Source organism: Pistacia vera, unplaced genomic scaffold, assembly GCF_008641045.1.
Source record: "Pistacia vera cultivar Batoury unplaced genomic scaffold, PisVer_v2 Contig690, whole genome shotgun sequence".
Taxonomy (NCBI): domain Eukaryota; kingdom Viridiplantae; phylum Streptophyta; class Magnoliopsida; order Sapindales; family Anacardiaceae; genus Pistacia; species Pistacia vera.
The window spans coordinates 77755-149843 of record NW_022196546.1 but is presented as its reverse complement, the minus strand read 5'-3'; the positions used below and the strand labels follow the sequence as shown (position 1 = coordinate 149843).

Here is a 72089-nt window from a genome sequence, read left to right as displayed (position 1 = left end):
ATCTTAGTCGACAACTTTTACCACAACGAAGTAGACCTGACCGATAAACAAATCAAAACGTACCCCATTAAAAACTTACACTTAAAAATCAGATAAAACAACAAAAAGATAAACATTTGGAAGAAAAAGAGGTTTCTTTGCCCCACTTTTTAATTCCTTTTGGGGGGCAAAAAAAAAAATTACCATGTCCCATTAAAAAGTATATATACCTGCAGCTTGAGGGAGAGTACGCCAGCAACCTTCGCCATGTTTTCGAATATAATCAATAAGTTTCTGGTCTTCTTGTTTGGACCAAGCTCCTTTATTGGTGTCTTGCTTGTCACAGCAAGGCTTTCTCATTGTGAAAAGCAAAACCCCAGCTGAATTTGCACTGTAGAACAAGAGGTAGAAATGTACGGAGAGAAAGAGAGGGGGGCGGAGGCTGTGAAAACACAAGGGAGGGAAAGAAGGGGAAAGTGAATATACATATATATAAAAGTGGGAGGAGTAGGTGTTTGGATAGAGGGAAAGTTGACTTGGACCGGTGGTTTGCCAGTGCGTGAAAGTGTGGGAAAGTGAGAGAGATTGAGAATGGTGGCAGAAAGAGAGAGAGCGCTTTGACAAAATTTTGGGTGTGAGTTAGTTGCCGTTAAGTATAAGTCCTTGTCTCTTATTACAGTGACATCCATGCATATTTTTATTTTTATTATTATTATTATTGTTGTTGTTGTTGTTTTTTATATATTTGCTCACATAAGAAAAAACTCTTGAAATGTTTTTAATTAAAGAAGATTAATTACATGATAATAATATATTTACATAAAAACTTTTGTCTCAATTTTTATTTCTATAAATTATATGAAAACACTCCTAAACTCGAAATACATTGTTTTGTTATATTAAAAAAGGTTATTTATATTTATTAAATAAAATCAATTTTTACTGAAGCGCTTTAAATTTATAATTAAAAATGTTTAAATTAAAAAAGAGTTGAACTTTACCCACCCTAATTATCTCTAAATAACAATTAGTACCCTAAGTTTAGAAAACCATCAACGTTTCACCTTTCGTAACTCTCCCTCCAGATAAATTTCTCCAGATAAATTTCTCTTTGACCAGCCTTGACATGTTAAAAACCCTTTTTACCCTTAAGAATCTGTATTATATTAATAAAATAACAAAAAAAAATTATCCCCATATTATTAATATTAACAAAATAGTTCCTTCTATTTGTAACTTTCATTCATCAACACCCTCTTCTTCCATGTTCTTCATTTTCAGAGCATATATACAAAATCAAACCTTCTTCCATCTTCTTCGATTTCAGAACAAATGTACAAAACCAAATGTTCCCATCATCAAGTTAATAAATAAAAAAACCCCTTGAATAATTAAAAAAAAATTAAAAACCACAACAACAAACACTTGTTTTTTTTTTTAGCCAAGACAACCCCTTCATCGTGCCCGGCATTGCGCGGCTGGGCGCAGGCCGTATGCTTCCAACACACACACAAATCACAGCCCACCCGCCGTCTATACCCAGCCCTATCCCACGACCCCCACTGCACATCACCTCCATATCACCCTACCTCATCGTATTTTGAGATTTGGAATTGTCACGGTATTTCAAGATTTTTTTTCACTTTATTATGCGATACGGAATCGGTAATAGTCATGGTGTTTCTGGTGTGGTGATGTGGTGATAGGTGAGTGCGGTTGCGGCATTTTTGTTGCCGTGATTTAGGATTTTATTAAACTAAATAATTAGTTTCTAAAAATAAATTACTTTTTTTCAAAATAGAATGCAATTACCTCCAATTTTTCTCTTTATTGTTTGAAGAAATAGATTAAAATACCCTAATCCCCGTAAACCTTAACGCCTGACGTTCATTGACATTTGACGGATGGAATGTTGATAGCTTCCGAAACGTGGGCAAGAATTTGTTATTTCGAGATAGTTAGGGTGGGTAAATGTAAATCGGCCTTAAAAAAGAAACTATAATTAGTAGAGTAAGTATACATAATATTTACTTAGAATAGTTAATCTAAATAGAGTTCTTATAGTCAAACAGCTTAGTGATAATTAACAGCATAAGCAAGAAAATAAATAAAGAAAGAAAGTTGGCGGCAGCATCACATGTTATCACGTTGACTGATAGTTTTCCGTAATTGTTATGCATGAGATTTTTAGACTTTATAACAACATAATATTATAACAAACAGTCTTGTCTTTGCCTTCTCGATCTCTATCTTCTTCAATTACTTGTCTCTGTGTCCAAAACTGGGTCCGATTTTCACTCATAATCAACCAATCAAATCTAGCCGTTTATTTATCCTCAACTATCGTCTTGTTTGGACTCTGCAGCTCTCTCCGGCCACTAATTCTATAGTCTATACTATAATTATTGTCAAAGAGACTCTCTCTCTCTCTCAAGAGTGAGGGATGAATAAGGTGTAGACTAACAGTTTTTCTAGACTTGAAGAGCAGTCAAACCAGTTATTCTTAAACGTTCTGTGCATCTAGTTTTCATCTATGTATGTTGACTGTACTACTGAATAGAAAATCTTGAATNAAAAAAAAAAAAAAAAAAAAAAAAAGGAAAATGAAATTACCAAATACCCCGGTGATGAAAAAAAAAAATATCTGCCTTGAAAATTAAAAAGAATTATAAGAGCAGAGAAATAGACTGGAAAGGGAAAGGGAATAGGAAAAGACAGAAGAAGCTGTTGGGTAGCTAGTATCACAGTATGCAAGAAGATTCGAGAAGTACAATATGGTCGACTGGCTGTCGAACCCTAGCATCGATTAAATAAACCAAAACTTTATAATAATTTGGTGCGCATTTTTATGACACTCCGATATATCACAAACAATGTATCTCCTTTCTCACCAGCTTGCATTTTGTCGTTTCTTGTTTTCTAATAAACAATATTCAGGAGAAGTGCTGACAAATTTAGAACATGTCCTGTTAAGTTAGCACTAAGGAAAGGTCGATAATTAAGCCAAAAATTAAACAATTAAAAATAAAAACACCTGAGCTGTCGCTGCTGGTGATTTTTTATGTTGCATTATTAGGGAGACATGGATTTCCCTATATTATATTGCTACTGTGTAATGAAAACAACACAACACTAATATATTTCACTCAACATTTGGTAAGATAAAATCTTGATGATGGTAAATTAGTGTACAATTATAGATAGGGAAAACGACTTACACCTACCCAAGGTTTGATGAAATGACGATTGGTATCTAAAAGGTTTTAAAATGACAAACATGTATCTTATGTTAGTGAAAAGACTAGAATGTCCTTTAAGAAATATTAGTCTATTTTCTTAATTACTTTTAGACTCCTTAAGTTTATTAATTCCATCAAATACCCCCAGAAAAAAGTTTAAAACTTAACAAAAACACCGCCACCCACCCATACTTGTCAGATTCTGGCGGCCACCACCGGTGGTAGCCGGAATCTGTCACAACGGTCTTCGTCACCATCGTAAATGGCTGATAATTCACAGATCTGGCCTTTTCTGGTCAGATCCATGGCGTGAAAAGGCCAGATCTAACTGGAAACTGACGGCCAAAGAAATGGCTGTCGTTGACTGTCAACGATGGCCACATCTTTGGCCATCACTGACGGCCAAAGATGGAGTGTTGCAGCCGTCGACGACCAGATCTGACCTTTTCACATCAGATCTGACCTTTTCCGGCCAGATCCATGGTGGATCTGGCCGGAAAAGGTTAGATCTGTGAATTATCAGCCATTTACGGTGGTGGCGAAGATCGTTGTGACAGATTCTGGCTACCACCGGCAGTGGCCGCCGGAATCTGACAAGTATGGGTGGGTGGGGGTGTTTTTGTTAAGTTTTAAACTTTTTTGGGGTGTATTTGATAGAATTAATAAACTTAATGGGTCTAAAAGTAATTAAAAAAATAGACTAATATTTCTCAAAGGGCATTCTAGTCTTTTCACTAACAGAAGGTACCTGTTTGTCATTTTGAAACTTTTTAGGACCTAATATTGTTTGGCCAAACCTTGGGTAGGTATAAGTCGTTCAGCCTTATACATACAGAATAAATAACAACAATAATGCTATACTTACTTACGAGTTTACTAACCGCCTTACTACCTTTGTTAAAATTACATATGGTACCCATACTATGTGTATAATATCCATACCATGCGTTATATTTATAAAGAATAGTAAGATAGTTAATAAGATTGTGAGTAAGCATAACATTATCCTAAATGGCAAAATGAAAGGTCACTTCACTTTCACAATAATGCAATAGACAGCAGGTGTACCAGATTACATCCGACTATCCGAGGCATTTTGTTGGACTCCGTTAAGTGAAGAGAAAAAAAAAAAAAAAAAAAAAAAAAAAAAAAAAAAAAAAAAAAAGATGTGAAAGCTGTAAATAAATGAAAGTGCAGGCGAGCCGGTGGGTGAAAACAATCCTAGGGAATGCAATCACCTTGAAACTAGTTAAGGGAACCTCACCTACCAAGTACATTATACATAATATTATATTTATAAAAACAGTCACCTTGAAAATAGTTGCAGAGCTCTTAATGTACTCTGGAGTAGCTGCTTTTCTTCCATCACAATCTTGACGACTTGACCTACCTAAATAAGGAAGAAAAGCTGTGGACAATATACAGAATAATGAACAACACTTTGCTTTGATTCTTCCATCACCAAACCCATGCCCAATATTAAACAATACTTCCTTTTACGTTGGTGCACAGCACACCTTTCATAATAATGAACAACACTTTGCTACCTACTTTTCTTTCAATTAGTTATACATACAAATTAAATTAATTATGTTTTTTGGTGTAATTGATTTAAATAAATCTTTATTTGATTTGAATTAATCTTTTAGTGGTTAATATATGACTTTCTAACACAAATTTCAGTGTCATTAAGTTTGAAAAAGGTGACCAAATATACATGAATTTGTGACTCGTTATGAGGTTGATTGATTCGTTGGACCGACAGAAATTGACCTCTAATCAGTTAAACTTTATAGTATAAAATATGTTAGGTGTTCGAGTAGGGTTTATGTGTCGAGAGTAACAGTTTTACAACATCTCACTAATTAGAATTAAAAACTTAAAAGAAAACCTCAATTAAAAAGAAAACGAATGCATATTATAAGAGATCATAAGACCTGGATAAAATCATTATAAATTAGAGATTTGTTTAAAAGAAGTGCTTACTTTTACCCAATGGACTAATTAAATTAAATTAATTAACTACAGTTTGATATGTAACTAGATACGAGTATGAGTATATTACTCTTCCAACAATGTATTACTAATTATAATCAAATCATCATATAACAATTTATTACTAATGTTTAAATCATCATACACCAGTCAATTAGTAGTGTGACAGTATACCACTTTATTACATATATTATTATTCAGGATATAAGACTATATATTGAGAAACTTTAAAACTACCCGTAATATATAGTTAATTACATATATATTTGAAGTGGTAAGGATAAGGTATATCTGAACTGACACATTTCCGTAAATAACCACGTATTAAGGTCATCTGGAAACATGAGGAAACTCAACATTCTATTATATCTACCAGTCACCATTTGCATGGACGACTCTCTTCCTTTCACGCCGTTTACGCACCGAACAGTCCAATTCCCCTCTTCTTTGATTTTATGGAAATGGAATGTTCAGAGTTGACAATTTATTATATACTAATTAATTAATATTAATCTCATTAACTGTCTTTACTTATTATGACCAGCAGTTGGGTGGCCGTCAGTCTAAGCTTGTTTGTTTTCTGAGAAATCGAAGTTTTCTTTCATTTTCATTTCCAAATATTTTTCTGGTTTTGAAGTTTTGATTCAACGCATGCAAACAGATAAGTGGGGTTGGATTGTGGACCATCCTCCCTAACTACCACAACACTTGCTTACATATTCATCCTCCACAAATTTAATTATTTTATATTTGTTAATTAATTATTTCAATCATTTTTTTAATAAATTATGCTTATGTTTGTTTCATTCTTTTGAATCATTTTTTTTTTGTTATCCTATTTAGATAAAAAAAAAAATTGAATATGTGTTTGTTTACTTATTGAGATTATTATTCTGAATCAAATAAATTTTTTTTCTACTGAAAATGAAAAAATGGGAGATTTGAAAAAATGGGAGATTTGTTTTCTATTATCCTATTCTATTCAACTCAAAACATTTTTTCAACTCTATTCAACTAAAAACAATTATATTTCACTCATTCCAATATGAAAATTAAGCCACTCAAACTGCCACCGCTTGCCAGCAACCACCTGCAGTTGGCAGCGGCTGATGGAACGACGCACGATCGGTCAGTCGTGCATCAATCTTGCCATTTCTGGCCAAATCCACCATGGACCTAGTCGGGAACTGCCAGATCTACTGCTATATTTTGTCGGATCCAGCCATTAACGATTAGATCTATCTGGCTGTTGACAACAACTAGCTTTTGGTCATCGTTGACAACCAGATTTTGGGGGGTGTTTTAGTTCATTTTTAAAGTTTTATTGTGGGGGGTGTTTAGCTAAATTAATAAATGCAAGGGGTTAAAAAAATAGTCTAAATGTTTTTAGAAAATGTTTTCCAAAAATGTACCAAACAACTATTTATCATTTTATCCAACTCTGATATAATTTTCAGATATTATACCAAGCACATTCTCATAATTCTATCTTATTCAATTTAATCCAACTCAACTCAACTTAAAATAGTTTTTCAGAATAACATTTTTCAAATAATCTACCAAACAAGCCAACAGTATGAGAAAATCTAGAATTAATATTAGAAAGACAGTCATATCATATCATCTATACCGAAAACTAATACATTTATGTTAATGTTAAGATTCTAGGGTTAATGAATAACTGATTCAGTGATGAAAACTTAGTAACAGATCAACAATCAAACTCATGACAGATAAAATAGAGACAAGTAGAGAACAAGACACAGCAAGATTATAGTGGTTCGGCTTTACAGTCTACATCCACTCCCCAAGGCTCACACTAGGGATTTTATTATCAATCAAGAATGTACAGTGATAAAGCCTTCATCAGAACATAAGGTAAATCATCAAACAAGGAAAGAACACACCGATTAGAGAAAACCCTAACTTGCTCTGCCCAAACTCTGCCCTTTCTCTCTGGACAAGCATGTGTTAAATACGAATGCTTTACTCCTGGATCATCAGCCATCTGCCCTTGATTCTCCATAACTGAAAGCTTGCTGGATCAATTCTAGAACTTTCTTCAAGGTAAGGAGCTGTCCTGCCAAACAGGCTGTCGAGCCAAACAGAAATGTGAGAGAAAGGGGGCTGCGTGAAAATGAGAAGACCTAATTAGATAAGTCTTTATGTTGGCCAAAAAAACGACGTCGCATAATGGAAGTTTGACTTGAACACTTATGCTGACTTCCACCGTGGCAAACCAGGAGCCACGTCACCACAATTCTCCACCTTGGCTTCTTGATTTGTCAATCCCCTCCAATGTGGCCTTGGAAATTTATCAGTTCACTCTTGAACTTGAAGTAGACTCATACAGAGTCTGTGTTTCTCAAATGGGACAGGTTTGGTGAACATGTCGGCTGGGTTGTGAGATCCATCAATTTTCTCAATCTCAATTTCCCCTTTTTCAATCATTTCCCTAATGAAATGAAGGCGGACATCAATGTGTTTGGTCCTTTCATGGTAAATTTGATTTTTACAAAGGTGGATCGCACTCTGACTGTCACTGTTAATCTTCACAGCTTGCTGCTCAACACCCAGCTCACTGATCAAACCTTTCAGCCAGGTGGCCTCCTTTGCTGCCTCAGTCAATGCAACATACTCTGATTCAGTTGAAGACAAAATTATCATATGCTGCAACTTTGACTTCCAACTGACTATGTTTCCCCACAAGGTAAAAACAAACCCAGATGTTGACTTTCTTCTGTCTAAATCCCCTGCATAATCTGCATCACAAAACCCCTCAACACACTCATCACAATTATGATTTTTCTTAAAAATAATTCCAACTGATTTAGTTCCTTTTAAGTATCTCATAATCAATTTAAGAGCCATCCAGTGAGTCCTTCCTGGATTGCTCATGAACCTGCTAACCAAGCTTACAGCAAAACCTAAATCTAGTCTTGAACAAACCATCAAGTACATTAGGCTCCCCAGTGCACTAGCATAAGGTATCCCTGCCATTTCCAGTTTATCAGATTCAGTTTGTGGACTTTGCTCATGTGAAAGCTTCAGGTGAGCACCGAGAGGAGTCTGAACAGATTTAGCATCCAGCATGTTGAATTTCTTCAGAATTTTCTCAGTGTAGTCCTGTTGGACTAACTTTANTGCGCTTCTCAAATGGGACAGATTTGGTGAACATGTCGGCAGGATTATGAGATCCATCAATTTTCTCAATCTCAATTTCTCCTCTTTCAATCATTTCCCTAATGAAATGAAGACGGACATCAATGTGTTTGGTTCTTTCATGGTAAACTTGGTTTTTACAAAGGTGGATTGCACTCTGACTGTCACTGTTAATCTTCACTGTCTGTTGCTCAATCCCCAGCTCACTGATCAGACCTTTCAACAAGGTGGCCTCCTTTGCTACCTCAGTCAATGCAACATACTCTGATTCAGTTGAGGACAGGGTTACCATATGCTGTAATTTTGATTTCCAACTGACAGTGTTTCCCCACAAAGTAAAAGCAAACCCAGATGATGACATTCTTTTGTCTAAATCCCCTGCATAATCTGCATCACAAAACCCCTCAACAAACTCATCACAACTATGATTTTTCTTAAAAACAATTCCAACTGATTTGGTTCCTTGTAAGTATCTCATAATCCATTTAAGAGCCATCCAGTGAGTCCTTCCTGGATTGCTCATGAACCTGCTAACCAAGCTTACAGCAAAACCTAAATCTGGTCTTGAACAAACCATCAAGTACATTAGGCTTCCCAGTGCACTAGCATAAGGTATCCCTGCCATTTCAAGCTTATCAGTTTCAGTTTGTGGACTCTGCTCGTGTGAAAGCTTCAAGTGAGCACCGAGAGGAGTCTGAACAGATTTAGCATCCTGCATGTTGAATTTCTTCAGAATTTTCTCAGTGTAGTCATGTTGGACTAACTTTAGACTTTCAACAGCTCTGTCTCTGACAATAGAAACACCAAGAATTTTATGAGCCTGACCCAGCTCTTTCATTTCAAACTTGGTGTTCAACAGCTTCTTCAGTCGACACAGCTCAGATTTATCATGGCATGCCACAAGCATATCATCCACATACAACAGTAAAAAAATGTGTGTCAGTTCTGAAATTCTTTTATAGTAAAAACAGCTGTCAAAGTTACATCTATTAAACCCTATTTCTAGCATAAAAGAATCAAATTTCTTATACCACTGTCGTGGTGACTGTTTCAAACCATACAAAGATTTTTGTAAGTGACAAACTTTACCTGTATCACTGTTGTAACCTTCAGGCTGCTCCATTAGAATACTTTCTTCCAAATCCCTATGCAAGAAAGCTGTCTTCACATCAAGTTGTTCTAATTCCAGATTGAATTGAACTACTAGGGAAATCAGGACCCTAATGGACCCCTTCTACTTGTGTGAACCCTTTTGCAACTAACCTAGCCTTTTACCTAGGTGCATCTTGAGTTTTTAAACCTGGTTTCTTTTTGAAAATCCATTTACATTTTACCACCCTATAGTTTTCTGGTTTATCAACTAAAACCCATGTATGATTCTTCATAAGAGAATCAAATTCTTCCTTAATGGCTTTCTTCCATTCCAAATTTTTAGATCCAGAAACTGCTTCTTGGAATGTCTTAGGTTCATCATTCATCTCTTCGTCCACCTGAAGAGCATAAGCCACCAGATCTGCATATCCTAGTCTACTTGGAGGTCTAATTGTTCTCCTAATTCTATCTCTTGATAATTGATAATCAGTCAAGTTTGAAGTATCTACCCCTGGAGTATTCTGTCCTACTTCATGATCACCAATTGGTTCTTCCTCATGAGTGTCTAATTCCTCAACTCCACCTTGATTCAAACTTGGGCTAAAACTAGAGTCAGTCACTTCTAGTTCTAAGTGTCCAACTTCTGAATAAGAGTTCTCAGATTCATCAGGTTTGTTTCCTAAGTCAGGTAGGGTATTTTCTCTGAATATGGCATCTCTACTCACAATAGACTTCTTAGTTTCTAAATTCCAGAACTTGTAGCCTTTAACCCCATCTGGATATCCTAAGAAAATGCATTTAATGGCTCTAGGTTTTAACTTTTCATCCTTAGAATGGACATAGGCTAGACATCCAAAAATTCTAAGGTTTTCAAGGTTTACAGGATGACCAGTCCACCTTTCAAGTGGGACTCTAAAACCTATAGCTGATGAGGGTGTTCTGTTTATCAAGTAGACTACAGTATGGGCTGCTTTTGCCCAGAACTTGACCGAAAGTTTGGAACAAGACAGGATACTTCTTACCCTTTCTAGGATAGTCCTATTCATCCTTTCACAGAGTCCATTCTGTTGTGGAGTGTGTCTCACTGTCCTATGTCTAACTACCCCATTAATTCTACAGTAGTTATTGAACTCCTCATTAATGAATTCCAAACCATTATCAGTTCTTACCTTTTTCAGTTTCTTTCCACTTTGCTTTTCAACCATGGTTTTCCATTCCTTAAATCTAGAAATGGTCTCATCCTTAGTTTTAAGAAAATAAATCAAAACATTTCTAAAGTAGTCATCTACAATACTAAAGAAATACCTACACCCTCCAAGTGAATAATGCTTAGATGGTCCCCATAAATCAGAGTGCACATACTCAAGTGGTGAGCTTGAATAGTGCTGTCCAGTCCCAAACTTTACCCTGCATATTTTCCCAAATACACAGTGTTCACAAAAGTTTAGATTCCCTGTTTTATCCCCACCTAGTAGGTTTTGTTTACTGAGTTCACCTAAGCCGTTTTCACTAACATGGGCAAGCCTTCTATGCCACAAGGTAGTCTTATCTAGTTCCTCAAATGCCCCAATATTAGCTTCTCCACTATCAGTCCTACCTTTCAACACATACAGCCCATTTCTTTTTTCAGCCTTCATAATAACTAAAGACCCTTTTAAGACACTAAGACTCCCATTAGCAGCCTTATAATTCAGACCTATAGAGTCTAAAGTTCCAAGAGAGATAAGGTTTCGTTTTAGGTCAGGGATATACCTAACATCAGTAAATGTCTTAGTTAATCCACTATGGAGTTTCAGTTTAACAGATCCTATTCCCTTGATATGACAGACAGCATTGTTTCCCACCATTACTTTCCCACCATCTAAAGGTTGAAATGAGCTAAACCACTCCCTATTAGGTGTCATATGATAGGTGCAACCAATGTCTAAGATCCACTTATCCCTAGTACTGCCCTCTGAAATAACTAGGACCTCTGAACTCTTATAACCCTCTGATACTACCCCTGCACTGCCTCCATCATCCTCTTTCTCATATTTCTTCTTTTTTCTCTCAGGACAGTCTATCCTAAGGTGACCCTCCTTATGACAGAAGAAACACTTCCATTTCCCAGGTTTGGACTTAGACCTATGTCTATTCTGCCCCCATTTTTTCCAGTTCTTCTTTTCAGATCTTCCTCTTACTACAAGACCCTCACCATCGCTCACATTCTTATCCCTAATTCTATTTTCAGTATCCTTAGTTGAGATAGCTTCTAATACTTCTTCTAATTTCAGAGTCTGCCTACCATATTTCAAAGTCTCTACAAAATTCGAATAAGTTTTAGGTAAAGAGTTTAACAAGATTACAGCTTGATCTTCATCACATATTTCAATAGATATACTCTCTAAATCTTGTATTATCTTAAGAAACTCATTCTTATTGTCTTTTAGTGACTTTTGTTCATCCATCTTAAACCCAAACAAACTCTATTTTAGAAATAACCTATTAGGCACAGTCTTAGACTGATAAAGTGAGTCTAACCTGCTCCATATCTTTGTAGCAATATTCTCTTTCTTGACTTCCCGAAGTACTTTGTCACCCAAGCCAAGAATTAGAGAACTTTTGGCCTTGTTCAGTATGTCTTGTTTTTCTGTGGTGGTTAACGTATCAGGTAGCTCGTCTTTTCCTTTCAGAGCCAACGCCAAACCCTCTTTAACCAATACTGCCTCCATCTTCATTTTCCACAAGCCGAAATCGTTTTCACTTGTAAACTTTTCAAGCTCAAATTTAGTCGACATGTCTTTCTTATAGATCAGAAAAACATTCAGTAATAAGAAAGAGATCAGTTTAAGGAAATCCTAAAACACGACTAAAGAACAGAGAAACCCTAATTGGACCTTCAATCAAGCTCGATACCAATTTGTTAAGTTTCTAGGGTTTATGTCAAACCTAAACTTTGTGGTGAAAACTTAGTAACAAATCAACAATCAAACTCATGACATATAAAATAGAGACAAGTAGAGAACAAGACACAGCAAGATTATAGTGGTTCGGCTTTACAGCCTACATCCACTCTCCAAGGCTCACACTAGGGATTTTATTATCAATCAAGAATGTACAGTGATAAAGCTTTCATCAGAACATAAGGTAAAACATCAAACAAGGAAGGAACACACCGATTCAAGAAAACCCTAAATCTCTCAGCCCAAACTCTGCCCTTTCTCTCTAGACCAGCATGTGTTAAATACGCATGCTTTACTCCTGGATCATTAGCCATCTGTCCTTGATTCTCCATAACTGAAAGCTTGTTGGATCAATTCTAGAACTTTCTCCAAGGTGAGGAGCTGTCGCACCAAACAAGCTGTCGAGCCAAACGGAAACGAGAGAGGAAAGAAGGCTGCGTGAAAATGAGAAGACCTAATTAGATAAGTCATTAGGTTGGCCAAAAACGACGTCGCATAGGAAGTTTGACTAAAGAAACTTAAGCTGACTCCACCGTGACAAATCAGGAGCCACGTCACCACAAATTCATCATTAGCTGCCATCGACCATTGCTTGGTAATGGCTTAAGAAAATAACGAAGCAATAGTATGTTCCCGAAAGTGCTGAGATAAGATAGCCATGTGAATGAACCCATCTAAAGAATGAGTTCCTAGGATCATATTTTCAATGACTAGTTGCATGGAATGTCTTCATTTGTGGCATAACTCCTGAATCGAAGGCAGTGGTTGTTCAGAAGCTGCAATAGTTGGCCTTTTCTCTGCCTGATTACAAAAGCAACCAGAGGTTACATGTGTAGAACCTAAATGATTAGAAGCCCCTCCAGGTTGAAACAATTTCCATAACTCACATGGGCATTTTTAAATATTGTCTAACATACTACGTGTTAGCAACACAGGGAACCGCCGTTTCATTTCCCAGATTGAAAGAGCAAGCTCAAGCCCCAAAGGATCAAACAAGAGTGGATTTCTAAGACAGGATTGAACCTGAAAATTGTCAAACCATGCCAATTAAATGATAGCTATCTGGAATATAAGATATTGCAATAAAAAAGGAGCTCGATTAGGCAAATAAATATACCTGTTGATTAGGAGAAGCTTGTAGCGTTGATGATGAAGAGGAAGCCATTCTTGAAGAAGGAAAGAAAGGCTTAATTAATCAATGCTATGGATTAAGATACACCTTACTATGTATATAGTACGAAAGAATTTTTAAGGCTTAATCAATGCCACTGGTTAAAAGCACTTACAAAAGGAAATAACAAATGAATCAAAATAATAATTCTTCTCTATGGGAATTTCCTGGAAATTCCTTAGCTTCAAAGCGTGTGGTGAGAAGATGACTTCTCTTGCAACATGTCGTATATAGTCTAGTGAGTCAGCGGGCAAGTCTCCGAGGGAAAATTGTGGCCGGTTTCTTGTCTAAGTTTCCTGCAATTCATGTATATGATTGATATTGAATTTATTTATTAACACCGTCTTTCACTTTTAAGAGAAAATCTTATACGAGACAATCTCACCACTTTCAAGAGTTAAACGCAAAATTGTAAGCATAAAAGTGAAATTAACAGCTTCACGGGACAGGATTGACAGTGCGCATGTCACATTTTCCATTGCTAGAATACATATTTTCTAGCTAACATATATATAAGATGAATAAATCTCTAGTCAGTTATGATGAAATTAATGTGGGACAACCCATTTAGAAAATAACTCCATATAAGATTTAGTGAAAATGTATAAAACACACATCCTAACAAAATGAAAAATAAAAACTACCATTGAAACCAGCCAAAAAGGTGAAAACAAAAGAGGAATATGGCTAAATTTTCTGGTATAAGCTTCTAAAATTATTTTTAATAATTGAATACAAAAATAATTTCGAAATATTAATCGGGTATTAAAAATATTTGTAAATAATAGAAAATTAAAGTTAATTTTAATAATTTAATATAAAAATAATTAATTATTATAAAATTTTTTCAAAAAAATGAGTTTTCTTTAATCCAAAAAATAAGTTACTTCATACAGTTTTATAATTCCAGTTCAAAAAATTGATGGACTAATACTTACGTGTTGTTATGCAATAAATGAATAGAATTTATGTAATATGGGTTACTTTTATATCAACTTAATCCGATAATTTAAAAGTTATGACAAGGAAAAAAAAATCCCATTAAGTTTAATTTTTTTTAACTCAAAATAAGAACTACTTAAATATGATGCATAATTTATATGCAAATATTTGGATAGTTTAGAGATAAACTCATAGGGCTTGGTGGGTATAATTAACTAAAATGGTATCATTGTAGAGTAAGTGTGGTCAAGTTTCCTTTGATGGATGAGTAGATGGGATTTGTAAGAAAAAACGAGAAGAGGATGAAGAAAGGGGCTGCCAATACGTGCATGAGTTTGTAATTGTAATTGTAATGAAAATGGTATTGTGATTTGGTGTGCGGTTGGGATGCCATGATGTGTAAAGTTGACCCCAAGTGTCGCCAAAATAATGAACCATTCTATAATAATTTCAACTATAATTTTAAGGACCCAAAATAGCCAGCTAGTACTCACGCAAGACAGGCAATGGGAAACAGGGGCAAAAGGGGTAAATTACCCACCTAAGGATAGGTGTCTGGATTAGTTGTTAGAATCAGGGTGTCAGATTAAAGGGGTAGTGGTACCAGAGAGAGAGGATATCAATTATTTTTGTGTATGAATTGAACCTGGGAGGTGCTGGCCCTCGAAGACCAGCTAGTGCTATTGTTTTACTGTTTTAGTCATACAAACTCTTTGTTCTTCTTAAACTCTTTTTTTGATTAATATACCATTTTCATTATCTGAGCTGTTGTGTTGGATTGATGCGGGAATATTGTTGATTGTTGCGTTTAGGTAATTCTTATTTCGTATTTGAGTTGTGGCTGTTGCATGTGAGTTGTGAAGAGGGTCTGGTAAAGTGCTGGGTTCCATCAAATTGGTATCAGAGCTGACGGTGGTGGGTTATGGTTGGTACTCGACTGGAGAACAGGATTGAAGGCGTAGAGAAAGACTTAATGTTGGTTCAGAGGGATGTAGCCAAGGTGACAGAAACAGTAAACTCGATGAGAGAGATTCTAATGGACATGCAAAATTGGATGAGAAGAAAAGATGAAGAAGAGAAAGAACAGCGAAGAAACGCATCTGAAGAAATCAACCCAGACAGGGGAAGACGTACTGACCAGGAACATCTCGGAGGACGGGGAGGCTCAGGGGAGAATCAGGGTGGCGAAGGGTCAAACCAAGGCAGGGAAGGGTGGAGCCGTCGGGACTAGGGTGGCCAAAAACTTGAACTTCCTCTCTTTTCCGGCGAGGATCCTTACGGGTGGATCTTCTGGGTGAAGCGATATTTCGCGATCAATCAGATCCACAACGAGCATAGGGTTTCATCGACAGCTTTTTGCATGGAAGGGGAAGCACTCCACTGGTACCAGTGGACGGAATCACGGACAGTGGCAATGACCTGGCTAGCTTTTAAGGTGGCATTATTGTAGCGGTTTAGCAGAACGCAAGAGGTTAGTCCATTGGAGATGCTGATGTCGTTACGTCAGGGGGGTACAGTGATGGATTTTCGCCAGAGATTCGAAAAAGTGGCGGCACTGACCTGGGCGAGAGGGAAGAGATCCTGACGGTAGCCTTCCTCAATGGGTTAAAACCAGAGATTCAGGCTGAGATCAAGCTGCAGTGACCGAATCTTCTGACCCGACCCGATTCCCTGACCCAAGTCACTTTGTTGGCCCAACGGGTTGAAGAAAGAAACTGGGCCTTAGAAGAAGCCCAAGTAGGCCTGGCCCGAATAGGAAAATATGGCCACATCACTTATGGACCCAAACCCAATTCTACCATACCCAAGCCCAACTCTAGTTCATTTAAAATGGACGAAAATGGGAAATCTTCCAATTCAAACACCTTTCACCCTTCACCCAAATCTGTCAACCAAACCCACGCCTTCTCCCCAACTACAACCTTCAACCGAAGATTCCCATCTGAGACTTACGGCAGTTCAGGGTCAACAACTCCAAATAACAGCAGGACCAACGCATTACGACGAGATTTTTCATTCAAAAAGTTGACTGAAGCTGAGATACAAAGGAAGAAAGAGCTTGGCTTGTGCTACCAATGTGATGCAAGGTATTCCCTAGGGCATAAATGTGGAGAGAAGCAATTCCAGGTTTTACTAGTTGATGAGGAAGAAAATGGGGAGGATGACACAGCTAATGAAGAAGAAATGGTGGAAGAAGAAGTTCCCAAGGAAGCTGAGTTATCAATTAGTTCAATGGTTGGAATTAATGGGCCTAGAACGATGAAATTGAGTGGGAAAATCAGAGGTAGGGAGGTTATAATTTTAATTGACAGCGGGGCATCGCATAGCTTCATAAATAGGGGCTTAGTGGAGGAACTTCAGATTCCGGTAACAGCAACTAAAACATTCGGAGTGAGGGTTGGTGATGGCTATAACGTTAGGTGTCAAGGAGAATGTAAGGGGGTGTGTTTGAGCTTGTAAGGTGTTGACATAATACAAAATTTTTTCCCATTTGAGATAAGTAGTGTTGATGTCATTTTGGGTATAGCTTGGCTGGAAACGTTGGGTGAGACAACTATAGATTGGAAGAAGCTAGTAATGAAGTTTCATTGTTCGGGCACCACGGTCACCCTTAAGGGAGATCTAGCTCTGTGCAAAACTATGGTGTCACTTAAAGGGATGTTGAAAACGTTACAAACCGAAGGACCAGGGTACTACATTGAGTTCGGGCATATGCGGATACAGTCAACACAAGAACCAGGCCATTCGGAGTTGATTAAAAGTTTATTACAACAGCATTAAGATTGTTTGAACCTCCACCTAGGCTACCACCAATCAAGATACATGACCATGCCATCAGGCTGACGGAAGGGAGCCAACCTCCTAATATCAGACCCTACAGGTACCCCTACTATTTAAAGAATGAGATTAAGAGTATTGTCCAAGACATGTTGGTATCCGAAATTATAAAGCCAAGGAAAAGTCCATTCTCGAGTCTCGTGTTACTGGTGAAGAAAAAGGATGGTGGCTGGCGATTTTGTGTGGACTACAGAGCCTTGAACAAGATTACAGTGCCCAAAAAATTTCCAATACGGACGGTTGATGAATTATTTGATGAGTTGGGAGGAGCTTCGGTGTTCACTAAATTGGATCTTAAATCGGGTTACCATCAGATTCGGGTCAAAGAAGAAGACACCTATAAGACCGCTTTCTCACCCATGAGGGCCACTACGAGTTTCTGGTAATGCCCTTCGGATTGTCCAATGCGCCCTCTACCTTCCAAGCCCTCATGAATGATATTTTTAAGCCGTATCTATGACGATTCCTATTGGTTTTCTTCGACGACATCTTGGTTTATAGTCCTAATATCATAGCCCACGAAGGTTATCTGAGTCTCACTTTTCAAACCTTAAAGCAGCATCAGTTGGTAGTGAACCAAAAGAAGTGCACATTCGCCCAATCACGATTGAAAATTTGGGCCACATAATTTCCTCAGAGGGAGTTGCGGTTGACCGACGAAGATTGAATGTATTTTAGCATGGCCGACACCTAAGGACATTAAAGCCTTAAGGGGATTTCTCGGATTGACTGGGTATTACTGGAAGTTTGTTAAAGGATACGGCACACTAGCAAAACCTCTCACTGCACTACTTTGTTAAAATTCCTTCTGTTGAACCGAATCCACACAGACTGCATTCAATGAATTAAAAAGGGTAATGACTACGATACCGGTTCTTGCTATGCCTGATTTTACTAAAACTTTTGTTGTTGAAACAGATGCTTTGTGGTTAGGTTTGGGAGCAGTTCTGATGCAAGAAGGTCGACCACTAGCCTCATCAGCCAAGGCCTATCACTAAGGTCCCAAGCCAAGTCCGTTTATGAGCAGGAGCTGATGACAATTGTTTTCGCAGTCCAGAAGTGGAAACACTACCTTTTGGATAGACATTTCATCATCTGAATGGACCAGCGCAGCCTCCGTTACTTAAATTACCAAAGATTACACGGGGAAGAGCAACAGAAATGGATAATCAAACTATTGGGGCTGGACTATGAGATACAATATAAACCGGGGTCAGAAAATAGAGCCGCAGATGCCTTATCTAGACGAACTGATGGGGTGGAATGCAATTATCTCTCTACTTGTTACTTTGGCAGTCGTAAGGAATGGGAAGAGGCTATTCAGCAAGATCCTAAGCTGAACAAAATATGTCGAGACTTGATTACAGATCCCAAAAGCCATCCCCATTTTCACTTGGTGGGACACCAGCTTTTCTATGATGACCGACTAGTATTCCCTCACGCCAGTCCGTAAGTTCAACTTCTCCTTCAAGAATTTCACTCATCTCCCATGGGTGGACATTCAGGGATTTTCAGGACCTATAAACAGTTTTCTCAGGTTGTTTACTGGGAAGGTATGAAGAGTGACATTATGACATTTGTTCGCAACTATGTTACATGCCAACAAAATAAATATGACAACCTCCAGCCCACCGAACTATTGCAACCATTACCGATACCCACCCAAGTTTGGGAGGACCTTTCTATGGATTTCATCGTAGGCCTACCAAAAGCTCAACGGGTAGATACCATACTAGTGGTGGTTGAACGGTTAACCAAGTATAGCCACTTCATACCTCTCCAACATCTCTACACTGCCAAACATGTGGTTGATCTCTTCATCCAAAACATTGTTAAACTACGTGGGTTTCCATGAACAATTGTCTCATATCGAGATAGACTTTTCATGAGCATTTTTTGGGGAGAGATGTTTAAACAATCAGGTAAGAAGCTACATATAAGCACAACATATCACCTCAGTCAGATGGCCAAACGGAAGTGGTTAGCCGTTGTGTTGAGACCTATCTTCGTTGCTTTGCGGGACAACAACCAAAACAGTGGCCTAAGTGGTTAAATTGGGCAGAATATTGGTTTAATACAACCTTCAATCAGTCCTCAAGTATGTCTCCTTTTCAAGCACTGTACAGTAGAGATCCACCAGTCCTCCTTAGATATTTCGAACATGCATCAGTGGTGGCAGCAGTTGATAAGCAAATGATTGAAAGGAATCACATTCTGGATGAATTAAAACTTAATTTATCCCAAGCTCAAGGAGCCATGAAGGCTTATGCAGATGGTAAGAGAAGAGATGTTCAATTCCAACCAGGTGATTTAGTTTACTTAAGACTTCGACCTTATCGTCTTAAATCTCTGGCTTGAAGGCCCAATGAAAACCTCAGCGCTCGATTCTATAGACCCTATGAAGTGACCGAAAAGGTTGGTCCTGTGGCGTACCATTTGCAACTTCCCACCACAGCCCGCATCCACAACGTGTTCCACGTCTCCCAACTGAAAAGGGTTATCTCTAAGCCAATCACCTCACTCCCACTCCCTCCCTTTCTTGATAGAGATATGGTACTCCAAGTAGAGCCCGAGCAAGTTTTGCAGAAGAAAAGGTTGTTAAACGAGGACTATGAGGTTCTGATCAAGTGGAAGGGCCTACCAACTTGTGATAACACTTGGGAGCCCTATACAACCATCTACCACCAATTTCCTTCTTTCCACCTTGAGGACAAGGTGGCACTCCTTGGGGAGGGTAATGAGGGACCCAAAATAGGCAGCTAGTACTCACGCAAGATAGGCAACGGGAAACAGGGGCAAAAGGGGTAAATTACCCAAGGACAGGTGTCTGGATTAGTTGTTAGAATCAGGGTTTCAGAATAAAGGGGTAGTGGTACTAGAAAGAGAGGATATCAATTGTTTTTGTGCATGAATTGAACCTAGGAGGTGCTGGCCCTCGAAGACCAGTTGGGGCTACTGTTTTACTGTTTTATTCATACAGACTCATTGTTCTTCTTAAACTCTTATTTTGATTAATATACCATTTTCATTATTTTGAGCTGTTGTGTTGGATTGATGCTGGAATATTGTTGATTGTTGCGTCTGGGTAATTCTTATTTTGTATTTGAGTTGTGGGTGTTGCGTGTGAGTTGTGAAGAGGGTCTGGTAAAGTGCTGGGTTCCATCATAATTATTCAGTTAGTGTTCATTCAACTATAGTATTATTTCAATTTCACAAGTATCTCGTATAATTGTTTGCACTATTATATCAGTATTAGAAGGACATAACTCATTAGATCATTCTGGAGATAAGCCCACTAAACTATTATATTAGTATTATAAGTTAATACTAATATAATAAGCGTGTGGGATTTATGATTAATTTATTTAGAGTTATTTTAATATAATTTGTGATGTATGTTGTCATCGTTACTTTATTTAAGAAGAATTTTGTTATTTGTGAAATATTTATTTTACATGTATACTTAAGATTTTTAATGGTTGGGTTTGTAATTAAACATGCGGACACAAAGACTGTATACCTGATCGATCCGATTGCATAACTACATTTTGATGAAGGTTTTGGTAGTGGTAAGTGGTAACCACTAGATATGCATGCCAACTGTGTGGAGCCTTAAGCGACAAGCACGTCCATTCTAACTATATGGAATAATAACAATTTGGAACGTTTAAGTTAGTCTAATCTTCAATTTGAACCATTACTATTATTATAATTTTTGTACATGCTTAAAGGCTGTGGGAAAATCTATTGTAGGTCCATTTCATGATAACTCCAAAGCCAATAATAGATGCTACGAACAATTTTATTTTTTTTTTATTATTTTTTTTTTTTTTGGGCCAAGGAATTATAAGAATTTAACTATGATTCCTTTTGTGTGTTTAGAATATACCTCGAGTTGACAATGCTTTGTAATTTTTTTTTTTTTATTAAACAATTAAAAAAAATTATCGGAATTTTTATGGAATGAAGTAATTTATGTATAAGAGGAAATTTTGAAAACTATTTGAGTTTGTATCGTAGATGATTTTCCCACTTTTTTTTTTTTTGTATTTAAGTGCATTCTTGTGCTTGAAAAACAGTAATGTAAATGTTAGATCTACAACCTAATCTTATAACCTTCTCTCACAACCTTTGATGTAACAACTCACAATTGATTAGATAGACGAGACTCATAGTAAGTAGAGGGGACTTAAGTTAACCAATTATGAACTGTCACGTCAAGGGTTATAAAATTGGGCTGTGGACCTAGCATTTTTTCTTAAAAAACTATATCATCGTGCTTTGCCCTAACTCCATTATGTTGGCATGTTAGGATACTATTCAACCTTTTGATACTAATGCCCAAATAATAGAGTAGAGTTTCAGGTATTTTGTGATGGTTTTCAAAACATTGAGGTAGTGTTTGAACCTTTGATAGAATGAAAAGTTCATCTTCCGCTTGATAATTTTGCAAACATTAGGGATAGTTTATAATAGTTTCCCAATAATATATATAAATGTCTCATTGAATTGCTTAAATGGCAAAAGCTATGGGAAGGAGGGATGCCATTCAAGAATCCTATATGCTTTAGTGATCCTTTGATGTTATTTAATGTAACTACTTTAAATAGTCGAATGTAACAATAAATTTAAAGCTACGTCTAAAACAAGTTAATAATATAATTTTGAAAATTATTGATATCACCAACACGACACTACTACAATTTTTTTTTTATGGATGATTTTAAACTATCCTTAATAAATCAAGAACATCTTTAATGAAGCAAAAAAGTCCTTTATTGAAGTGTCTTTAAACGTTATAAGACATTAAAAAACATATTTTTTTAATCTTTTCGTAATATAAATAGTTAATTTAATTTTTAACATTAAAAACATTAAATACATTAATTTTATAAAATTTTGGCATAAATAAAAGTTTGAAACAAAATTCTTTTTACTATAAAGTATAAGGCCCATTTTTTTATGAAACTGTGTACAAAAAGTTATCAAAAACATTTTTCGTTAAAACTATTGAAAGTTAAAACCATAGCTAAAACACACAATAGTAAAAGGAGAAAAGTAACAATATTTTTATACAACATGATATGACAAAAAATGTTTAGATGAAAGTTTAATTTTAATTTAAAATCAGCCAATCATTTTTTACCACATCATATTGTATGAAAAATGTTGTATAAAAATATTGTATATGTAGTATTATGTTTAGCGATTATTCTGTTTTCTTTTATTGCATACGACCTATTGGTATTACAATAACCAAAAATAATAATCATAATCATAATCATAATAACACAAGCCAAAAATTAATAAAACCCAGACACAAATAAAAAAAAAAATCAAATTTAAGTTAAACGAAAAACCTCAAAAAAAAAAAAAAAAAAAAAAAAAAAATACTACAAGAATTAGCCATTGTCCTGTTTTCTTTTATTCCATACAACCTGTCGGTATTACAATCACAAGAAAAAAAAAAAAAGTAATAATAATCATAATAACACAAGCCAGAAATTAATAACACCCATACACAAATAAAAAAATTAATCAAATTTAGATTTAAAAAAAAAAAAAAAATACTACATGAATAGATTCAAACCCTTGGTTATCAACACACTAATTTCTCTAAAAAAAAAAAATAGATTCAACTCAATGTAATTTTATGTAAGTTTAAACCCACTAAACCCAACTTCTTACTTCATAATTAGGACTTGAAGTATTTTGTTCAATCTCTACTTTGTTTGCTTTCGTAAATTAACTTTTAAATCACAAATTTGTTTGAGTAAAACTATCATTTATTTTATAGAAAGTTAACAAATTAAAAAAAGAAAAGATATATGATGTATAATTACAATAACAATTACTTTATAATAAAATTTCATTGTTTATTTTGCTCTTATTGGACATTCGAGAGAAGAGAAGATAGGCTGAGAAGATTAGAAGAACGTAAAGGATATTACGAAAAGGGTAAATTTGAAATAAATTAAAATCTATTTAAGTTTAATTTTTTATTTTTTTGGAAGTGATTTTTAGCCCCTATAGCGTTGACAATAGCCCCATATTAAGTATATTTATATTTTAAAATCTCCTTTCTATAAAATATAGAAGACTTAAAAATCTCCTTTATTTTATAGAAAGTTAACAAATTATGCTAGATTTCATTTACATATGGCAGTTATAATAATTAGATGGTAAATATCTATGTATTTAATTTATATTATATTCCAAAATTGTCTCTCTATATTGTTTTTTTCTTCTAATTATTNCCTCACTTTCAGCAAGGAAGATAGGCTTTCTCTTTTCATGTTTTTATACACGGCAAAAGGGTAGACAAGCAAAAAGGATCCAAAGAGAGATATATGTTAACTACTGCACAAAAGAATGAATTTATAATTCTTTCGGAAATTATATCATAGCTAAATATATTACTTATGGCTCACATGTTTTACTTTTGATGTAGGAATTGAATTAATTATAAAGTTAATAAAAGCTGTTGTGTGAAAATTGAATTAAGCAAATGTTTTAAAGTTGAGCCAAAATGTAGGCATTATTTGTATTTATCAAAGTTAATTAAGCAAAAGAGAGTGTTTTAACTTTATGGATATATATGTAAATTTATCATTTTAAAAAACTGTCAGAACCGCTAGAAAATAAACTCCCAAGCATAGGTTGGGTGTTTTAAAAACCGCTACTAAAAACCCCTCAAAACCGCTACGGTGGTTTACCCTCAAAACCGCTACAATGGTTTACTCTCATAACCGCTACTCTGAAACTCCCAAGCAGACCCTAAAGTATCTTCAGTTCACTTTTCCTCCCTATTTCTCATTTTAGGTTTTTTTTTTTACTATTACAAAATACATATAATAGAAAAACCTAACCTCATTTGGGCTTACCCAATTTAACCCACCCAGCCAAATATTTGTAAATTAATTCTAAACTCAATTACTACTTACACTTAAGTAGTTGAGTTACCATGAAGCGGGACCCCCAAATATGATGACGTAAACCGATAATCCAATCATGAACCATATCTAACAAAAACATCGGGTCCGTTTGGTTCATTATTCTGATAGTTTTTAGAATAATATTTTGAAAAAAGTTAAATTGGATGGGTATTACGATGTAGGATTTAAAAATTGACAAAAATATCCTCTATGTTTGTTTATTTACTAAACACCCCTATAATAAAATATTAAAAATTAACAAAAACACCCATAACTCACCCATTAAATACGGACAGCCGGCCACCACTGCTGGAGGGTGGCCAGAGTGTTTTTACAATTTCTAAAAAAAATATTTGAGGGTGTTTAGTTAAATTAACAAATTTAAGAGGTTTAAAAGAAGTTAAAAAATATAGAATAATATTTTGGGAATAATAATATTTTACTGTTTAACTCTTTTGGGAATACTAAAAGCGAAACAAACGAAGCCATCGTTTTGAAAAACGTCCTCTCTTTATTTTTGAAGTGGTAAGATCTCCCCAAATTCAGTGCAATTGGAAAGAATTTGCGTAGTAATTATTGGGACATTAGTCTTCTCACCATAATTTTCTGATGTAACTAGACACGTACACATGAGACTCTTACGCGTTTGCATTGACGTTGAAGAGCAAGTAATATTGGGGAAATTTCTTCCTTTGCTCGCACACATGCTGCTTTTTTACGAAAAGCAGTTGCATTGACGCCAAGTAATTATTTTTCTCATTGAATTTTACGAAAAATAATTACTTGCATCGTGAGAAATTTTAATATTTTTTTTTATGTGTACGTGTCTAGTTACATGTCCCACATAAGGCAGTATAGGCATAAGCTGGAGATTTGCTTGAAATCAATAAAGATCGCTTCTTTAGTTTGAACGGTTCTTTAGGAGATTGGTTAGAATAGTTGTTACTTCCTTTCTTTTAGCACCTACGAGGAGAACATGTGTTGATTATTAGGGGGAATTTTAGTCATTTCCTTTTCTTGGAGTCTAATTGAACTCGAATTAGCCATTGAGTAATACTATACGTACAACATTTTCATACAACATTTCTCATACAACATGATATGATAAAAGATGATTGGATGAAAGTTTAATTTTAATTTAAAATCAGCCAATCATTTTTTACCACATCATATTGTATGAAAAATGTTGTATATATAGTATTATGCTTAGCAATTATTTTGTTTTCTTTTATTGCATACAACCTATTGGTATTACAATAACCAAATAATAATAATCATAATAACACAAGCCAAAAATCAATAAAACCCATACACAAATAAAAATAAAAATAAAAAAATCAAATTTAAGTTAAGCGAAAAAAAACAAAAAAAAAAAAAAAAAAAAAAATACTACAAGAATTAGCCATTGTCCTGTTTTCTTTTATTCCATACAACCAGCCGGTATTACAATCACAAGAAAAGAAGTAATAATAATCATAATAACACAAGCCAGAAATTAATAATACCCATACACAAATAAAAAAATTAATCAAATTTAGATTAAAAAAAACTCCGAAAACAAAACAAAATACTACATGAATAGTGACAAAAGTAGGAGAGGTCTGCTGCAATTCTCTCTTGAAATTATCATTAATACAAAATGCGTTTATATACAAAAGAGGTCCTTAAATCAAGGATACAAAAGAGGAATATAAATATTTGACAGAGTAAATTAAGGCTAGGATAAAGATACAAATATTTGACCAGCTAAAATAGGAAGACAAATATACAGCGGGATCTTCGTCCAATACGTCCCCTCAAGTTGGAGCATGGAGATTTTGAATGCCCAACTTGCCAACAAGAAAATGAAATTGCTGATGACCGAGAGCTTTAGTAAAGAGATCAGCAAGTTGAAGATGAGATGGAACATGTGACGTAGTGATGGAGCCAAATTTAATGCAATCTCGAATGAAATGACAGTCAATTTCAATATGCTTCGTGCGCTCATGATAAATAGGATTGGCGGCAATATGAATGGCAGCACGATTGTCACAATGGAGGTGGACCGGCAAAGAATGAGTGATTTGTAAATCATGAAGTAAGGTACGAAGCCAAATAAGTTCACACGCAGTAGTAGCCATAGAGCGATATTCAGCTTCGACGGAAGAACGAGAAAAAGTAGTTTGTTTCTTGGTTTTCCAGGCGATGGGAGAGTGACCAAGGAAAATAAGATAACCAGTAATAGAACGGCGTGTAAGAGGATAGCCGGCCCAGTCAGAATCACAATAGGCATTAAGTCGTAAATCAGACGTAGAGGAAAGAAAAATGCCTTGACCTGGAGCAGACTTGCGGTAGCGTAAGATGCGAAGAGCAGCTACCCAATGTCGATGGCGAGGTTGATGCATGAATTGAGACAGAATATGTACTGAATAGCAAAGTTCTGGTCGGGTGATAGTCAAGTATATGAGCCTGCCAACCAATCGACGATAAAGACCAGGATCAGCAAGAAGATCACTAGTATCTGTTCCCAATGTGTGATTTTGCTCCATTGGAAATGTGGCTGGTTTGGAGCCAAGCATGCTTGATTCTTGTAGAATATCCAATGTGTATTTTCGTTGGGACAAAACTATGCCATCAGGGGATCAAGCTACTTCCAAACCAAGAAAGTACTTGAGAGCACCAAGATCTTTAATGTGAAAATAGGCATCCAATTATGCTTTGAGAGCAGTAGTATGATGACTGTCATTGCTAGCAATAATAACATCATCCACATACACAAGTAATGCTGTGAAGGAACTACCCTTGTGGTATAGAAAAAGAGATGTGTCTGCCTTAGATTGAGTAAAGCCAAAGCGAAGAAGGGAAGTAGCAAATTTAGCATACCATTGGCCCGATGCCTGTTTTAGCCCATAAAGAGATTTTTGAAGCCGACATACTCGATCATCACCCGGGGATAAGTAACCAGGAGGTGGCGTCATGTATACTACCTCATCAAGATCACCATGCAAAAAGGCATTGTGAACATCAAGTTGATGCAATTCCCATGATTTTGCGACTGCCACTGCTAATAGTGTTCGAACTGTTGTAAGTTTGGCTATAGGTGCAAAGGTTTCAGTGTAATCAAGTCCTTCAATTTGTGTATAGCCCTTAGCAACCAAACGAGCCTTGTAGCGCTCGATTGTCCCATCAGAATGATACTGATGTTGTAGACACATTTTGATCCAATGGCTTCTTTCCAAGGGCAGTGGCTCTAAAGTCCAGTACAGTTTTTGTCAGTGCTGTAATTCCTTATTCATTGCTTCTTGCCAGCAAGTGTCCTTAATGGCCTGTTTATAAGATTTCGGCTCATCATCTTGGGTGATGGCCATAAGAAAACGAGAGTATGGAAGTATTGAACTTGGAAATGAGAGGAAAGAGGTTAAAGGAAAGACGTACCTGAGGAAGTATGATTGGAAGAGGTGGGAGAAGAACCATTATTCAGGCAAATCAACATGGAAGTCACAAAAGTGAGATGGTAATTTCCTTGTTCGAGGAGGAAGTTGTTGTGGCTGCAAGGCATTCGGGTCAGGTATAAGAGATGAAGGAGAGCTGTCAATGTCTGTAGAAGGATTCGGTTCGGGGTTTCTATAGGAGGGGTGTGATGGGTGGCAGAGATTATTCAAGGGATGCTGGTTCAGGATCAAGAACAGGTTAAGGACAGGTGTGGTTAAAGGAGCATCATGTTCTGGAGAGGATGAATGATTTGAAAAGGGAAAATATGCTCATAGATGGTCAATCCCTAGAAGTGAAGATTTATGAGTGGCTAGGTTGTATACCTTATACGCCTTTTGGCCATGAGGGATCCAATAAATATGCAAGTAGTGGCACGTTCATGAATTATCCTTTGATCGAGAGGACAGAAGCATAGCAAAGGCATCCAAAAACACGAAGATGAGAATAATGGGCTTTTAGAAAATAAAAGTCATAAGGACTTCGGCCAGATAAAAGAGTGTGGGCATGTAATTTATAAGTATGTTGCTGTTAAAATACACTCACCCTAGAATTTAACAGGCAAATTAGCTTGAAACCGCAAGGCTCTAGCAACCTCAAGTATGTGTCTTGCTTACGTTCACTACTCATTTTGTTGAGGGGTGGAAACGCAAGAAAACTGAGTTAAAATCCCATTTTGTCGACAAAAGAGTTGGAAATTATGATTCGTAAATTCGGTGCCATTATCACTACGAATTGTTTAACCACCTTTCCAAATTGTCCTGTTACCATAGCCATGAAGGAAAGCAGTCTAATAAAAACTTCAGATTTGGTTCTAAGCAAATAACCCAAGTGACTCTAGTGTAATCATCCACATGCTTAAGAAATAATGGGCACTAGACAAAGAAGCCATATGATATGGACCCCAAACATCACAATGAATTAATCAAAGATTCATGAGTTTTAATTGAACTAAGGAAAAGGGGTTCGAGATTGTTTTGATGAGCAAGAGTCACAACACTTATTAAAAGCAATAGAAAACTGACAAATCTGTAATAAGAAAAATCTATCAAAGGGTAAATCCAAGACGTTGATGCCGCAAATTTAGCTTAGAATCATGACTGATGTTGGTTGCTGCAATAGGAATTTTGATTGCCGAAAAAAATAGAGTCCATCTCGCAATTCACCCATTCCAATCAGCTTCCTCGTGGCTAAGTCCTGTAAAGCACAGAAGGAAGGGAAAAAATGAGCAGCGCAGTGTAAGGCTTTGGTAATTTGCTGATAGATATAAGATTACATGTAAATGAAGGTATAAAGAACATTATTCAAGATAACAGATGGACTAAGAAAAACATTTCCATAAGATTTGCTGGAATGAGTGACCATCGGAATGGTAATTGGTGAAAAATTGGGTACAGCTTGGGAGAAGCAATGACACTCGCATGACATGTCATATCAGAAGCACCTGAATCCAAAATCCATTCAATTGTACAGTTGGATAGAGAGTAGCCTTACCTGCAAAATTGGCCGTAGAATTATGAGTCTTTTCAAGATTAAGCATAGAGATGAGTTGAGAATATTGTTCTGCAGTCAGCTCTATATTGGTACAGTGTTACCTTCAACAGGTCCATACGCTGTGAGCTATTTGCTGCTTTGGGCTTGGATGATTTCTTTCCTTTGTCCACCATTCAGGATATCCGTTTAGCTCAAACAAGTCTTTGGTGTGTCTTGTCTTTTGCAATGTTCACAAAAAATTGGATAAGTCACGATTGTTTGTAGACCTACGATTGTTGAAGATTTGTTCCCGTTGCTAGAGAAAAATGCTGCTGCCTCAACAGAAGGTAATCGTGATGCTGTCACCACTGTTGTCGCTCCTCTTGTGCTACAAGTCCATAAACACGAGACAAGAGGGTAGTGGTTTAGTGTTCAAAATTTGAGAACGTACCGTATTGTATTTTTCATTCAGGCCCATTAGAAACTGATGCACTTTTTCTTTCTCCCTTTCTGCAGCAAAAGCCTGTGCAGATCCACAAGTACACGTTGGAATTTGCGAGTATGTGTTCAACTCATCCCAATTCCCTTTAATTTTGTGTAATATGCTGAAACAGACATGCCTTGTTGCAAGGTATTCACCATCTCAGTCTTCAACTGATAAATGCAAGGACGTTGCCTTGAGAGAATCTTTCTTCAAGGTCCTTCACATCTCTTGTGCCGTAAAAAGTATGCGACACTATTATGTAGGGTAGGATGAAGAGAATTAAAAATCCAAGAAATTACCATAGAATTGCATTTAATCCATGCAGGTTCTTCTGTGGAACCAAGTGATGGGGTTTGACAGATCCATCTACAAAGCCAAATTTATTTTTGGCTTGGAGTGCATTTGTCATGGCAAGACGCCATGTGGGGTAATTGTCTTCTTTGAGAGGCATGTTACTAAAGTTATGCCTGGATTGTCAGAGGCATGAAGAGCATAGGGTGATGAGACATCAAAATTGGTTTGAGTCATGTTTGATAGGCTAGGTTTTGTGTGTACTAGAATTCAAAGAGCTTTCTTCAGTCATGATGAGAAGGTGAAGAAATACTTTAGGATTTCAACCGCTCTGATACCATGACAAAGTAGAGAGGTCTGTTGCAATTCTCTCTTGAAATTATCATTACTACAAAATGCGTTATATACAAAAGAGGTACTTAAATCAAGGATACAAAAGGAATATAATATTTGACAGAGAAATTAAGGCTAGGATAAAGATACAAATATTTGACCAGCTAAAAAGGAAGACAAATATACAGCGGGATCTTCGTCCAATAGAATAGATTCAAACCCTTGGTTATCAACACACTAATTTCTCTAAACAAAAATAGATTCACTCAATGTAATTTTATGTAAGTTTAAACCACTAAACCAACTTCTTACTTCATAATTAGGACTTGAAGTATTCTGTTCAACTCTGCTTTGTTTGCTTTCGTAAATTAACTTTAAATCACAAATTTGTTCGAGTAAAACTATCATTTATTTTATAGAAAGTAACAAATTAAAAAAAGAAAGATAATGATGATATAATTACAATAACAATTACTTTATATAAATTTCACTGTTTATTTTGCTCTTATTGGACATTCGAGAGAAGAGAAGATAGGCTGAGAAGATTAGAAGAACGTAAGGATATACGAAAAGGGTAATTTGAAATAAATTAAAATCTATTTAAGTTTAATTTTTAAATTCTTTTTTTTTTTTTTTGGGGGGGGGGGGGGGGGGGGGAAGTGATTTTTAGCCCCTATAGCGTTGACAATAGCCCATATAGTTATTATATTTTAAAATCTCCTTTTAAACCCATTTAATACCAAATCCCTTTCATAAATATAGGAGACTTAAAAATCTCCTTTTTTATATGAAAGTTAACAAATTATGCTAGATTCATTTACATATGGCAGTTATAATAATTAGATGGTAAATATCGTATTTAATTTATTTATATCCAAAATTGTCTCTCTATAGTTGTTTTTCCTTCTAATTTTTTTTGTTAACTTCACAACACACCACACATATATATACCACATTTTCCCTTTTATGGGGGGAAAAAAAAGCCTAAGCCTATTGATGTCCAAAATATTTAAAACAAAAATGCCGCTGGTCTAAATTTTATATTTTTTATGTTAAATATTTGTCTTTTATTTTTGTGTATCTTTGTAACCTTTTTGAAGGTTTAGGGTATTCATCTTCGCGAAGCATTGTAGTTTGTAACTTTACGCAATTTCAGTTGGATTTTGAAAATTTTTGACGTCATATATATACCACATTTTCTTTTTATGGGGAAAAAAAAAAAAAAAAAGAGCCTAAGCCCTATGATGTCCAATATATTTGTTGTAAAGAATCGTAAACAAATCAAGCAAATCAACCAACAAACACCACAATAACGCAAACAAACAGATTCAACACATAGTATTATACCGTGGTTCACTTGTTCAATAATTGAACAGCTACGTCCACATTGAGCTCCAGAACTACAAGAAAATGACATTTTGCACAATTTTTAGCAACTAACCAGAATTAGTTGCAAAAATGCTACATTTACCAACTAAATTGACTTAGTTGAGGCAAAGAGGATTAAACCCACATGTTCCAACATTGGCATCTAAAGTAATTTTTTGCTACTATTTGTTAGTCACAGAACCGGTTGCTTTAGGAATAATAATTTAGTGCAATTTTTTCCGGGTATTTTCCCTCCAAAATGTTTAATTGCATCTAAAATATGGCTTTTTGCATCTACATTTTTTGTTACAAAAAACATTTTTTGCAACGCTAATTAGTTGCTAAATTAGTTGCGAATAATTAGGGATTATTAGTAACTATATGATTAGTTTATAGAAAAATGAAATTACCAAAATATCCCATATTTGGACAGTAATTACAAGGGATCCAAAGTATATACAGCAACTAAATTTTATTTAGTTGCTAATTTAACTTAAAAAATTCATATTCCCCCCAAAATTATTTGTTCCCGCCGGACCTCAATTATGGGCAACTAACACTAATTCTTTAGTGACTAAATTTTTAGTTGCAAATTGACTTATTTCCATAATAGAATTATATTTGAAAATTAAATAACTAATTAAAACCCTTACTTTTTTAAGTTATTTACAGAATACCCTAACCTATATAAAGCAAGCATTTTTTTCAATTTCATCTCTTCTCCACGCACCTTAAACCCTAGCTTTTTCCCCAAATTTCCCAAACGCACAACCCAAATTTCATCTCTTCTCCACGCATGTTTGCCCTCGCTATTGCCCGAATTTCCGAACTTCAGAACTTCACTTCATCTCTTCGATCTGACGCGTCTTCATCTTAATCGCTGTTGCCCGAATTTTCGAACTGCAGAACCTGACTTCATCTCTTCTACTCCATGCATCTTCATCATTCAATTGATCTTCTTGGTTTCATTCATTCATCGAATACGAGGCAGTCCCTAACCTCCCGTAAGTACAATTTTTGATTCTTTAGTTCTCTCACATGGTAACATTGAATCTGATTTCAATTATGTTTGAGTGTACTGTAAATGTGGACAAATTGTTTGAGACCTTTAATCTTGTAATGTTATTTATGCCACTTTTGGCTAACGTTATTTGACACAGCTGGTCCGAAATTGTTATCTTTTTTTATTCTGCTTTGATTAGTCTGTCTATTTTGGGGAATTCTTGTGATATTTATTGGCCGACTACCTTCCTATACGCAATATATGTTGCTTGTCTTCTTGTATTCGCTTGTATGGAAAATTATAAAGTTTATTGAAGCCATGACTTAATGAGTTTTAAAGTAGCAGCCTCAATAGAAATGAATGCAATTGAAAATTCAAAATGACTATCATAGTATCAGACGGGAAATTGAGATCATTGGTTCCTCATGATTTCCTTTGTTTCTCATTTACATTCTGAGTACTGGATATTAAGGTGAACATATTCCTTTTGCTTACCAACTTATATGCTTTCTTCTATGAATTTCTAATAGTGCAAATACTATAGTAATTTTCTTTAGTGGCCGTTGAATTTTAAATATCTAGGTCACTGATAACCTACATTCAAAGTATATTATACTTTAGGCTATATGATTTATATGAGGAGAACTTTAATCAATTTTACCTTGGATTTTATGAAGTTTTAGGAGAATATAGGAAATAAATGTTGTATGAAATGTTTTGTTTTATCTATATGTAATGTTCTCAAACTGGTAATGAAGGTGAATGTTTGTTTCAAACTTTCAATTGTACTTCAGCTTGTATGAAGATACCTTCATACAGTGAAGGGGAAGGGAGTCAAGAGTAGAAACCCGATAATTCATCTAAATTGCTGGCTTACTCTAGTTATTGAGTATTGCATTGGTTATGGTTTTGGATTTGATGATAGAACTCATTGAAAAATATACATTAGCCGTAGGAAAATTAAAAATTTCNGTATAATTAGGTTTACAGTCTCAAGTTCGATTTTCTATATAAGCATACACAATTTAAGTGGAGAGTATTGTGCTAGTTTCTTAAGAGGATTAGTAGGTCTAACGGACACCTTGGTTGAAAAAAGTATTTAAAATGTAGTAATAAAGTAGGATTGGATAGAACTCACTCTCAAAAGCTAACTCAAGAGAGGAGAGAACCCAATCACTTATATACACCATAACAACCCACTATTGGAGCGATGTAGGACAAATTCAATTTCTAATACCCTTCCTTACGCTCGGCATGCAAGGCCGGAATCCAAACCCATCATCGTCCCAACCAAAGAGGAGAGAGAAACAAACATGGCTCTGATACCATGATAAAGTGGACTTGGGTAGAACTCACTCCTAAAAGTTAGTTCAAGAGAAGAGGGAGCCCAATCACTTATATACACCATAACAGTCCACTATTGATACGGTATGGGACAAATTCAACTTCTAACCTGTAGCACATAATTATGTGTAATACCATTAATCACTGTATTAATTTACATGTTCATTGAGGTAAGTTGGTAAGCCAGCCATCTTGGTTGATGAAAAGTGAGGTTGAAAACTGTTGATTCACCGACTGTTGGTCACGGGGACCAAACTTCTTTTCCCACGATACTCTCTTTGAAGTGTCAGACCCTGGACCTTCGCACCCAATCTCTCCATACACCAAATTGCTTCTGCATCAACAAAAAAGGAATACACAAATCTTATATCATCTCTTTTATTTGGAGATGTTCCAGATTGAATACAGTCGTCCGTAGGTGAGACAGTATATGAATTAACTTACTCTTGTCCCTGGAAATTCCAAGCATCCCATCCTGGAGGAGTGACAATAGGAGAAAACCATGTGTTGAAGAATAATACTCTAGAATAAGGACGGTAGGCTCGTCCGAGATAAGCTTGCCCACTGCCTGTAACTATGCCTCGTCTGAATATGAACCCGGTCGTTTCATTGGAAGATTCTCGTGCCTGAGCTGTTATATACCCGGCAACTGATTCTCCAGGAAATATTAACCCACCAGTGTAATTCACCACACAACGCTGAATCAATAACACAATATACATATTCATCATTGTGAAAGTAATTGGAACATATATCTATATAGAAATTGAGTAATAAATTTAAATTGTACTTCATAAACAGATTGTCCATTGCCGAAAATGAAATCTACAGCTCCTTCGATGTAACATCTGGAGAAGAAATGGCGGCCTTGGACATCCCATAATGTATCTTGTACTCCTTTGAAAGCACAACCAAAAAAAGCTGATTTATCACCATAAATTCTTGCTGCTAATGCTTGTGCTAGGGCTGGGGAGTCCCATGATTTTGCTGCACCGAAATCTACTTGTTTTTGCCGCAGGTTTAGCCCTTCTGCAATGTTATATGAATTCTGCAACAGGAAATTAAAAAACTTGGATTTTTAGAAGAGACAAAATGTAATTAAATTAGAATTTTATATCTTTACCTCGAAAGTAATGCCCTTTGCAACAATATTTTCTGCAAATGAGGAGAAAGTTGCACTAGTATCTGTTCTTTGATGTGCATTATAGGTTATTTTTGTCGTACGAGAACTGTTTCCTTCAAGAACTACACATGGTTTGTTTGCCGGAATTGATACTTGCTCTCTACATAATCAATATCCATGACAAATAAAAGTTACAATACAAATACTGAATTATATAGGAAACACTATATATTTGACTTCACTTACGTGTAGAATCCGGGGCTAATCTTAATTTTGATCCACTGATCATTGTTTTCAGGAATGGCATCAATGGCGCTTTGAACCGTCGTGAATTGGCTCTTGAACTTGCCTACATAGAGGGTATCTTTTCCAGCTTTACAAATCACACCTGCAGCTCTACTAGAAGAAATTGTTAACAATATACAAATTATAATGAACAAAGACTTTGAAAGAAACTGCATTTTGATTCAATGCATACGTTATTTTCATGCACTGTCTAGAAAATGAAATGAAGAAAATGGGTGTTATGTAGATGATTTTGTAAAACGGTAATTAATCATTAAAGATATATTACGCTTATTAAACTGCAACATATTTATTATTTCCAGATTGGGTTCATGGTGCAGATTGAGGGTGTGATTAATCAAGTAATTAAAGATTGAAGAAATTATATGTTGCCATCTATATAAGTTGGATAAGATAGATAGTATGGATGAGGACATCAAATTTTATTTGGACAACGAATATTTCTCAAGCAGGCTGTTGTCATCCAGTGAATGCATTAATTTTGAAGGAAATATCATCAGTGAAAGATTCAAGGGAGATTTGGTTGTTTATTCATCCATCCTTCTTTATTTAAGAAAGTTTTCAAAACTGTAAACGATCGCAGTTTGTTATGCCTAAAAAGTCACGTTGATGTGAGCTCAATAAATATCTTTTTTGTACTAGTTGCCAAGTTCATACCTCTTCAAAGATATTCATATCAACCCTATCTCATTTCAAGAGATGAACGAACGAGTTCATGTGTCAAGGCAACTTGCAAAACACTCATTACATTGACCTCAAAGGTATATAAATTGACACTTCTCTTCCCGAAAAATGGGGTTGGGCATATGAGAGCTAGACATAGATTTGAGATCAATTCTTTCTTTATGTAAACACTGTATTTCTTCATCTTTGTATGACTTATGGGCAATATCATAGAAATAGTCAAAGATCAATAAAATTAACAGTAGATGTAGGACTTGCTTTAAGCATCCGAACCACTATAAAAACCTCTTTTGTTAGTCTATTTTTTTATGTTTCTGTAACATATATAATCTCAGCTCTATATTCAAATCTCATGGATTCATCACGTGTAATTTCTAAGACTCCCTTAGCACTTTGCATATGCAAGTCATTGATGTCCAAAATCAAGCATCAACACAATTCATCCATCAGACATTCTCTTCAACAATAATATCAGAGAAAGCTGTCTTGTAAATTATAACTCTAGAGTACTTTGTAAGAGCTCTTCCCAAATATGAAGTTCCTGTGCCCACTATATTGCAATATTTGAACACAAAACCACCTGTTTCAGCTGTGCTATTTCGGTATTGAGCTGTGATGAAACCTGGACTACTTCCACCCAGAAGCGCGGCGGTAACATTTATAATGCAGTGCTGCATATATCAAATGTGTTAAGTATAAATATCACAGCATATGATAAATTAATGTCAATGTATGTGAACAAAAATTGCTTTTGTGAACCTAATGTATATGGATTGGCCACCACCCTAGATGAAATCAACAGCACCTTGAATGTAGCAAGATTGAAAATAATGACGACCTGCAGAATCTGTCAATGTGTCTTGCAGGCCAACAAATCCACACTCATAGAAAGTCGCCTTATCGGCATGAATTAGAGCTGCCGGTGCCCATGTAATGTTTCTTCTTTCAGTACTATGATCACCACGCGAAATGAGAACATTAAAAGTGTTCTGTCAATAATACATAAGTACATATATTAGCTGAGAGTCAAAATCTGCGCGCGAAAGTAAGTTTTGAGCCGGTTTGATTTCTTAAACCTTGAAGGTTATGCGTCTTGCCATGAAATTTTCTGCAAACAATTGGATGGTAGAACTTGCAATGCATTCTCCAGCATCATTATATTGGATCACAGTTGTTCTACGGCTCTCTCCATCAAGAATAATGTATGGTTTCTCTAGAGGGATTTTAACTTTTTCCCTGTATACAAATACAATAGCATGAACACATTACATGATCACTCTTGATGCGTGATTTTAACATCAACTAATCGACACGTGTGCAATGTTGGTTGGCCAAGAGACACATGTGGGTATGGATAAATTGTGTAGTAAATATAATAGTGAGGGCTTTTTAAAGTGGTTTGGATGCTAAGGTAGCAAGTCTTACGTCTACTGATAGTTGTATTAATCTTGTGGGTCAGGTCGCAATAACGGACTGACTTACAAAATGATTAGTGAAAAGTAAATGCCAAGATACAAGAGAGAGAGGGATAGCTAATTCAGAGTGTAAAATGGCCGAATCCCCTCAATGAAGGAGTCTTTTCCTTTTTATAGTGAGATGAGTGCAAGTAATCATCATTAAATCCGTGGGTTGGTGTGAATGTCAGGACAAAATCCGGCTTTATGTCGCATTGCCCACCTTCCAAACTGATTTCACGTAATTTGGAGCAGGGAATGGACACGTGGGATCTCCACAGCGTCTGGCAGGTCTAGCGCACACTTACCGTTCTGACAGGAGCAGGTCATATTCCATCACGTGATTTCTCATGTCAACCCTTGATTTCCCAGGCATAACAATCACTAATCACAAAAGCAATTAAAAATATACAATTACTTGTAAATGCCAGCTTTAACATGGATTCGAGTCCACAATGTGTTGTGGTGTGGGACAGAGTCAATAGCTTTTTGCACACTTGTATAATCTCCTTTTCCCCATTTATCAACTGTGATGGTCTTCGCAATTTCATCTTGGTCAGCCATGGATGCAGTAATTAAGCAAAGCAAGAGAGGAACCATGATGAGAATTTATTTGATTTTGCAGAGACCCCAATTGACAGAAAGTTTGAAAACACCATTTTAATCTGTATAATTAGGATAACAATGTGCTTGAGTTGGAAAGTATTAAAAGCGCAGTGAAATTTTTGGCATGATGTCTAGGCTCACATGTAAAACCATTGGGGTTCTTCATTGCACGATGTGCTGTGGTATAATTGCCAATGAAAACACCATATTAATTGTTTCATTAAGTCATTCATCAGGTATCAGAGCTATTTTAAAGCAATTTGTTCTTGGATCATGTTTTCATTGTATTACTCTTTGTTGCAATTTGCAAAGGGTTTATTACGATGCCATTCCTAAGGTTTGATATAGAAAAACTTTCACCCTCAAAATATTTTGATTGATTGGTTAACAGATTTGGATAAAAGACTAGAAGTTTATGCCAAATCATTGGTCGTTTTAGCCAAAGGATAAAGATTGGTTCACAATTTAATCTTACAAACCTTCTTTCACAACTTTAACATGACAGCTTACAATTAGACAAGCAAGATCCATAACAAGTAAGCGGGATCCGTTTGTAAACTGATCAATTACAAACTGTCACATCGAGATTGTAAGAGAAAGTTTGTGAGATTTGATTACAAATTAATATAGTATTACCCTTTAGCCAAAATAGGTGGCTGTTTCAAATAAAAGGCAAACCATTTTGGTAATATTGCATTTATCGAATGTAAAAAAGGTCTATAGTGTATTCAAATTATCTTTTCAATGTCTTGCACTGTTACAGTTAGTTGACAAAACCTCCATTTGGGAGTAACAGTGCTAGTTTCCCAAAATCAGGTGAAAAGCGTTTCACACCAAACCTTGGGGAGGAAAATGTAATTAACCCAGTTACAAAAGCCCAAAATTGTAGCTGGATTAGATTTGGGTAGCCCAAAGTCAATTAAATGGCCCTGAAGGCGTTCACGGTCGTTCATAGAAACTTACTTGTCGTATATCATTTGCTGCAGTGAACGACAGGTCAGTAGGTGGTCTCCAAGATAAATAACGCGCCAACCTAACGGACCCGTCTGTTACAGTTTCAACTGCAGTCGTCCACTTGAAAAATATGTGGCAGAGGGCTTCCCAAGCCCGTAAAAAATCTGTTACTGCAGTAGCCTGATAAAATATACGTTGTCATTGGAGTTGGGCAGTTGGCTACTGACCAAGTCTGGATAAGGAAGAGGAGGAAGAAAGATGAGCACAGCCACCACCACTACCACCACCACCACCACCACCACCACAAATCTTCCTCATAATCTAAAGCCAGAAAACCTCTCAACATCAAACATACCCACTTCCCAACTTCCCCAGAAAACAATCCTAGACCTCTTAAACACAAAATGCACCACTTCTTTACACCATCTCAAGCAGGCTCATGCTGTGGTATTAAAGAGTGGCCACTTTCAAGACCATTATGTAGCTGGCACTTTAGTCAAGTGTTATGCTAATTCTCCTTCCAGCAACTTGGATTTTGCATTGAAGGTCTTCCATTATGTCCCTAGGCCCAATGTTTTTGTATGGAATCTTATGCTCAAAAGTTGCTTAGACCATAACGAGGCTTTTAAGGTAGTGTACTTTTATTATAAGATGGTGGTTGCTAATTCTAGGCCTAATAAGTTCACTTATCCTGTAGTTTTTAAGGCATGCACTATTACAGGAGCTGATAAAGAAGGGGTGCAAGTTCATGCTCACGTAGTGAAACTTGGACTTCATGGAGATGTTCATATTAAAAGTGCTGCAATTCAAATGTATGCTTCTTTTGGGCTTTTAATGGAGGCAAGGCAGTTTCTTGATGATGGTCAAGAGTGTGATGTCATTTGTTGGAATGCTATGATTGATGGTTACTTGAAATGTGAAGAGACTGAAGCTGCTAAAGAGTTGTTTGATTCTATGGTTGATAAAAATATTGGCTCTTATAATGCTATGATAAGTGGTTTAGCTAAGTGTGGAAGGTTTGATAAAGCAAGAAAATTGTTTGATGAGATGAGTGATAAGGATGAAATAACATGGAGTTCAATTATTGATGGTTATATCAAAGGAGGGTATTACAAAGAGGCCTTGGAAGTATTTAATCTAATGCAGAAAGACAAGATTAGGCCAAGGAAATTTGTTCTGTCAAGTGTGCTATGTGCTTGTGCAAATGTTGCTGCACTTGATCAAGGGAGATGGATTCATGCTTATGTGAAAAGAAATTCTATGAATTTGGATGCAGTATTGGGGACTGCATTGATTGATATGTATGCGAAATGCGGGCGTCTTGATATGGCATGGGAGGTTTTTGAGAACATGAAAGTGAAAGAAGTGTTTTCTTGGAATGCCATGATTGGTGGGCTAGCTATGCACGGCCAAGCAGGGGATGCAATTGAATTATTCTTTAAAATGCTAAGGGAAAGGATGAGACCTGATAAAATTACATTTGTTGGTATTTTAAGCGCTTGTGCTCATGCAGGGATGGTTGATAGAGGTCTAGAGGTTTTGAATAATATGAAGACAACATTTGGTATTGAGCCTGAGGTGGAGCATTATGGATGTGTGGTAGACCTGCTAGGAAGGGCAGGGTTTTTAGCTGAGGCTGAGAAACTCATTAGTACAATGCCAATAGAACCCAATGCAGCTGTTTGGGGTGCTCTTTTAGGTGCTTGTAAGAAACATAGAAATATTGAATTGGGTGAAAGGGTGGGGAAGATTTTGGTGGAGATGGAGCCAGAAAATAGTGGTCGATATGCATTGTTGTCGAACATCTATGCGAATGAAGGCAGATGGGATGATGTTGCTAAAGTGAGGAAGTTGATTAAGGAAAGAGGAATAAAGACAAATCCAGGAATTAGCACGATTGATTTGGATGGTATTGTTCATGAATTCAAAATGGGAGATGGATCACACCCACTAGTGAAGGAAATCCATTTGATGCTGGAGAAGATCATTGATAAGCTGAAGATGGAAGGCTATTCACCAAATGCTTCCCAAGTTCTGTTTGATATTGAAGAGGAAGAGAAGGAAACTGCACTTAAGTACCATAGTGAAAAGCTTGCAATTGCTTTTGGATTCATTAACACAAATCCGGGAACAACCATCCGCATTGTAAAGAACTTGAGGGTGTGTGAGGACTGCCATTCTGCCACCAAGCTAATTTCTAAAGTATTCGAAAGGGATATCATTGTAAGGGACCGTGTTCGGTATCATCATTTCAAAAATGGTAAATGTTCCTGCAATGATTTTTGGTAAAGTTCTGGTCAGAATGGATGAAGAGTGAACATGGGGAGTAAACAATAGAAATGCAGTAAAGGCAGTCATAAATTAAAGTATGTAAGGTACTTAAGTATGAGATGGCAATCACAATTCCAGCATTACAGGCTCAGGCTTAACAAAGAATGACAAGTAGCTTCTACAAGATTTTACTTAAAACTTCATTTCCTAGCCTCTTGAGAATGCCTATATGAATGAATATGTATATGCAAATACCCACAACCACAAGTGCACATGTTAATTTGTCAATATTTATGAGCAGTACGTTGTGACAGACCGCAGAGGCTAACTTTCATAGGAGTTCAAATAATCTAAACAGCAGTTAATTTCTAGCAGAAAACAGGCTGAGGAATGTGTCATCTTATTGTTCTTTTAGATTTGGCTAACTGTTAGATGTAACAGAAACATTCTTATAAAGCACAGAAAGGAATGATTATCAGAAATAATTTAAAATACACTTTTTATAGAAAGGATTGCCGAATTTAAATTATTTCTTTATTTGGTATTGGAGAGACAAAAGAAAGAGGGATGACTTCATAATCAATCCTGAGTTTTTGTGCAGATGTCACTTTCAATAAAGAGAAAAGAACTATAATCTAGTTGAGTCTCACTGAGTGCTGGCTGAATGCTTTAGATTTTCATCTCTCACAGCATTTCAAATGTTAACTCATACAAAACCACCTTCTTTATTAGTTAATGCTCATAATATTGGCCCTCAAATAGAATTTTCAAGGAGCCTCAATGCATCAACAAGTCTCACTCCTGATTTATAGGATCATTAGATGAATGAGTTTTGTCATTAAGCTATCGATCTTCTCTCAAATCTTAAGCACACAAAACCTTACTAGTCATGATCCTTTTATTTAGATATAGTGTACAGAACTTTTGTATTTTGGCTCAAGGCCATACAACCATGACAAATTATAGCACACACAACACAGCATATATCATTAATACTATAAATCTACTTAGTTATGTAGAATGCACATCTAAGTAGCAATATCAAGCTTGTAACACAGCACTGCGACACCCTTCAATCACACTATAAATTTATCTACACATTTTTTTTTTCTTCACAACTTGTTAGCAGCTTTTCTTAGGCCCACAATCATTGGTATAAACATGGTGAGAATCGGTAGATGATCCGGAAGGATTCCCATAATTTTTATAACTATGGTTCACCTCATCTGTGCTATCATCAGGTTGCACGTTCGATGAAGTCCGGGTGGTTTTATCATTTTTAGCAGCAACTGATGGCACTGAATCAACTGTGGCACCATTGTTCACCTCCAAAGTAAACCTTCGGGCGTCAGCTTGAAGGTGTAGTGAGACCAATCCAATGACAAATAGAACTACAAGTAGTATCTTCATGATTATAACCTACAGTATTAAAACAATATAAGATTAATGATTGCTTGAGAATCATGATAAAATAATATTACATGAATGCAACTTCAACCCAAATGAACTAGGACATACCTTATCTTCTTTCTGTATAAGCTTTTCTTGATATGGGCTGGTGAACCTTTCTTCCAAAGAAGAGATTATATAGGCTAAATGTATTGCTTAGTGGGAAAGATTTAGTGGAGTAATCACAATTTTTTTGACCTTATTGGAAGGATATTAACAAGTGTGCTTCAAAGTGGCCATTATAGAAGTAATCATGATAAGGGTTAAATATGAAATTTAGCTACAATGGTGTGAGGTTTATATGGTGTTTTTTATGTTCAACAGTTTGATTAGGTTTGCATAATGGGGTTCAACTAGCTAGAAGTGCATGCTACTAATGACATACAGTTACCTTCACTAGAATGGTAATTAGTGGATGACAAGTATAATGTCATTAAAATAATTGATCATCCTTGGATTTCTATGTGTTTTGGCAGATGAGAATGCTATTGATATGGGTAAGGGGTAATCACGAGTACAAAACCTAGGCTATTTGGGGAGTAAACGACTTTTGCCGAACCAAGGTTTGCCTTAACGACACTTTCCCATCCAAAATATTTTAAAATACCATTTTCTCACCCAAAGTTTATATTCCGTTAACACCCAAAATATACTTCACTTTTTCAACTAACGTTCTGCGAGCTACCAGCAAGCAAGGTAAAAGAGGTTTTGTAGAGTGGAGGCTGGTAGTGGTAGACTGAATGATAGTAACCGATTGAATATCCACCTTCGAAATCAGTTGAAAATCAGTTGAGAACAAGAAACTCTAACTTTGCAGTGGTTGGTAACGGTTAGAAATCAGGTTCCAAAGAGAGAGGGGTTTTATAGAGAAGAGATTGGAGTATAAACTTTGGGTGGAAAGTGGTATTTTGAAACTTTTTGGGTGGGAAAGTGTCATTAAGACGAACCTTGGGTGCGAAAAAGTTGCTTACTCGCTATTTGGGCTTTAAAACAGGTCTATATTGACCTGGCAGAGGCTCAACCTATCAAGAAAGTGTGGTCAACAAGTGGATAATGTACAAATTATGCAACACTTCCCAACTCACAATCTAACTGATTAAACCGAACCATTTATCCATCTCTAAAAAGCCACTTACTTTCCCTAGATTCCCTCTTCCAAAACCCAACTGCACATCCATTTCATGAAACAGCAAGGACGTAATTGTCCCAGTATATTTCAAAATATATAATCAGTTTATCAGTTACCAGCTAAACAACCAGGCCTTAACCATGAAACTGCTGTCACCACCGCCTTCTTCTTTGTCTCATCAAACCACACTCTTCTTCTTCTCTTCAAAGGCAAAACTTCTAAACCCCGCTACAGTCTCAAACCATTTTTATCAATGCAGAGTAAAGCGCCAAGTTGGTACCCAAAAAATGGTGGTAAAAGCATGTGCAACAAAGGTAGAGCAGAAAGATGTGAGTGTTTCAGAAAGTGGTTCGAGTGAGTGGGGGAAAGTGTCTGCTGTATTGTTTGATATGGATGGAGTGTTGTGTAACAGTGAGGAGCCTTCAAGAAGGGCTGGTGTGGATGTTTTTGCTGAAATGGGTGTTGAAGTTACAGTGGAGGACTTTGTCCCTTTCATGGGAACTGGTAAGACCTAAAAGTCACTAATTACTTTTGCATTTTAGCAGTCTATTTGATAAAGCGATTCAATGCGTAATCTTTTGTAGTATTTTACTGAATGATGATCAATTTGATTTTGGATAAATTGATTGTTAATTGTTAACTTCAATTGCATGGCTATGATGAGCAATTGAAGAATTGTAATGGGCTGCGTTTAATGGCTTGGAGCTTAGATTAATATAAACATGGTTTTTCTGTTTATGAAACAATGTTATAAGTGAATGAGGAAGCAAAGGTGATGTGGGATTGATATTACTTTCAAAGATACAATTTTTAAATATAAAGAGAACTAGTTATGTTTGAATGTGATGGTTCATTCTATTATTGTATTAAATTGGAGTTTTGATATGTAATTTTAACTTTTAATAATTACATGTCCTATGACAATGTAATAGGCGAGGCAAACTTCTTAGGAGGTGTAGCTTCTGTTAAAGGAGTGAAGGGATTTGATCCTGAGGCGGCCAAAAAATGGTTCTTTGAGATATATCTGGAGAAGGTCATTAATCTAGTATTGAACCACATATTGCAATGAAAAGATGGTTACTAATTACTCACCTCTGATTTCGTTCAATGCTTGCAGTATGCAAAACCGAATTCGGGAATAGGATTTCCAGGAGCCCTTGAACTGATTAATCAGGTATCTAAGCTAATTAATGTCAAATGTCATTATTCTAATTACTTGTTGCTGCAATTAAAGATTTGGCTAATGTAATGCTGCTGTAAAACAGTGCAAAAGCAAAGGCCTAAAAGTTGCTGTTGCATCTAGTGCTGATCGCATCAAGGTTGATGCAAATTTAGCTGCTGCTGGTTTACCAATATCAATGTAAGCTAATCTTGTCATGGGCTCAGTTTCTCAAGTTTATAAAAAAAAAATAAAAAATTAACAAAAAAAAAAAATTTTTAAAAGATTAAAATTAGAAAAAGAAAAAAAAAAAAACCAAATAAAAAAAATAATAAAATAACAAAAAAAAAAATAAAGACATAAAAATAAAAAAAAAAAAAAAAAAAAAGAAAAAAAAAAAAAAAAAAATAAAGCAATATTTGGTTGGTGGGAAAGAGAACCTTCTAGGAATCAGATTAGTGTAGACCTTCAAGTTTAGACTGTATTTTCAACCTGTATGGCCAAGGTTTTATGTTGTTACTTTATTGTTATCCTCTTGTAGTCAGGTTTGATGCTATTGTGTCAGCAGATGCTTTTGAGAATTTGAAGCCTGCTCCTGATATTTTCTTAGCTGCATCAAGGATCTTGAACGTGCCCACTAGTGAGGTATACCACTAGATCCTGCAGTGTTATTTCTTTACTGATATTGCCAGTGCAAGGATTTTCTTCTTAATTTTTTTGGGTTCAACAGCTAAAAATATGAGTACAGCTGCATAGTTTTTTATTTTGCAAAACATTATTTTTGGCAGCATATGTGTTATTATTTTCTGGGATGAAATGTGTTTTTTCTTAGTAAGCGCTGGCAAGTCTGAAAGTGTCATTGCTTGCTAGACTTGCAATATGTAGTCATTTAGCATAACTCTAAGTATATATATATAAGATTTTCATTTCAAAATGTTTCTCAACCACTTTCAGAAATTTTGTCCTGTCAGCTTTATCACAGATTAAATCCATAGAAATTTTGTCCTGTCATGCTGCTTTACTATCCATTTAAAGAAATTTCTCAGATACTCCTAGTGAGTATTCATCAACTGAATTCCCATGTCTTTACCAGATATTCAATGTTTTTGTTTTGGTTTTTGTTTTTTTTTTTTTTTTTTTAATCAGGAGATTTCTTTGTATGGTTTATCATTATGTTGTGTGATCAAGAATGATTTCAAAATAAATGGTTAATTGTTTATTTTTTATGATTTTTTTTTTATATGTATGATTATAATCTTTGCCTACTGTTCCCAGTGCATTGTTATTGAAGATGCACTAGCGGGAGTTCAGGCTGCTAAAGCGGCACAAATGAGGTAAATATTCAAATCCATGCTTTGGTTGGTTTTCTTAAGATAACCATTGTAATTTGTCTTCAAACATTAATTGCTTTCATATATGTCTGAACTTGCTGGATCTTTCCTTCCCTTCATATTATCATGTTCTATTAGTCATCCGACTCTTGCTTTATTAGTTCCAATTTTATGTACCAAATACGAACTAAGATTTTTTTTTTTCCGGGTAAATGGTACTTATTCTCTGCTTCTTGCAGATGTATCGCAGTGAAAACTACATTGCCAGAGGAGATTCTAAAAGATGCTGGTCCATCGCTTATCAGAGATGAGATAGGAAGTGTTTCACTTGATGATATTCTCAGTGGTGGCTCTGATTATAGTATGTAGTCCTGAGAATATGCTCAAACATTTCTTTGTACCAGTGCCATCTATAATGTAAAATGGTGAAGCAACATTGTGCCAATATTTTCAGGACTATGTTTTTAGTAGTTTATATTTTCTTGTAATTGATATCTTTTGTACTGGAAAACATTCTCCTGCACTGCAAAAGTGCAACCTTCTGCTCAGTGCTCCAATTGGCTGAAATTATATTCTGTGCGTATATTTTAAATAAAATGGTTTATCAAGAACTTGCATTTAGAACTTCTGATTGATGATATTCTCTTACCAACTCTTTCAAAGGGGACAGTAATAATGTTTACATTCTGGCGCAGTGAGATCTAATAAGGATGTGTCATTGCAGATAATGAGAGTTTTCCCTCAAAAAATTCATCTGGCATGCCCAAAGAAAGAACAGATAATGGGCCCGTCCAGGTTGTAGGTGCTACCAGTGACAAAAATCTCTCAGCTTGGGGGTAAGACAGGCTCTAGATCTGCGAAGTTCGAGTCAATCTATGTTAAATGTTCACACTATTCATTATTCTGTGTCATTATTAGTTTTGTAGTTTTCTCCTCTTATCCATTTCTTTAGTTTCTCCCAACAACATTCAAATTTTAAGGAGCTTTTGATGCGATGCTCCCTTTTGAATATTGGTTTCCTTTGATACTGTTTTTGTTCTGTTTTCTAGAGAACTATGTTTAGGAATGTTGACTTGCATCATTTAAATTGGTTAGCTAGATACTTTGTATGCATAAAATCCCAATGATGAGCAGTTCAATAGCTGAGCATAAAAATATTTGTTTCCAAGTTTCATTTTCTGACAAACAGATCCTTTTTGAGAAAATATTTCAGCTTGAGGTCGCAGAATTAATTTATGGACAGGTTGCAGGGTTCTCGGCGAGAAGTACTGAGATATGGAAGTTTGGGAGTTGCTATATCTTGTCTCATCTTCACAGTTTCAAACTGGAAGGTATAGCAAACTTGATCATATGAATGTTGGTGTCTCTGTTGGATTTATGTTGGAATATCAGCACTGTTTTCATTGAGTAACTAGAATATTTGAAAACTTCTTTACTTGTCATTTTAGTGAATATAAAACTATTGTGTTTCCATAGGCAATGCAATATTCGTCTCCTAAAGCTATCTGGAATGGGTTATTTGGAGTCAACCGTCCATCGTTTGTCCCAAATGACGGTATTTTCATGTTCCTTATGGTTTTCATTGTAAAGTGTATAAATAGATAATGCAATTTAACATAATATAAGCTGTTAATCTATTTTCTTTGAATCATTGAAGGAGACTCATCACGATCAGCACGAGTCCAGCAATTTGTGAACTATATTTCTGATGTTGAAAACAGGTAAAAAGACTAGTTTTCACCTTATATAATAAGTTATATTAAATTTCTCTTCAATTTGTTAAGCCATTCTGCAAATCAATTTTTTTGCGAGTGCCTTGATGCTTATTTTGTTTAAAATTTTTTTATTTTTATTTTTTGTCGATTTAGGAAAACTACTCCCATTGTACCAGAATTTCCAACGAAACTTGATTGGTTGAATACAGCTCCCCTTCAGTTTCGCAGGGTAAATGATTTAACTTGATTCATAGAATTTCATTAACCTTCCAAAGGAATGTAAATGAGTTTATAGGCTGTCAAACATATTACTTCTTCCTTTTAAATTTAGTTAGAGCCAAAGTGGTTGCATGTTATTCAAACTATGTATCCTAATATGACAATGAGATTTATGTGTTTCTCCTCAAAAAAAGAAAAAAAAGGCAATGATTCTTTTGCATATCTAATTTCAAATACAGAAAATTTGCTTGTTTTTATAGCTTCAGTTCTAAATTACTTCAACTTTTATGCAGGATTTGAAAGGAAAAGTGGTTGTGCTAGATTTTTGGACTTACTGTTGTATAAATTGTATGCATGTGCTGCCAGATTTAGAGTTTCTGGAGAAGAAATACAAAGACAAGCCAGTAAAATTCTCTTCGTTTATTATATCTGAATCTCTCAACTGTTTGAAGTTTCTCTTTTATGGGGTTATGCTTTTGGTGAATTGCTCAGATAGTTTTGTGAATTAACGTTATGTAACATGTTAGAGAGAGAGAGAGAGAGGGGGAAAGAGTGGCAATATAACCATGAAAGATGACATTGCAAGATTGATTGACTTGGGTGGAGGGCAATACGTGGAAAGTTTTCGGCATGAAAAATCATTTATACTATTTTTCTGACTATTTCCTTGCATGGCTATTCATGTTTGGTTTTCCATGTTTTACTAGCAAGTTGAGCTGTATTCATTTTCACACAGCAAACTACTCTGGGCAATGATGTCTTGTTTATTGTCATTTGTGGATATATACTGCTATGGCGTATTAAATTGAGTGTATAATTCTAACAGGAATCTCTATATATAATTCTAAATTTCAAATGTTGCCAACTATAACACAAGTTTAACAAATAACAAAAGCGTATTTAGTTGTATAATAGTGCAATGATCTGAAGCTATCAGCTAGGATAATTGTCTTTGTAATATGAAATATTGCTTAACCTTCCTATCTACTAATGATGGTTATTGGCGAGTTGATTGGCCTAACTATTGAACCTTGTTCTAGTACATGATTGTTTCATATGTGCTTTACGTTTGTACAGTTCACTGTTGTGGGAGTACATTCAGCTAAGTTTGATAATGAGAAAGATTTGGAAGCCATTCGTAATGCAGTGTTACGCTATGGCATAACTCATCCTGTAAGTGTACTGCTTGAAACCTGGTGTGAGCATATTCATGATTGTTCTCTAAGTATTATGGATATCATAGAGCAAAGTTTATTAGTTGCTAATATTATGACTTTGAGTAAAACTAAACCTAACTTTCACTCATTTGACATATAGAGAGCCAAATTCTTTAATTTAGTTTACTTGAAGCTATCACTGGAATCCATATGCCTTTCTGGGTTGCAGACTTGTTTAACATTACACATTCTGTATGATCATCTGCTACTTGACTTGGCTGCGCATGCATGTATATTCCTGCTTCATGTTCCATGCATTTGTTAACACTGATGCATATAAATACGACTAGTTATGTCCTTTGCACCAAGCATACCATTTTGAAGGATTGTTGAGAAATATACTGTAATAATATCTTTTAAGTTGTTTTGTGGTAAAAAATATGTCTTCCACAAAAGATATGATTGTCAAGACTAAGAAAAAATGCGAANGTTGACTGTGTTTATATCTGAGGTTTGTTTTATCTCACCATCAATACTTGTGAAATACTTCTGCTTAAGTTGGTATTTGTTTGTTTTTATAGTTCTTAAGTTGGTATTTATTGTTCTTGTTGTATCATATGTTAATTTTTGACAACCATGGTATTAATGTTATCCATAGGACCATAGCATTTTCTACTTGTATCCTTTGTCTATACCCGTGCCTCATCTTTTGGGTATACTTTTTAGTGGTTTAGGCTTATGATCTTTTAGTCTATCCTGTTAAATATGACTAGCCTTGGGATGGTGTGTTTATTATGCACTGAGCTTACAAGTTCATTTTATACTGCAACTCCTTTTTCTTTCTTTGTGTCTGTTTATTTCAAATTTGATTATTTTTTTTTCATGCATACTGCAGTCTATGTATATTGTGCTAGATGGGAAAAATTCTCATTAATACTGTAATGAGTTTGCTGCTTTGCTGATTGGGAAAGGCATTTTCTGTTGTAGGCCATCCCAAGTCAATCGGCAAGGAGGGCCTTGTTTGAACACTATGTTAAGACACGTGCTGAGGAGGAACATAAGGAAAAACAAGCAGCTCAGAAGGCTGGAATAGAGGGATTCAAGCAGTTACTTGAAGAAGCATTACTTGAAGAAGCATTAGAGGTTTCAGAGGTTATATTGAATTCAAGTGTTTTCTTATTTTGCTAATGTTTACTTTAATAACAATTATTACTAAGTTGTCTAAATATAAGACTGCGGGCCGGAGGTGGTTTATTGAGCATATTTTCATTTTTCAGGATATTGACCACAACACTGATTATCAGACATTCAGAAAGAAATGGGGCAGTGATCCACGGTTTGAGGCGTTAGACCGCAATGATCGAGAACTATTATTGAATGAAAGGTATCATTTAATGAGGAGAATATAGCTTGAGCTCTTTTTCAGCATCACATGTTTCATCCTTGTACAGTAACTCAACATCTATATTTTTGGTGTCTATTTAATTGGTCAGTTTAGCCATGTTTTTCCAACCAATTCAAGTTAATTTTTACTTTGGAATTGATAATCCATGTTTTCATTCATCCTTGGAAGAAAATGTGAACTTAGCATTTTAGCATACTACATATTCTACTTGAACCTGTTTTCACGAACAGAAACACATTAGATTTGGGGAACTATAAGAGAATTGTTTTTTTGGTCATTTCTATGCGAATGGGAACTTAAATTTCTAGTGTGGAACATACCAAACTGACTGACAACTAACCCAAGAAACTAAAACAAAGGCAAAAACAAACAAAAATTTCTTATAATTCACACATTTAACATATTGAAAAAAGGGGACTTCCCTTACCCCCCACCTGTTTGCATTGTCCCCATGGTACAAATGTAAACAAAAGGATAAAGAGAAAATGAAAAGAAAATTTACCCCCTTTTCAAAAGCCAAGTGCGAATACCCGGGTGTCCTGGGTTCGACCCCGGCAACGTAACACTTGTCCTTTCAGTTTCGAATATTGAAGACGATCTGTTAGCATGGCGACTAGCAACTCAACATCACACTGACAGACTCGTGGCGACGCTTTCTCGGCCACCCGAGTAGAAGCCAAGGAGCAAACCGAGATGGATATCCTTGAGCCGAGGTATCTGGTAGGAATCAGTCCAGCAGGGCAAAGGTCGATCCCATGGGATTATGAGGACGTTGCCAATGATGTCGAGCCTTTGACAATTGTTAGACCCGAAAGAGGCTCGTCTTCTACATTAATGGGAGGAGTTCGCTCGAATTGATAGGAGTACGGGCTAGCCGGTAGACTTTGCGTTGCTGGAGGGTACGTGCCACGGAATCCACCTAATGGCTGGGTCGCGATTTCTAAGACACTCCTCAAATGTGGAGTGTCAATTCCACCACATTCTTTTATCCACGAAGGTTAGATCGGTTTGGAATTGTGCCCCTCCAATTGAACGCGAACTCTTACTTGTACATGATAGAAAGTACATTGTCTTTCGGAAGGGCGGCTTGGGTGAGCTCTCTGCAGAGGAGCTCATCAATATGTACTGCTGAAGAAGGGCCAAAGAGGAACTTACTACCTCTCTAAGGCTAAACGGTCCGACCTCAACAGGCTAGTCAGAGTCCCAAACAAGATTGGCAGTTGGGATTCCAATTACTTCTTCTGTCCTGATGAGGATGACGGGTTCTTTCAAGGATTGCCGGGTTTTGTTCTTTTATGAATGATTGTCTGCTACTGTGTTATTATTCTTTTTCGATGCAACTTCAAATGTAGCTTGTGAGAAATGCTAGTTTCATTAACTAATTGTTAACATGCCAATGAAATATTAAGGAAATGCTTAAGGAAAGAGGAGTGGCACATTCTCAAAATGGGATAAGGAACTGCCAAAGATAGTATTTGATCCCCATTTTAAGGTTGCCGAGTCTAAAGATTTTGAATATTTGTTTGAGAATTGGAGGCCTTCTTACCACAGGGTGATCTGACACCTTAGTAGATATCTAGTCCACTTCTACTTCTCTCTTTTGATTAATGTAATTTTTGTTTTAAATCAAAAAAGTAATATGCATCTTTGGTTAGTAGCTTTGGATGAGTATTAAGAATTTGCCTATAAATTTTTGTCTTCCTTTAAGAGGCAATCCTAGAATTTCTGAGTTTTAGGTTCTATAGTGGATGTAGGGCTGTATACGAGCCGAGGCGAGCCGGACACCTCGGTGTTCAAGCTCGGCTCGTGACAAATGTACGGAGCTCGAACTGAGCTCTAAAACCCTGGCTCGAGCTCGAATCATTTACGAGTCGAGTCGAGCTCAATACTTCTTTCTCTTCCTGAACGGATTACATTCTGACTTTTTGCTCTACCTTTTATATTCAAAATCAAATCCCTTGTGCCTGTGCCATCAAAATATAATAAGTAGTCACATTCACTCACCAGTCACCAACTAAGTTAGAAAATAATAATAAAAGACAAGTACCGTGATTACAACAACATGTAAACTTGAGTTATTAAGGATTCATATATGGAAACCCAGAAATCATAGTAATAGCATCCTATATGAAATAAATCAAATCAAAGCAAAGCAAAGCATGGATGCTGCAAATAAAAAGGTAAGATATTCATCATATAAAGGCATAATTAGCTAGCGTTAGTGGTTATTACTGGGTTGTTTCTAAAGGGAAAGAGAAATAAAGGAGAAGAAGAAGGAAAGAGAAAAGAAAGGAGAAGGAGAAGTGCGATTGTTGGAAGAAAATATGTTAAGAGTTTTGGAATTGAAACAATTTATATATAAATGTAATTACATGGACCCCTTTTATACTTGAAAAACTTGACACTCATACTTAAAAAAACTTGCATCTATACCCTTTCGAGCCCATGGAGGCTCGCGAGCCTATCGAGCCGAGCACGGGTGGCTCAGGCTCGGCTCGAAAGGGCACTTGAGCCTTAGCTTGAGCTTTTGTCGAGCTAAGCCAGGCTATTCGCAAACAGTTCAACTTGGCTACACCCTAGTGGATAGAGTTGAGAAAAGATTGCATGTTCAAATAAAGCGTTTCCTATAGGAGAAGGCCCCTTTGTGTAATTGGGGTTATCTAGCCTTCCATTATGTAACTTTTTCTTCTAGGTCTTAAGAAGATGGTTAGAAGGCTAAGAAGAGAATGTGAGGTTGGGGTCACCTTCTTACCATGGGGATTAGTTTGTGTAATTGGTCTTATCTAGCCTGCCAATATAAGGAAGAAAAGAAGGATCATTCAGTTTGTCAAGAAATAGTGTTTAGCCTGGGGATTATGGTGGTCCCGGGTTGGTAATGTTGAAAACTAGGTAAATAGCCATAGAGATTTTGATTGGAACAATTGTCTTTAAGTTTGAGATATTGGGTGGGATGTTAAGGTGGATATTAGAAGTTTGAGAAGCAATCCTTTGAAGTTTATTGTGCGAGGAAATCAAGACTGTTGCTAACACATGTTGATTGGTGAGTCCACTGGTTTGTCTGGTGGCATATATTTGATTGAAACACAAGGTCCAGGTGTAGCACTGATCATTTTATAAAAAGATAAAAGAAAGGCTTTTGACTGGTTGGGGTTTATCAATTGGTTGGAACTTCAATTTTCGTTTGGGTGATTGTGAGTATTGTGTTGCCTAGTTGAGGGATTTGTTCATTGGGGAGGAAAGGAGTTGGAGGTCTTGTGTAATTTAGTGCTGAAAATCTTTAATTATTCGGTGGAGGAATACAAAATTCAATGTGCTAGGGAGGAAGATGTGAAGTTTTTTCCTTTTTCTATTTATTTTTTTTGAGAAGAAACTAGGACATAGAGAGTGACAAAAGCTTAAGATATTCCTTTTTTTTGTTTTGGAATTATATTTGGTTTGGGCTTTCTTTTGTGATTGGAATAGTTCGCTTTATTTTTATATTTTTTTACATAGTTCCAGCTTACCTTTTTGTTAATACACATATATATATTATATATATATATATATATATTTATATATTATATATATATATATATATTATATATTAAACATGTGGCTTTAGGTATTACTTAATGAACAGACCGCTTTAGGGAAACTTAACCCTGAAAAAGAATTCGAAACCCAACTTATTGTTTGGTTTAGTTCTTCAGTTTTAATGTTATGCACAAACCTACCTGGTTGTTGATTTGTTTGGTCAATGTAAGTTGCTCTTGGTTTGGTTGTTCATGTTAGGATCCCACATTGAGGGGAAAAGGGTGGGCATGTGGGTTATAAAGGGTTTGGGCGCCTTTCCTTGGCAAGCTGGTTTTCCAAGAAGAGTTCTACCCAAATTATGAAAGACCTATGATCCAACCCAATTATGAGTTATTGGAGTGGGGGTTCCTAGTAATTGGTATCAAAGCATGATCTACGCCCACATGGATGTCGCTAGTGGCAGGTGACCTTGTGCTAGGGCTGCTATCCTGAGAAAGGGCATGGAGGCTTGAGGGAAAGGGGATCTGCGTAGTCACCACGGGGTAAAGAAACCAATGTGGACGTCGGTGCGGAAGCGGGTGGATATTAGGATTCGACGTTGGAAGGGAAAGGGTGTGCATGTGGGTTTAAAGGGTTTGGGTACCCTCCTTTGACAAGCCGGTTTTCCAAGGAGAGTGCTAACCAGCCCATGAAGACCCATGACCAGTCAATTGTTGAGTTATTGGAGTGGGTTCCTATCATTCATGCTTTAATTTACCGTGATAAGTTTGGCTTATTATGCTAATGTAAGTTGCTCAATTGTGATGGGTGACGCTTCTGTCGCCGCAGCGAAACTGTCCAACAGCTTCCCCGTGGGCTTGAACACCTCTTCGTCGCGGCGAAGATACTTCTTCGCCCCAGCGAAGCCTGGAACACTAAACTTCTTCTATTTTTAACAAATTTCAAGGCAAGTATTAAACATACCACTCAATTAAAGGCCAACCAAACAATAATACTAATAAACCGACTCAAATAAGAGCAAAAGAAGAAACATTAGCTACGTACCTCAAGTAGGGCGTTACAGTTAATGGCCATGGATCTGACCTGAAATGGGTCTAGCCGGAAATGACTAAATCTAGCTGGTCATGCGCCGTCGTGGCTGGGGTGGTGGCCAGCGGTCATAAGTGGCTTAGGGTGGGTGCCAGGCAGGGGTGATTTTGTTAGAAATTAAACTTTTATGTGGCTGGGGTGTTTTAGCAAAATCTCAAAGATAGGGGGTTAAAAGAAATGATTTAAAAAATAAAAATATTATTATATTAATATTGAAAAAGGAGGGTAATTTAGTAATCTACATAACATACCCACAAATTTATTCCTCCCAACCAAACATATCAATATAACATACCCATCAATTTATTCCAGCCTAACCAAACACATTCTCCTAAATATTCCCAGTAATTTTCAAGGTAATCTATCTTTCCACTAATATAAGATTCCCAATAATGCAACATTCTCTGAACCAATCACACCATTTGCGTAATGCTAATCCACGTTTACATACACAAACTCAAAGTTCTCATATGCAAATTAGGCAAATATTTGATTCATATTCTTCGACAAAAGATTCTTGAACCATTTGTTCCCAATCATCACAAATTTCGTCGTCAACATCATTTTTCATCCGAATATCATTTTTTTTTAATCATTTACAATTTGAAAACACACAAAACATACTCATGATCCCATAAAACATATTTATGAAAATTTCATAATCACACCAATTAAACCTAATTTTCCACAAATAATACCCGATAAACTATTACATATAAGTGTATTTTCATGCACTTATCACAACCCCCAACCAGCTTCTTGCTAGTCTCTAGCAAGCTAAGTGATCAAAAGATGTCTTTTAGCTTAAAAATCAAAATAAAAATAAATTCTACACCTAAGCTAACCTAAATCACATCTGTAGATTGTCATAGTTGCATTTAACATATGCAACAAACCTTTAAACCCTTAGGCGACCCTAGTTGGACAAGTTATAGTCTCGTGAGGGTTCCAGAGATGACACCCACAAACATCCATGCTAAGCCTCACCTAGACCCTAAAATAAAAACGAACAAAAACAGTAATTCTTGGATCAATTCATATATTTGTCTCAATAATTGCACACACACACATAACAAATAGAATAATTAAAAATCAACCAAGCCCAAAAATTACTCAAACATCAATTCCAATGTCGTTATCGACTCTCAAATATTCATCAAACCACAAACCATTAATCTAGAAACCCGAAAGATTTTATTCACAATATTCATAGACAAAGAATTGATATCTAGAATTTGGAGCACGTCATGTGTATAAGTAATAGAATCAAACTACATAAGCTCACTTTTCAAACCGCACTACAATAATGTAAAATTGTCAAACTACCTCAAACAAATAGGTCTTTATAAAGGTTGTAACATTAGATTAAGGTATGGGGTTATGAAAGAATGGAAGGGATTTAAACAAAAACAAAAAATAAGAGGCTTATTCTCATGCAATTTAAACACAACCCTTTAAGCACTAACATAACTTCCTTTGCCCCCAACTTTCCCAAAACTTTATTGAGCTTTTCTTCGCACGATAATAAAAACTTCACCTGCATGTTTTCACCCTTCATCAATGTCACTATACCCTTTTCTTCTTTTTCTTTCTTTTGTGTTTTTTTTTTTCTTTTTTTTTTAAACACTTTTCTAACCCACACTTGTTCATAAAAAACACTCAATAACTCCCAACCAATTTATTTGATCACATACGGGTTGTGGTGATAATCTTCGAATTTCCACCCTCTCTTTCCTAAGTGCTCTCACTAAAGCTTGTGTTGAAATTAAGTCCTCTTAAAAATAAAAGTGTAGGATTACGTTTTTTGGGCTTATAAGATAGGTAGGTTATAGTAGGATTTTTGAAAGAATATGAAGGCTAAAAAGGCGTTTAAAATTGGCTCAAATGGATAACTAGTGATAATAAAATAAAGGGTAGGCTTAAAAGGCTCAAATGGTCCAAAAATAGCCTAAAACATTTCTTAAGTAATCTGAATTCTAGGATTTTGCCTTGAGTAGCCATTAAGTGAGTTTTAGAGTTTGTTGAGATCGCAACAATATCTATGAAAAATTCACGCATAAAACTTTTCTAAGCATTTAAACTGATCAATAATCATACCACACACCAAGAGAGTCTCAAAATATACATAATTAACATTTAAAATTATCCTTAATCTGAAGCAAAATTTAATGTATTTTAAAAGTGACATGTTATCACAATTATAGTCCTATCATTGACTGACAACTAACCCAAGAAACTAAAACAAAGGCAAAAACAAACAAAAATTTCTTATTAATTCACACATTTAACATATTGAAAAAAGGGGACTTCCCTTACCCCCAACCTAGCATTTGCATTGTCCCCATGGTACAAATGTAAACAAAAGGATAAAGAGAAAATGAAAAGAAAATTTACCCCCTTTTCAAAAGCCAAGTGCGAATACACGGGTGTCCTGGGTTCGATCCCCGGCAACGTAACACTTGTCCTTTCATGTTTCGAATATTGAAGACGATCTGTTAGCATGGCGACTAGCAACCTCAACATCAACACTGACAGACTCGCTGGCGACGCTTTCTCGGCCACCCGAGTAGAAGCCAAGGAGCAAACCGAGATGGATATCCTTGCAGCCGAGGTATCTGGTAGGAATCAGTCCAGCAGGGCAAAGGTCGATCCCATGGGATCTACTGAGGACGTTGCCAATGATGTCGAGCCTTTGACAATTGTTAGACCCGAAAGAGGCTCGTCTTCTACATTACCTGAGGAGGAGTTCGCTCGAATTAGATAGGAGTACGGGCTAGCCGGTAGACTTTGCGTTGCTGGAGGGTACGTGCCACGGAATCCACCTAATGGCTGGGTCGCGATTTCTAAGACACTCCTCAAATGTGGAGTGTCAATTCCACCACATTCTTTTATCCACGAAGTGTTAGATCGGTTTGGAATTGTGCCCCTCCAATTGACAGCGAACTCTTACTTGTACATGATAGAAATGTACATTGTCTTTCGGAAGGGCGGCTTGGGTGAGCTCTCTGCAGAGGAGCTCATCAATATGTACTGCCTGAAGAAGGGCCAAAGAGGAACTTACTACCTCTCTAAGGCTAAACGGTCCGACCTCAACAGGCTAGTCAGAGTCCCAAACAAGATTGGCAGTTGGGATTCCAATTACTTCTTCTGTCCTGATGAGGATGACGATGGTTCTTTCAAGGATTGCCGTAGGTTTTTGTTCTTTTATGAATGATATTGTCTGCTACTGCTGTTATTATTCTTTTTCGATGCAACTTCAAATGTAGCTTGTGAGAAATGCTAGTTTCATTAACTAATTGTTTAACATGCCAATGAAATATTACAGGAAATGCTTAAGGAAAGAGGAGTGGCACCATTCTCAAAATGGGATAAGGAACTGCCAAAGATAGTATTTGATCCCCATTTTAAGGTTTGCCGAGTCTAAAGATTTTGAATATTTTGTTTGAGAATTGGAGGCCTTCTTACCACAGGGTGATCTGACACCTTAGTAGATATCTAGTCCACTTCTACTTCTCTCTTTTGATTAATGTAATTTTTTGTTTTAAATCAAAAAAGTAATATTGCATCTTTGGTTAGTAGCTTTGGATGAGATATTAAGAATTTGCCTATAAAATATTTTTGTCTTCCTTTAAGAGGCAATCCTAGAATTTCTGAGTTTTAGGTTCTATAGTGGATAGTAGGGCTGTATACGAGCCGAGGCGAGCCGGACACCTCGGTGTTCAAGCTCGGCTCGTGACAAATGTACGGAGCTCGAACTCGAGCTCTAAAACCCTGGCTCGAGCTCGAATCATTTACGAGTCGAGGTCGAGCTCAATACTTCTTTCTCTTCCTGAACAAATTACAGTTCTGACTTTTTGCTCTACCCTTTCTATATTCAAAATCAAAATCCCTTGTGCCTGTGCCATCAAAATATAATAAGTAGTCACTATTCACTCACCAGTCACCAACTAAGTTAGAAATATAATAACTAAAGACAAGTACCCGTGATCTACACAACATGTAAACTTGAGTTATTAAGGATTCATATATGGAAACCCAGAAATCATAGTAATAGCATCCTATATGAAATCAAATCAAATCAAAGCAAAGCAAAGCATGGATGCTGCAAATAAATAAGGTAAGATATTCATTCATATAAAGGCATAATTAGCTAGCGTTAGTGGTTATTACTGGAGTTGTTTCTAAAGGGAAAGAGAAATAAAGGAGAAGAAGAAGGAAAGAGAAAAGAAAGGAGAAGGAGAAGTGCGATTGTTGGAAGAAAAATAAGTTAAGAGTTTTTGGAATTGAAACAATTTATATATAAAATGATAATTACATGGACCCCTTTTATACTTGAAAAACTTGCACCTCATACTTAAAAAACTCGCATCTATACCCTTTCGAGCCCATGGAGGCTTGCAAGCCTATCAAGCCGAGCACTGGGTGGCTCAGGCTCAGCTCGAAAGGGCACTTGAGCCGCTCTAGCTCGAGCTTTTGTTGAGCTAAGCCCAAGCTATTCGCAAAAAGTTCAACTCAGCTACACCCCTAGTGGATAGAGTTGAGAAAAGATTGCATGTTCAAATAAAGCTTGTCTTCCTATAGGAGAAGCGCCCACTTTTGTGTAATTGGGGTTATCTAGCCTTCCATTATGTAACTTTTTCTTCTTAGAGTCCTTAAGAAGATGGTTAGAAGGCTAAGAAGAGAATGTGAGGTCTGGGGTCACCTTCTTACCATGGGGATTAGTTTGTGTAATTGGTCTTATCTAGCCTGCCAATATAAGGAAGAAAAGAAGGATCATTCAGTTTGTCAAGAAATAGGTGTCTAGCCTGGGGATTATGGTGGTCCCGGGCTTGGTAATGTTGAAAACTAGGTAAATAGCCATAGAGATTTTGATTGGAACAATTGTCTTTAAGTTTGAGATATTGGGTGGGATGTTAAGGTGGATATTAGAAGTTTGAGAAGCAATCCTTTGAAGTTTATTGTGCGAGGAAATCAAGACTTTGTTTCTAACACATGTTGATTGGTGAGTCCACTGGTTTGTCTGGTGGCAATAATATTTGATTAGAATACACAAGGTCCAGGGTGCTAGCACTGATCATTTTATAAAAAAGATAAAAGAAAGGCATTTTGACTGGTTGGGGTTTATCAATTGGTTGGAACTTCAATTTTCTGTTTGGGTGATTTTGAAGTATTGTGTTGCCTTAGTTGAGGGATTTTGTTCATTTGGGGAGGAAAGGAGTTGGAGGTCTTGTGTAATTTAGGTGCTGAAAATCTTTAATTATTCGGTGGAAAGGAATACAAAATTTTCTAATGATGCTAGGGAGGAAGATGTGAAGTTTTTTCCTTTTTCTATTTTATTTTTTTTGAGAAGAAACTAGGACATAGAGAGTGACAAAAGCTTAAGATATTCCTTTCTTTTTGTTTTTGGAATATTATATTTGGTTTGGGCTTTCTTTTGTGATTGGAATAGTTCGCTTTATTTTTATATTTTTTTCACTAGTTTCCAGCTTACCTTTTTGTTTAATACATACATATAATATAATATATATATATATATATATATATATAATATATAATATATATATATATATCTATATAACATGTTGCTTTAGGTATTACTTAACGAACAGACTGCTTTAGGGAAACTTAACCCTGAAAGAGAATTCGAAACCCAACTTATTGTTTGGTTTAGTTCTTCATGTTTTAATGTTATGCAACCCGACCTAAATGGCTGTTGATTTGTTTGGTCAATGTAAGTTGCTCTTGGTTTGGTTGTTCATTGTTAGGATCCCACATTGGAAGGGAAAAGGGTGGGCATGTGGGTTATAAAGGGTTTGGGCACCCTTTCTTGGTAAGCCGGTTTTCCAAGAAGAGTTCTACCCAAACCCATGAAAGACTTATGACCCAACCCAATTATTGAGTTATTGGAATGGGTTCCTAGCAATTGGTATCAAAGCATGATCCTACGTCCACGTGAATGTCGCTTATGTGGCAGGCTGACCTTGTGCTCGGGCTGCTACCTTGAGAAAGGGCATGGAGGCTCAAGGGAAAGGGGATCCGCGTAGTCACCCAAGGGGTAAAGAGGTCAACGTGGACGTTGGTTGCGAAAGCATGGTGGAATATTTGGATCCGACATTGGAAGGGAAAAGGGTGTGCATGTGGGTTATAGAGGGTTTGGGTACCCTCTTTTGGCAAGCCGGTTTTCCAAGGAGAGTGCTACCCAAGCCTATGAAAGACCCATGGCTCAGTCCAATTGTTGAGTTATTGGAGTGAGTTCCTATCATTCATGCTTTAATATTACCGTGATAAGTTTGGCTTATTATGCTAATGTAAGTTATTCACTTGTGATGAGTTGACTGTGTTTATATCTGAGGTTTGTTTTATCTCACCATCAATACTTGTGAAATACTTCTGCTTAAGTTGGTATTTGTTTGTTTTTATAGTTCTTAAGTTGGTATTTATTGTTCTTGTTGTATCATATGTTAATTTTTGACAACCATGGTATTAATGTTATCCATAGGACCATCTTTTGGGTATACTTTTTAGTGGTTTAGGCTTATGATCTTTTAGTCTATCCTGTTAAATATGACTAGCCTCGGGATGGTGTGTTTATTATGCACTGAGCTTACAAGTTCATTTTATACTGCAACTCCTTTTTTTCTTTCTTTGTGTCTGTTTATTTCAATTTTGATTATCTTTTTTTAATGCATACTGCAGTCTATGTATATTGTGCTAGATGGGAATATTTCTCATTCATACTGTAATGAGTTTGCTGCTTTGCTGATTGGGAAAGGCATTTTCTGTTGTAGGCCATCCCAAGTCAATCGGCAAGAAGGGCCTTGTTTGAACACTATGTTAAGGCATGTGCTGAGGAGGAACGTAAGGAAAAACAAGCAGCTCAGAAGGCTGTAATAGAGGGATTCAAGCAGTTACTTGAAGAAGCATTAGAGGTTTCAGAGCTTATATTGAATTCCAGTGTTTTCTTATTTTGCTAATGTTTACTTTAATAACAATTATTACTAAGTTGTATAAATATAAGACTGCAGGCCGGAGGTGGTTTATTGAGCATATTTTCATTTTCAGGATATTGACCACAACACTGATTATCAGACATTCAGAAAGAAATGGGGCAGTGATCCACGGTTTGAGGCGTTAGACCGCAAGGATCGAGAGCTGTTATTGAATGAAAGGTATCATTTAATGAGGAGAATATAGCTTGAGCTCTTTTTCAGCATCACATCTTTCATCCTTGTGCAGTAACTCAACATCTATATTTTTGGCGTCTATTTAATTGGTTAGTTTAGCCATGTTTTTCCAACCAATTCAAGTTAATTTTTACTTTGGAATTGATAATCCATGCTTTCCTTCATCCTTGGAAGAAAATGTGAACTTAGCATTTTAGCATAATACATATTCTACTTGAACCTGTTTTCACGAACAGAAACACATTAGATTTGGGGAACTATAAGAGAATTGTTTCTTTGGTCATTTCTATGCGAATAGGAACTTAAATTTCTAGTGTGGAACATACCAAAAGCTACCCGCTTAAATTTATTAATCAAATATGCTTGCTTAGACGGACCTATTGAGTATTTTGTAACTTTCGTGGAGTCTTTTTGTCTCTTTTATGTTTCTGTCCTATGGAATGAAAAAAAAAAAAAAATAACGGGGAAGTCTAATTGTTTCAGTAGGATGCTTCACTTTTAGTATGGCTTAGCTCATGTCTGTTTTAGCTTGGGAAGATCGCTAGTTAATGCCATGCAGAACCCTCGTAGAGTTTTGGTCAGGTTACATGTATGAGGTTAAATTTCAGCTCTTTCTTTGAACTGTTCATTGCAAAGTTGTCTTGTCACATAACTAATGTAAAAATGATATTTATTCTTTATCTTTCTCATCCTTTTTCCTTAAGTATTGTTTAGTAACTTGAGTTAAATATCTGGTTTGTGATGCCATCATTAATGAGGTGAGCCCATTATTAAACTGGACTAAGGCTAGCTGATTATTAATTTGGACCAAAGGCTGCATGTCTGATATTTTCTTTTTGGCCTTTAAATGGCTTCCAGTTCTTATCTCATCTTTGCTGACCAGTATTAAGACCTGTATGAGTGATAAGTATTCAAAGGTTGACTTGTTGACTGCAGTGTACATACTAGAAGACTGCTATACTGTTGTGGAGGAGTTTAGTTCATCTCAGACTAATATTGTGCACAACTACATCTCATGCACACTGATGAGCAACTAAAAGGGCTGGCGTACCGTAGGAAGGGTAGTGGTAAGAAGTAGAGGAATATTGCTGAATATTTGTTATGTAGGAAGTTGGGATTTGCTAGGGAGGACAGATGGCATGATAGGATAGGATGTAGGTGGAATTCGGTTAGAGCAAAAAGGTGACAGGAGAGAATAAAAAGAGGAGGAGAGAAAAAGGATGACTCATTCAGAATTAAAAGAGTGAATTGGAAGGGAGGCAGCTGACCCTCGAAGTCAGTATTTGGGAGGTGGCTGACCCTCGAAGTCAGTCTTTCGTTTATCGTTTTCTTGATGTACTTTGCATTACTTTCTCAATGTTTTTTGCTTACTGAGTACTGACAGGATATGACTACTGGATATATCTTTTATGGATGTATTGTTCTGTTGGGATTAATATAACAGGATCTTCTTTACTAAATTGTAATTGTTGATTGTGAGTTGTGGACAGATTGTTGGTAGTATTGGTTGATTTGCAGGTCAGGTCCTATCAAGTGGTATCAGAGCATTGTGGTCTGGGTAATGGTCTTGACGAGGATGGATTCTAGACTGGATAATGTAGAGAGAGAGGTTACAAAACTGGGAGTAGAAATGGGTACCATCCGGGAGTGTTTGGTGGAGTTACAATCATGGGTACAACGAAAGAATAAGGAAGAGGCTGGTAGAGCAGAAAATGTTCAGTCTTAGCAAGAAGAAAATGCAAATGGAACTAGTGGATCTGGGAATAGAAATCAAAACCGCAATGAAATAGGGGGATGAAAATTGGAGATGCCAATCTTTTCCGGTGAAGATCCTTACGGATGGATCTTTAGAGTAGAGCGGTACTTCAGTCTCAATGGAATATTGGAGGAAGGAAAGTTGACAGCGGCAGCTGTCTGCATGGAAGGAGAAGCTATAAATTGGTTCCAGTGGACGGAATCCAGAACGCCGGCAAGCTCGTGGGCTATGTTTAAGTTGACACTACTTCAGAGATTTAGTGGATCACAAGAGCTCAACCCATATGAATCCTTAATGGCAATGAAAAAAACTGGTTCAGTGGTGGAGTTCCGTCGTCAGTTTGAAGCAATAGCAGCACTTTTGGTAAGGGAGAAAGAAGAAATTCTGCAAGCTGCCTTTGTGAATGGACTAAAGATAGAAATTAGGGCTGAGGTTCGTTTGGCCCAACCAAATTCATTAACCCAAATAATTGAGCTAGCCCAGAGAATAGAAGAAAGGAATCAAGCTTTAGAAGAAGCCCAAGTGGGAGCAAACAGGGCCTCACGCACAGCTGGGCCTGGGTTTTCATATGGGTCCAACAACCATGGATCCAGCAGTGCAACCCGATTCGACATCCACAACCCAACCCAATTTGAACTTAATCCCAAATTTCCCAACTCAATCGAATCCCTAAAATCTAACTCCCAACTCCTTTTCCCATTTCAGTCGACGAACACCGGAATCTTCCATGCAGGGCTTGTCGACGAATTCCTCCACTCGTGAACCATTGACGACGACTTTTCGACCATTCGAACGACAACAGTTTCAACGACAAGAGTTTCCCTTTCGTCGAATGACAGATGTCGAGATCCAAAGGAAAACAGAGAAGGGAATCTGTTTTAGGTGCGACGGAAAGTACTCGATTCGGCATAAATGTGGTGAGAAACAATTTCAAATCATCCTGATTGATGAAGAAGAAGATGACCCAGATCCGATTGGGGGTGGAGAAACTGTCGAAACTGAAACAGAGCAACAGTAGGAAAATGTTGAGCTTTCTCTTAGTTCAGTGGTGGGGATTCAGGGTCCGAAGACAATGAAACTCAAAGGAAGAATCCAAGGTAAAGAATTGATTGTGTTGATTGATAGTGGGGCTTCCCACAATTTTATTAGCTCAAAGGTGGTTGAACGATGGGGAATACCAGTGGTAGGGACTCAGTCCTTCGGGTTCCGAGTAGGTGATTGGTATAGTGTGAGGTGTGAAGGAGAATGTAGAGACGTGTGCATGGAGTTACAAGGGGTGTCGATTGTTCAAAATTTTTTCCCATTTGATATAAGCAGTGCTGACGTAGTTCTAGGTATTGCATGGCTTGAGACTTTGGGTGAGACCATTATGGATTGGAGAAAACAAACTATGAGCACTGGAAAACCAGATTGTTTGTTTGTATGGGGATCCATCTCTTAGCAAAACCATGGTATCCCTCAAGGCCATGATTAAGGCGTTACAGAGTGAAGGGCAGGGCTGTTTGATCGAATTTGGGCAGATACAGACTCAGTGTGAACAAATTGGGAGTATCGATGACAAACTACTGGAGGTCTTGGGAAAGTTTAGCCAAGTCTTCGAGCCACTCCTCGGGTTACCACTTGCTAGGTCAAAAGACCATGCTATTCAGTTAGTTCCTGGCACACAGCCACCAAACCTCAGACTATACCGATACCCTTACTATCAGAAAAATGAGATAAAGCGTATTGTCAAGGAAATGTTGCCTTCGGGAATTATTAAACCAAGCATCAGCTCGTTCTCCAGCCTTGTTTTATTGGTGAAAAAGAAGGATGGAGGGTGGCGATTCTGTGTAGATTATCAGCCAGTTAACAAGGTGACAATTCCGGATAAATTACTGATTCCTGCTATCGACGAATTGTTTGATGAGTTAGAAAGGGCAACAGTATTTTCGAAACTCAATTTGAAATCCGGATATCATCAAATTAGAGTGAAACCAGAAGACACACACGACTGCTCTTTGGACACACGAAGGGCATTATGAATTTCTTGTAATGCCTTTCGGCCTTACCAACGCACCGGCAACTTTCCGAGCAGTCATGAATGATGTATTCAGGCCATATTTGAGAAAATTTTTGTTGGTGTTCTTCGACGATATACTGATTTATAGTAGGGAGATGGACGAACATGCGAAGCATTTAAGCATTAATTTGCAGGTATTATTGGAGAATCAGTTGGTGGTAAATCAGAAGAAGTGTCAATTCGGGCAACTCCAGTTAGAATATCTAGGACATATAGTGTCAGCTAAGGGTGTGGCAGTTGATCCCTCCAAAGTAGACAGCATCACTAAATGGCCAGAACCAAGGAACATCAGAGCACTTAGAGGATTTCTTGGGCTGACAGGCTACTACCGTCGTTTTGTTCGCGATTATGGTAAGATAGCTCTTTCACTCACTGCCCTATTAAAGGACTCTTTTGTATGGAATACAACAGCTCAACGGGCCTTCGAAGAGTTAAAAAGAATCATGACCAGTGTCCCTATCCTACGGATGCCAAATTTCACTCAAGAATTTATTATAGAGATCGATGGGGCTGTGTTGATGCAAGGGGGGTGGCCTATTGCATTTCTCAGCAAAGGTTTGTCTATCAATTCCAAATTGAAATCAATCTATGAGCGGGAATTAGTGCCTATAGTTTTGGCTGTGCAAAAATGGCGACATTACCTCTTGGGAAGACGTTTTGTTATCCGGACAGATCAGCAGATCCTCCATTTCTTAACTGACTAGAAATTATTAAGTGAAAGTTAGCAAAAGTGGGTTATCAAAATGCTGGGACTGGATTTCATCATTCAATACAAACCGGGACCACAAAATAAAGTAGCAGATGCTCTTTCCAGGATGCCGGATGCAGTCGAGCATCATGCTATTTATATGGGTTGTTTTTCTGGACTAGATAGTTTAGAGGATGCAATCCAGCAAGATGCCAAGTTATGTAGGATTATACAATAGCTTCTGATTGACCCGAATAGCCACTCTCATTTCAGATTGGTGGGACGCCATCTACTGTACCATAACAGGTTAGTGTTACCTAAATCGGGGCCTCACATCCACAAGATATTACAGGAATTTCATACTTCACCAATTGGGGGCTATTCTGGATTTTTTCGGACATACAAGCGAATCTCGAATGTGGTGTTTTGGGAGGGAATGAAGAACAATATCAAAGCATTTGTAGCTGCTTGCCGCATCTGTCAACAAAATAAATACGACGCATTAAGTCCAACAGGTTTGTTGCAACCATTACCTATTCCTAACCAAGTGTGGGATGATGTCTCTATGGATTTCATTATGGGGCTGCCCAAAGCGAATGGGGTTGATACTATTCTGGTCGTGGTCAATCGTTTGACAAAATATAGCCATTTTGTCACTTTTAAACACCCGTATACAACCAAGGTGGTGGTTGACCTGTTTATCAGAGAGGTGGTCAGGTTGCATGGGTTTCCCCGAACCATTGTTTCCGATCGAGATAGGATTTTCATGAGCAACTTTTGGGCCGAATTATTCAAACAGTTAGGGACCCATTTGCACATGAGTTCAGCCTACCATCCGCAGACGGATGGTCAAACAGAAGTGGTAAACCGTTTCTTAGAGACATACCTTAGGTGCTTTGTCAATAGCCACCCACAACAGTGGCCAAAATGGGTTCCACGGGTAGAATTTTGGTTCAACAGCACCTATCAGAGCTCCACGGGAATGTGTCTATTTAAGGCACTGTATGGCCGTGAACCTCCAACAGTGTTACGCTATGCGGCCCATACTTATCCAGTTGAAGAAGTTGACCAGCAACTTCAGCAAAGAAACCATATTATTGAGGAGTTAAAGGCAAACCTTATTGTAAATAAACATAATGAATATTCACTCTTCTCATTCATAGCTTAAAAGGATACATATTTATATACACTTGTAGTGTTCTAAACTAGGTAGGTGATCAATCTAAATTAGGATAGAAGTGATCCTTATAATCAAGGATTTTAATGTGATCCCTATAATCTAGGAAGTCATATACATCTGTAACACTCCCCCTCAAGCTAGAATATAGATATCAATCATACCCAGTTTGTTACAAAGATAATCAACTCGAATCCCAGTTAGAGCCTTTGTGAAGATATCTCCCAATTGTTCTTCAGTCTTCACGTACCCAGTGGAAATCAGACCTTGCTGTAGTTTCTCACGGACGAAATGACAATCAATCTCAATGTGTTTTGTTCGTTCATGGAACACTGGATTAGATGCAATATGAAAAGCCGCTTAGTTATCACACCATAATTTCGCTGGTACTGAAGTTTCAAGGCCTATTTCAGTTAGGAACTGATATATCCACATTATTTCACAAACAGCTTGTGCCATAGCCCTATATTCCGACTCTGCACTTGATCGTGACACGACATTTCGCTTCTTGCTCTTCCATGATATTAAATTTCCTTCGACAAAGACACAATAGCCTGATGTGGATCTTCTATCTACCTTGGAACTTGCCCAATCTGCATCTGAGAAACATTCAATATGAGAGTGACTATTATTGGCATATAATATACCTCATCTATGGGCTCTTTTCAAATAACACAAGATTTGCTCCAAAGCTGCCCAATGATGAACTGTTGGGGAGGCCATAAACTGACTGACAACACTTACTGAATATGCAATATCTGGACGAGTCACCGTAAGATAGTTCAACTTCCCGACCAATCTTTTATATTTCTCAGGATCTCCAAATAGTTCATCATCTTTCGTAAGCTGCACATTAGGAACCATCGGAACACTACATGGCTTTGCCCCCAATTTCCCTGTCTCAGTTAATAAGTCAAGCACATATTTCCTCTGAGAGAGGAATATACCTCGTTTGCTCCTTGTAACTTCAACCCCCAAGAAATACTTCAATATCCCTAAGTCTTTTGTGTGGAACTGGGTATGGAGAAAAGACTTAAGAGATGTGGTGCGCACACTGTCACTCCCAGTAATAACAATATCATCCACATACACAACTAGAAGAATTATGCCATTTTCAGACCGTTTGTAGAAAACAGAATGGTCAGTTTTACATTTCAGCATACCAAATCTCTTAACAGCCTGACTAAACTTTCCAAACCAAGCACGAGGACTCTGTTTTAAACCATACAGAGATTTGCAAAGATAACATACTTTCCCATACTCCCCCTGAGCAACAAACCCAGGAGGTTGCTCCATATATACCCCTTCCTGAAGATCGCTGTGAAGAAAAGCATTCTTGATGTCTAGCTGATGCAAAGGCCAATCATAAGTAGCTGCCATAGAGATAAACAGCCGAATAGAGGTAAACTTAGCCACAGGGGAAAAAGTATCAGAATAATCGACTCCGTAAGTCTGAGCATATCTTTTAGCAACCAGACGAGCTTTTAGTCGAGTAACTGACCCATCTGGATTAACTTTAACTGTAAACACCCATTTGCATCCAATTGCCTGTTTCCCTGAAGGTAAATCTACCAATTTCCAAGTACCATTGTCATCTAAGGCATTCATTTCCTCTATCATTGCATTACGCCAACCAGGATGAGAAAGGGCTTCATGAACAGTTTTAGGGATAGTAATAGAATCAAGGGAAGCAATAAAGAAGCATGATGAATGTGACAAATGATCATAAGAAACATAAGAAGAAACAGGATAAGTACACTATCGTTTACCTTTTCGTAATGCAATAGGAAGATCATCACTTGAAACTGGATCAGATGACGAAGAAGTTGGTGCCGGACATGAAACAAGAGGAGGTGGATGACGAGAGTAGACTTTGACATGAGCAAGATCAGAGATAGGAGTTGATGTAGGAAGCGTAGGAATAGTGATAGGGTCAGAGACAGGAGCCGGTTCAGATATTGGTGCAGGGGAAGTGAAGGTATAAACTAACAAATCATCATTATCATCATCCTTCGGATGATCTGCAGGAGAAGAGGGAAAGTATGGTGTTTCTACTAGAAAGGTAACATCAATGGAAACAAGATACTTATGAAGACTTGGACAATAACACCGATATCCTTTCTGAAGTTGAGAATAACCAAGAAAGACACATTTTAATGACTTGGGATCTAATTTAGTGACTGATGGTCAAACATCCCAAACAAAGCAAGTGCTACCAAATACCCTAGGTTCAAGAGGAAATAATGCTTTGTTAGGAAAAAGAATACTGTACGGGGTCTCACCATGAAGGACAGAAGACGACATGCGGTTAATCAAAAAACAGGCGGTGGAAACGGCATCAGCCCAGAATGGTTTAGGAACATTCATTTGGAAAAATAAGGCTTTGGCAGTTTCAAGAAGATATCTGTTTTTCCGTTCCGCTATTCCGTTTTGAGATGGAGTATCAACACATGAAGTTTGATGAAGAATGCCATTCTGGGTCATGTAATTTTGAAAAGAAACTGACAGATATTCTTTTGCATTATCACTGCCCAATGTATGAACAGAAACATTGAATTGAGTTTTAATTTCAGTACAAAAAGCACAAAAATAAGAAAACAAATCAGAACGATTTTTCATTAAGAATAACCAAGTCATACGAGAGTAATCGTCCACAAATGTAACAAAATATCTAAAACCAGTTTTAGACAGAACTGGACAGGGACCCCAAACATCAGAGTGAACTAACTCAAAGGGAGAATTAGCTCTTTTATTGACTCTAGGACTAAAACTGACATGATGATGTTTAGCAAACTGACATGACTCACACTCTAATGTAGACACTTTATTAAACTGAGGACACAATCTCTTCAATGAAGGAAGAGATGGATGGCCCAAACGACAATGTGCTTGAAACGGGGATGCAACACTAGAACAAGCGACAGGTGTAGATTTTGGTCTGTCGAGAATGTATAAACCTCCAGATTCATGTCCTTTACCAATAATCTTCTTCGTCGTAAGATCCTGAAACAAGCAATAATCGGGAAAGAATAAAACACAACAGTTAAGAGCACGAGTAAGTTGGCTAACAGAAATCAAATTGAAAGAAAAATCTGGTAAATGTAAGACATTTGACAAGGGAAGCTGTGGAGTAGGGGTAACTGTGCCAGACCCAAGAACGTAGGATGGTGACCCATCTGCTAAAGTCACATTCGAAAGGGTTTTTGATTGATAAGTAGCAAAGAGACTGGGATTACCTGACATGTGATCTGTTGCACCAGAGTCAATGACGAATTTGGAGGATGAGGAAAGGAGACATGTATTTGGCTTACCTGAGTCAGCCATAGCCGTGACAGGAGTAGGTGAAGCCTTTAATGATTCCTGGTACAATGAAAACTTGGCAAATTCATCTGCAGAGATAAGAACTGACTGATCCGAAGTATCATTGGTGGATGCAACATGGGCAGAGGGATTTCTTCTATTTCTGTTCTGAAGCTTTCTACAATCACGCTTCATGTGTCCTGGCTTATGGCAATAGTGACACACAATTCCTCCCATATTACTATTTGACCCTCCTCCTTTGTTGCCACTTCCAAATTGTGATCGCCCAGATTCATAGTCAT

At 36.7% G+C, this 72089-nt stretch overlaps 6 protein-coding genes and 1 pseudogene across 6 annotated transcripts in view; 3 read left to right on the top strand and 4 right to left on the bottom strand.

The window, feature by feature from the left end:
• The window catches only part of LOC116113779 (myb-related protein 308-like), a 1520-nt gene extending 1060 nt beyond the window's left edge, over positions 1-460 (bottom strand). The window contains exons 1-2 of the mRNA XM_031399941.1: positions 210-460; positions 1-36 (exon numbers count right to left, since the gene is read on the bottom strand). The exon at positions 1-36 is cut by the window's left edge and continues 94 nt beyond it. Of these exons, the coding sequence (XP_031255801.1) occupies positions 1-36; positions 210-339 (166 nt within the window). The 5' untranslated portion in view covers positions 340-460. The remainder of the gene's footprint in view (positions 37-209) is intronic.
• Positions 461-7535: 7075 nt separating this feature from the next.
• Positions 7536-8306, bottom strand: LOC116113774 (secreted RxLR effector protein 161-like). Its single transcript, XM_031399938.1, has one exon. It carries the CDS (start codon positions 8304-8306, stop codon positions 7536-7538), a length of 771 nt encoding a protein of 256 aa, XP_031255798.1.
• A 25915-nt stretch (positions 8307-34221) lies between these two features.
• LOC116113773 (probable pectinesterase 55) lies at positions 34222-35643 on the bottom strand. Its single transcript, XM_031399937.1, has 5 exons — positions 35429-35643; positions 35183-35342; positions 34850-35107; positions 34504-34757; positions 34222-34393 (listed from the first exon to the last, which is right to left on the bottom strand). The coding sequence occupies exons 1-5, from the start codon at positions 35641-35643 to the stop codon at positions 34222-34224; spliced, it is 1059 nt and encodes a 352-aa protein (XP_031255797.1).
• Positions 35644-36618: 975 nt separating this feature from the next.
• Positions 36619-38190, bottom strand: LOC116113772 (annotated as a pseudogene).
• Positions 38191-39444: 1254 nt separating this feature from the next.
• LOC116113771 (pentatricopeptide repeat-containing protein At5g48910-like) lies at positions 39445-41900 on the top strand. The gene has a single exon (XM_031399936.1). It carries the CDS (start codon positions 39445-39447, stop codon positions 41473-41475), a length of 2031 nt encoding a protein of 676 aa, XP_031255796.1. The 3' UTR covers positions 41476-41900.
• A 2135-nt stretch (positions 41901-44035) lies between these two features.
• Positions 44036-58387, top strand: LOC116113770 (protein SUPPRESSOR OF QUENCHING 1, chloroplastic-like). The gene is made up of 18 exons (XM_031399934.1): positions 44036-44539; positions 44968-45068; positions 45153-45209; positions 45301-45395; positions 45740-45839; positions 46470-46528; positions 46765-46893; positions 47058-47101; positions 47250-47361; positions 47769-47856; positions 48002-48080; positions 48183-48246; positions 48394-48469; positions 48753-48863; positions 49537-49632; positions 50604-50768; positions 50894-51000; positions 58111-58387. The coding sequence occupies exons 1-18, from the start codon at positions 44176-44178 to the stop codon at positions 58385-58387; spliced, it is 2124 nt and encodes a 707-aa protein (XP_031255794.1). The 5' UTR covers positions 44036-44175.
• A 560-nt stretch (positions 58388-58947) lies between these two features.
• LOC116113768 (pre-mRNA-processing protein 40C-like) lies at positions 58948-62858 on the top strand. The gene is made up of 3 exons (XM_031399933.1): positions 58948-59032; positions 62412-62552; positions 62686-62858. Exons 1-3 carry the CDS (start codon positions 58952-58954, stop codon positions 62815-62817), a joined length of 354 nt encoding a protein of 117 aa, XP_031255793.1. The 5' UTR covers positions 58948-58951; the 3' UTR covers positions 62818-62858.
• Positions 62859-72089: the final 9231 nt, after the last annotated feature.

Bases quoted from the DNA above. Each gene is read 5' to 3' on its own strand.
- LOC116113774 (XM_031399938.1), bottom strand. From the start codon at position 8,306: ATGCTGGATGCTAAATCTGTTCAGACTCCTCTCGGTGCTCACCTGAAG.
- LOC116113768 (XM_031399933.1), top strand. From the start codon at position 58,952: ATGCTTAAGGAAAGAGGAGTGGCACCATTCTCAAAATGGGATAAGGAA. The intron at 59,033-62,411 runs GTTTGCCGAGTC...TTTCTGTTGTAG, and splicing joins TATTTGATCCCCATTTTAAG to GCCATCCCAAGTCAATCGGC. The intron at 62,553-62,685 runs GTTTCAGAGCTT...TTTCATTTTCAG, and splicing joins TACTTGAAGAAGCATTAGAG to GATATTGACCACAACACTGA.
- LOC116113773 (XM_031399937.1), bottom strand. From the start codon at position 35,643: ATGCAGTTTCTTTCAAAGTCTTTGTTCATTATAATTTGTATATTGTTA. The intron at 35,343-35,428 runs GTAAGTGAAGTC...TTGATTATGTAG, and splicing joins ATTAGCCCCGGATTCTACAC to AGAGCAAGTATCAATTCCGG. The intron at 35,108-35,182 runs GTAAAGATATAA...TTCCTGTTGCAG, and splicing joins CAAAGGGCATTACTTTCGAG to AATTCATATAACATTGCAGA.
- LOC116113771 (XM_031399936.1), top strand. From the start codon at position 39,445: ATGAGCACAGCCACCACCACTACCACCACCACCACCACCACCACCACA.
- LOC116113770 (XM_031399934.1), top strand. From the start codon at position 44,176: ATGAAACTGCTGTCACCACCGCCTTCTTCTTTGTCTCATCAAACCACA. The intron at 46,894-47,057 runs GTCCTGAGAATA...GCACTGCAAAAG, and splicing joins GGCTCTGATTATAGTATGTA to TGCAACCTTCTGCTCAGTGC. The intron at 49,633-50,603 runs GTAAGTGTACTG...TTTCTGTTGTAG, and splicing joins GCTATGGCATAACTCATCCT to GCCATCCCAAGTCAATCGGC.